Genomic DNA, 72,089 nt, shown 5'->3' with positions numbered 1-72,089 from the left:
TCCTGTTCGCAGGGGCAGGGGGAATCGGAATCGTCGTTGAAGTTGATGATTACGATTGTAAAGCAGTTTTGAATGTAGCATGTAACGACTGTAAAGTTGGTAGTAAAGTCGTCCCATTTCTTCCATTTAGTTTCGATAGAGCGAAACCAAAATGAGTAGCGCTTTAACACAATCGGCCATTGTTGTTGTCGGTGTGAGCTGTGTTTCCGCGCGGTTTGGCTTCATGAAGCAGGCACGCAAACGGTTACGTCATGACGCAAACGATGACGCAATGACGCAGCACCTATCGGACTCTGGGCGGTGTGAAAAGAGCTAGAGCTAAACCCAAGAACCGGTTCTGAACCTGAAAAGGTCTAGCACGGAGCTTGAACCGGAGTTGCGTTGGTGTGAATGAGGTATGAGAGGGTCCTAATCCTGTTTTTTGGTTTTGAACTACCCAAAATCCAAAGCTGATCTGATCAGATGGGGATTAAAAGTTTTGAACTCCTGGGCCCTGGGCATTACAGCATGTTGACGTGTATGTAGGCTCTAGTGATCCTCTGATTGTGTACACATACCATAACCCCATCACTTTCTTGCACTCAGTTTGTTGCCCAAATCGCAGGTTGATGCGGTGGATGCAATCTTTGACTCAAGTTTACTTATCAATACTAAACCAAAATTAAATTATACCTCCTTTGAAAGTCTCGTTTTTTAGTCTTACGCATCCGACCTGGAAAACTTTGCAGCCAATCTTATTTGTTACAGTGTACCGTGCAGCAGGTCCTTATTCAGAATTCTTATCTGAATTCTCTGAGTTTTTATCAACTTTGGTTCTTAAAACAGATAAAGTAATTATCGTAGGTGACTTTAATATTCATGTTGACGATGATAAAAATAGCCTTACTGTTGCATTTAACTCTATATTAGATTCTGTTGGTTTTTGTCAGAGTGTAAATAAACCAACCCACTGCTATAATCACACTCTCGACCTTGTTCTGACTTATGGTATTGAAATTGAGCAACTATTAGTCGAACCGCATAATCCTGCTTTATCCGACCATTTCTTAGTAACTTTTGAAGTACTGTTACGAGACTACAAAGCATTAGTCAAAAGCTCCTGCAGCAGAAACCTATCTGTTAGTGCTATAGCCAAATTTAAGGAAGAGATTCCACCAATACTTAACTCGATAGCATGTCTGCATGTAAGGGAGGAAACTTATACAAAATGTACACCACCCCAAATTGATCATGTTGTTGATAGTGCTACAGATGCGCTGCGAATAAAATTAGACTCTGTTGCTCCTTTGAAAAAGAAGAAAATAAAACAACATAGATTAGCTCCATGGCATAATGCCGAAACCCGCAAAATAAAGCAAAAGTCGAGACAACTTGAAAGGATATGGCGTTCCACTAAACTTGAAGAATCTCGTTTAATTTGGCATATTACTCTCAATGAATATAAGAAAGCACTGCGTAAAGCGAGAGCAGCCTACTACTCTTCATTAATAGATGAGAATAAGAATAATGCAAGATTTCTTTTCAGCACTGTAGCCAGGCTGACAGAAAGCCACAGCTCGATTGAGCCTTCTATTCCCATAGCACTCAGTAGTAATGATTTTATGTGCTTTTTTAACGATAAAATTGTTACTCTTAGAAACAAAATTAATGACCTCTTGCCTTTGACCAGTATAGTGTTATCAACAGCTCCCGGAAACGTAAGTTCTAATATTACACTAGATAGTAAACTAGAATGCTTTTCAGCCATAAACCTTGAACAATTAAATTCAATGATTCTCTCTTCTAAACCATCAACGTGCATGTTAGACCCAATTCCAACTAAGCTGTTGAAGGAAGTTTTTCCATTAATTAGCACTTATTTATTAAATATTATGAATATGTCTTTATTATCAGGCTATGTTCCACAATCATTCAAAGTAGCAGTGATAAAACCGCTTCTTAAAAAGCACAACCTCGATCCAGAGGTTTTAGCCAATTATAGACCTATTTCCAATCTTCCGTTCCTCTCAAAAATTCTTGAGAAAGCGGTCGCAAAACAGTTGTGTGATTACTTAAAAAACAATGATTTATTTGAAGCTTTTCAGTCTGGCTTTAGAACACATCATAGCACAGAGACAGCTCTGGTTAAAGTCACAAATGACATTCTAATAGCCTCTGACAAGGGACGTGTCTCTATTCTTGTTTTGCTCGATCTCAGTGCTGCATTTGATACTATCGACCATGATATCTTATTGCAAAGACTAGAGCACTTAGTTGGCATACAGGGAACTGCTTTAGACTGGTTTAGGTCCTATCTATCTGAATGCTCTCAGTTTGTACGTGTCAATGATGAATCTTCCACGCAAACCAAAGTTAGCCATGGAGTGCCACAGGGCTCAGTGCTCGGACCTATTTTGTTCACATTATATATGCTTCCGTTAGGCAATATTATAAGGAATCATTCTGTAAACTTTCATTGTTATGCGGATGATACTCAACTATATTTATCAATCAAGCCTGATGAAATTAATCATCTAAATAAAATTCAAGACTGCCTTAAGGACTTAAAAACGTGGATGACCTTAAACTTTTTGATGTTAAACACGACCAAAACTGAAGTTATTGTACTTGGCCCGAAGAATCTACGAAACAAATTATCTAAGGATATACTAACTATGGATGGCATTAATTTGGCCTCCAGTGAGACTGTAAGGAATCTTGGTGTTATATTTGATCAGGATTTATCCTTTAACGCCCACATAAAATCAATTTCAAGGACCGCCTACTTCCATCTACGTAACATTGCAAAAATCAGGCAGATCTTGCCTCAAAACGATGCAGAGAAACTAGTCCATGCATTTGTTACTTCAAGGCTGGATTATTGTAACTCTTTATTATCAGGGTGTACCAAGAAGTCAGTCAAGTCGCTTCAGCTGATTCAAAATGCTGCGGCTCGTGTACTAACCAGAGTTAGGAAAAGGGACCACATTACTCCTGTTCTGGCTGCCTTACACTGGCTCCCTATAGAACACAGGATAGAATTTAAAATTCTTCTTCTCGCCTACAAAGCCCTTAATGGGCAGGCGCCATCTTACCTTAAATAACTCATTATACCCTACTGTCCTACTAGGGCATTGCGTTCCAAGAATGCAGGGTTGTTGGTTGTTCCTAGAGTCTCTAAAAGTACAATGGGAGCCAGAGCCTTTTCTTATCAAGCTCCACATTTGTGGAATCAGCTTCCAGTTTGTGTTCGGGCGGCAGACACCCTATCCGTTTTTAAGAGTGCGCTTAAGACCTTCCTTTTTGATAAAGCTTATAGTTAGGGCTGATTAGATTCAGCCCCTAGTTTTGCTGATATAGGCTTAGTTTGTCGGGGGACATCTTACTTCTTCCTTCTCTCTGTCTATACCTGTGTACTCTCATGTTCCGATTAACCCAGCTTCCCCAAATGTCTTTCTTTTTGGTGTCTATATACGCCGGGATCCGGAGTCATGGATGATCCTGCGCTCCTCTGTCCTGGATCGCGAGCCCTGGATCTTGAGTCGTGGCTGTGGTCCTGGATCATAGGTCCTGGATGGATATCCTCGTGGATTCATCTTCCTATTATACACACATGCATTTCCAAACATTTGGACTACCTATGTTGCAAATGTATTATCTTTTCAATTTACACACGGCATCTATTGCACGTCTGTCCGTCCTGGGAGAGGGATCCCTCCTCTGTTGCTCTCCCTGAGGTTTCTCCCATTTTTCCCTTTAAACTGTGGGTTTTCTTCGGAAGTTTTTCCTTGTACGATGTGAGGGTCTAAGGACAGAGGGTGTCGTATTGTCATACTGATATTTTGTACAAACTGTAAAGTCCACTGAGACAAATGTAACATTTGTGATATTGGGCTATATAAATAAACATTGATTGATTGATTGATGCTTTATCTACAGGCTTATCTATTGTCTGGACATCCGCCACATTAAAGGTTCGGATAACGTGGTGACCGATGTTTTGTCTAGGGCTCTGAGCTTTTAAAGTGCCTTGTTGGGAGCCGGAGTTGATGAGATGGGATGTTTACTGTTGGTGGGTCCTGTTGGGTAGTTAACGGTGTTCTGAATGGAACTCTTTATGGGGGGGAAGTATGAGGACCCCTCCACACCACTAGGCGTTTCGTGGTCTCTCTCTGTTTCTGTTTACAGGATCCGTTGCTGTGGGGCCGGCAATTACCTGATGAGCTGCACCTGGGTCGAAAAGCCTATAAGAAGAGGGCCCAGCCGGATACGTCTCTCTCTCATATTCCTCTTGCATTCTCCCTGTGTGAGTTTCGTGTCGCGGCTGTCTTTTTGGGTGTCCACAAAATAAAAGGATTGTTACTTTCAGACCCTCGTCTCACCTCCCAGCTTTTTGTTGCAGCCCAAGAGCCGGGTTGTAACAAAGTGGAGTAGAAAGAGATGAGTTTTCAGTCTGCGCCGGAAGATGTGTAAGCTTTCTGCTGTCCTGATGTCAATGGGGAGCTCATTCCACCATTTTGGAGCCAGGGTAGCAAACCGACGTGTTTTTGCTGATGGGAACTTGGGTCCCCCTCGCAGTGAGGGTGCAGCAAGCCATTTGGCTGATGCAGAGCGGAGTGCACGTGCTGGGGTGTATGGTTTAACCATATCCTGGATGTAGGAAGGGCCAGAACCATTCACAGCATGGTACGCAAGTACCAGTGTCTTGAAGTGGATTCTAGCAGTTACTGGAAGCCAGTGAAGGGAGCGGAGGGGCGGTGTGGTGTGGGAACATTTTAGGAAGGTTGAAGACCAGACGAGCCGCTGCATTCTGGATGAGCTGCAGAGGTTGGATGGCACATGCAGGTAGACCAGCCAGGAGGGAGTTGCAGTAGTCTAGGCGTGAGATGACGAGAGCTTTGACCAGATCCTGCGTCGCTTTCTGGGTCAGGAGGGGACGTATCCTCCTGATGTTGTAAAGTGTGTATCTGCAGCAGCGATGTTTGCAGTGAAGGACAGTTTGTTATCTAGGGTCACACCCAGATTCCTTGCAGTCTGAGTCGGGGAAACAACAGAGGGGCCGATGTTGATTGTTAGGTCAAGAGTGGGACAATCTTTTCCCGGAAGAAAAAGCAGTTCAGTCTTGTCAAGGTTAAGCTTGAGGTGGCGAGCAGACATCCATTGAGAGATGTCAGCTAGACAAGCAGAGATGCGTGCGACGACCTGGGTTTCAGAATGGGGAAAAGAGAAAATTCATCAGTGTCGTCAGCGTAGCAATGGTATGAAAAACCATGCGGGCTAATGACAGATCCGAGCAAGTTTGTGTACAGAGAGAAGAGGAGGGGACCGAGGACAGAGCCCTGAGGGACCCCTGTAGTTAATTGACAAGGGTCGGACTCTGACCCTCTCCAAGATACCCTGTAGGTGCGGTATTTGAGGTAGGAGGTGAGGAGGGAAAGTGCAGAGCCTGAAACTCCAAGTTCTTGGAGAGTGCGAAGGAGGATCTGATGGTTCACCGTGTCGAATGCAGCAGATAGGTCTAAAAGGATGATGACAGAGGAGAGGGAGGCTGCTTTAGCAGTGCGCAGTTCCTCAGAGACAGCAAGGAGAGCAGTTTCTGTGGAGTGACCTGCCTTGAAACCAGACTGGTGCGGATCAAGAAGGTTGTTCTGATGGAGATAACAGGAGAGTTGTTTAAAGACTGCGCGTTCAAGTGTTTTAGACGGGAATGGGAGGAGAGAGACAGGCCTGTAGTTTATAACATCGGACGGGTTGAGAGTGGGTTTCTTTAGGAGAGGGTTTACTCTTGCCTCCTTGAGACTGTTTGGAAAGTGACCAGAAGTTAGAGAAGTATTGATGAGATGGGTGAGAAACGGTAGAATATCAGGAGCGATAGTCTGTGGGGCCACGCCCCTTTAATTAGTTAACTCTCTGCAGCTGATGGGCAGCAATAGGACATTGAAACTGGATCACTCCTGAGATCTTAATGAAACTTTATAGTGACAATAGTTTCCAATTACATTAACCCTACTGTTGCTAATAAAGTTGAGGTTAACCCTTAATACAGTTACCCCTAGTCAATAAAGCCCTTAGTATTCTACAAATGTTTAAATCAAAGTTAACCCTAGCAACCAGTTAGTTCAATACATTTCCCAAATGTCTGCCTGAAACTACTTTAGCTGTTTTGATATTAAAATCACAATTTTAATCAGATGAACTACTGAACATGTATACAGAACACACTGAAACAGAGAAGTCTAAAAACAAAAAGGTACTTATCACAGTTCTAGAAGTCAGCAGCTGTATCCTATCTTAAATCGAGTTGCACACAATTATCATTGTACTGAAATAAAAAATGGTTTAAATTCTTATCTTTTCCAATTGTTTCTTTATCAATCACACTTACTCCTGCCTCAAACTACAGCATTATAAGGACATATACACTGTTGCCCATAAAGTTGGAATCATTTCGTTTTCAGACACATTCCCCTTTAATTCCTATTCAAACACACAATCATTTCATGAGAAGCGGTGTTGCGACCTGGCTCAAAAGGCCACAACAAAAAGGAGACACAACATGTCAACGGGTAGGTAAAGGTGTTTATTTGCACAACACTGGTCAATTCAACACATTGGTTATACTCATCAGAGCCGGGTGCCTGCAGGAAAACAGAGCGAGAGCAGACAGGAGCAGAGAGGCTCTTAAAATAGCTGCAGAGCACCAGACCCAGGTGCCCTGAGTTAATGCAATCACTGCAATCAATGCAGCCAAGACAGGACAGCCACACCCTCTCCACTGATGAACCCACAGGAGCATCACAGCCCCCCCCCTTAAGACGGAGGCCCCAAAGGGATCCCCGAAACAACACCAAATATCCAGAGCCAACTGGAGAACGACTGTACTGCAATCTGATTGTCCAACATGTACTGGACCTCAGCCTCCAGCACCCTACGCTTATCTGCAGGACAACGGTAAAATCGCTGCTTAATTGGAGGACTGTCCCCCACGTCGATATCATGCTCCACGAGAGTTGTGCGCGATGGCGTATCGCCGAACAGTACCACAAACTTCCCAATTAAAGCCGCCAATTCATCTCTCTGTGCTGCCGGTAAGTGACTCAACAAGCGATCCAATTGGCATAACGACTCCGAATTCCTCAGCCTACCAGACATAACAGGTTCATCTGGTGCCTTAACATCACACTCCTCAGCCAACCCTCGATCTGAAAGCACAGAATCAACCATCATTATGGGGCCCACACCCAACTTTTTAACCATGAAGCTATCCCCAACGGTATCACGAACATAGTACGGTTTCAGGAGGTTGCCGTGACACAGTTGAGACAACTTCCTCCGATTTGGAGTAGCAATCAGGTAATTTTGATCTGACACTTTACTCTCAACAGTGTACGGGCCGGCAAACTTGGCTTTGAATGGTGAAACCTGCAGTGGCATCAAAGCCAACACCTGATCCCCTGGGCTGAATTCACGATACTCGGCTTTACGGTCATAGAGTCTCTTCATATTAGCCTGAGCACCAGCTAAATTTTTCCTTGCCATTTCCACCGCTACATACAGGCGATGACGGAAGCCCTGTATATAGTCCACTAAATTTTTAGGTGGCTCACCCTCAACCAAACCATCCTGGAGAACAGATAACACCCCACGCACCTTATGCCCAAAGACCAAATCATTAGGGCTGAACCCTGTACTTTCCTGAACGACTTCCCTGGACGCCAACATGAGCCATGGAAGTCCCTCCTCCCAGTCCTTCCCCATTTCCATACAATAAGCACGCAGCATGGACTTCAATGTTTGATGAAACCGCTCTAGCGCCCCCTGGCTTTGTGATGAACCCACAGGGGCATCACAAGCGGTAACAAATATTTCGTTCCAACTTTATGGCAAACAGTGTCTATACTATAGACTAGAGCATCTGAATATGATTGAAATCAACATGAGTCATTACAGTAATTATTCAAAAGACGATGTGTTGGTAAGGACAAATTAGAACATTTAAATTATTAATAAGTTCGGTCTGGTGTGTTCCAGTCCTTTACTTGAATAGTAATCATACAAGTTAATGGTTTGTAGTAATCTTTGCTTTTTTGATTAAAAAAACAATGGACACATTTACCTCTTGAACAGTGATTTCTCTGAGCAGTTCAGAGGGGAAAAGTTTCTTTACATGTATTTCGAATATTTTCCCTCTGAAGTGTAGTGGAGTAGAAGTAGACGAATAAAACTTTAATGATTAAACTGAAAAAACGTAGCCATTCTTCAAGTCTTTGGACAGAGAATATTGAACAAAACAAATCCAGATAATCATTGTGAGTTAGTTTAGTCCGTTTGGCTCCAGTAGATCATTTGAATTGTTGCTATAAAAAAGGTCTGCTACGCAATTGAATGGGTTGTAGTCATCTTTGCTTTCTGAAGTGGTTTGGAGTAGAAGAGGACATTATAAGATTACAATGAAATATATCTCACAATTCTACAACTTTTTGGACAAAGTGTAACACGTATATATGAACTTATTTCAAAAATATAAATACAATCCCATAAGTCATAATAATGAATTCAATGGTGTGTATTTTCAGTTCAAACTTTATTTCTATTTGCTACAAAGTGAGCTGCTGTGAAATAGAAAGGCTGGCTGACTCCATCTTGTGGTGACACATGCAGCACACTTTATCCTTTATTTTCACTTGTAGTTTCAATGTATATAATATAACATGTTTGCATAAAGTTATTCAATCTTCTGTCCTGTTCTTTCAATGATAAACACAACAAATATTTATCTCTACTGGTTTGACTTTGTTTATCCGACTGATATCTCTTCTTCCTTCCCCTGACATTTCCTGTTTATCAGGGAAAGCATGGTGAAGTTAATGAAACCTTTATCTGAGTAGCAATCCCTCTAGCCTACAGGTACAATCCTGAAATGAAAATGTTACCCAATGACAAAAATATATTTTTTTCCACCTGTTTAGGGAAACATTTGCCATCAGCTGATTAACACAATCAAGTAAGTTCAAGAAAACATTCTGCTTTTATTGTTTTTAATCAGTAATGTTTTATTGTGACATGTAACTTGTAGTGAAACACACATACAACAACAATGTGAGCACTTTATTCAGAACAGCATTGATTCTCTGTTCCTCAACGTGGATTATATGCAGCATAAACATAAATCAACAGGGATTTTAGATTTAACAGCAAATAATATCAGAGCAGTGCGTACATGATCAATACAAGTCATATTCTTTAAAGCAGCTCATTAAGCAAAGGTTTATTTGCCTCCAAATGTCCATTCCTAAGATTGTGGTTCCTTAGGCCTGGAGAGAGACAGAGAGAGAAACACACACAAAGGAGAGGAAGAGATGTTTGTTTGTCTGCAGGATTTCTTTAACTTGGTTGAAGGGTGCAACACGGGCCGAGAAAGACCCCATTACATTTTGGACTGGATCTGAATCATTGGTCGAACACACAGATTACAAAAGCACTGAGCAATACAATATAACTTTTAGCACCATGTTGTTTCTGTTTCACAACATACAGCTCAAAAAGCTAGAACAACAACAACTCAACATAAATGCAGAGTAGTGTACGATTGGACGATCACTTTTTTGGAAAATGAGTTAAAGGTCCCATGTCATGCTTTTCCGGTTATTACCCGTCCCCTTGTGTGTTATGAAGGTTTTTATGCATGTAAACTTGTCTGCAGAGTCAAAAACCCTCAAAGTACACCCTGTAGCGAGTAAAACTCTAACACGCAAAATGCCTCGTTGGAGATTTCTCATTTACTTGGGTACTCTGACGTGGGGATACCCAGAGGCCACACCCTCTGCCAGCCTTTCACGAAACAAAGCTTCCCAAAACCTTTCAGCGATTCATGACGGATATGTACAGCGTAGGGCACTGAAGAACGATGCTGTTCCTACTTTGTTTGGAGCAGCGGGAGATTCGGGTACACAACCTGTAAGTATTCATTGTTTGTGTATTTATGATGTTTAAAGGAGCTCCAACAAGCCGTTTAGGACAGAGTGAATACCGGTGAATACACATACTTTACAGAGATGCTGTATGAGAAACCAATGTGAGTTTGGAAAATTGCACAATATAAATCTATTCTAGTAGACCTCAACAATGGAATTATGATCAGTAGAAATGGCCATGACATGGGACCTTTAAGGAAATATTTTATTTCAAATTCAAAAACAGAATCAACAAATATATAATGACATATGCTTACAAACTTTTCTATTTAAAAATCTTTTACTTTTACAAATGTAGGCCTATTCATGCATCATCAATTAGAAACACAGATGAACAGCACAGAGGACTTTGCTACTGACCCTTCGTTATGTGTATTGTATTTTTATTCAGCCAATGTCAATATGTCTGTGTTCACATGAGGAAACATCTCTTACCTAGGAGGAGTAGGACGAGGGCGCTGTAACAGACAGGGGTGGACTGGCCATTGGGAATGCCGGGAGTTTTCCCGGTGGGCTGGTACCGAAGCTGGCCGGTCGGACAAAAAACTAGGCGGTCGCCTAGGGCGCCAGACCTCGCTGGGAGAAAAAAAGAGTATGAAAAAAGAAAAAAAAGATTAATTAATTATTAATTTGTGTTCTGCCTAATTTTCTGCCCTTGATATAATACATTTACATTAATAATTGAATAAAGTAAACACCCTTTGCACCCCGGGCCAGCAACATTTTGCATTTGCCCTGTACCATGTGCGCTGTAACTGATGAAAGTGGGGGATGTTGACTTATCAGGCGTCCGAGACCTCTTAAGTGAACTAAACAACCGCTAAAATAGGTGGTCTCGGAGCGCTTGCTTGCGAACTCTGGAGCGGTTCATTGCTGGTGTGAACGCAGTCCGCACCAAAACATAGGAAGCGTAGTATCTACGTGTCACAAGAACACGGATGTCTTCAAAAATCTTTAGCGAAAGACTCTTTCAAGACATCCGCGGTTGTTTAGTTAAAGAGTATGAAGTAGAATGAAGTGTTGAACAGTGTCGTGTAAAGTAAAAACTCTCCGTCAGCTACATAAAAGTAAGAACATCTGTCGTCGATGAAACGCCCCTCCTTACTGCAGAACGTCTCTCATCATTATATGCGTTATTATAATGTTTTTTAACGGATGTTGTCTGATTATATAATCATATGCGCGGGCCGCTAGTGTCTGTTGATCTCCAGATTAACAGCAGCAGTTATTCTCAAACCTGCCAAAAGTGCCGATGCTGCGGTAGAAATGGCCGGGATTTGCGTTTTTACCCCCTTAATGTCTGACCAATGGTTGAACAGCATTTCCGTGCACATGACTTGTGTTTTAAAGTTTATAGTCCGTTTGAGTTTTGCCCGTGTGAACGCAAACCGAACCTTCTGAAAAATGAAACAATGTAACAAACTGTGGTCTGGTATCTCAGTGGGTCTCAAACGGTTTGGTCACAATTTATGTAAACAAATATTTCCAAGGCACACCTTTATAATTATTAGGATAAATAAAAACAGGTTTGAAATCATTCCAATGTATACTATAGGACAGTAACCAAAAATATCGTTTAAAACTGGAGATATTAAAAAATATGCATTACTAAATAAATGTTAACTAGGTAAAATAAGATATGAATGAACAAAAATAAAATACGTTACATTTATTTGTTAATGGCTATGGTAGGTTATTGGTTATGTTCACATACTTATTTGATTATTAAAATGTAAACCGATCTTTTTCATATGGGTGTTTTAGAGTTGTACCCTAGATCTGGTCTCTAGTAATTCTGCTCAAAGTGCACCAGATTGAAGCATTTTACTTAAAAATGTTAAAACAAATCTTTCCGGGAGAGCATGCCCCCGGACCCCCCTAGAGGATGTGACGTCCACCCCCCAATTAAAACATGTTCATACAATAATGAATACATTTAAAACCTTCTTTATGTATATAACCAACATGTCAATAGGTTTCAGTTTTTGTAGTGTATTGGTCTTTTGTAGAGATTTTTCATTTATTCTTTATATATTCTATTGTGTATTAGTTGGAGGTGGGGGGGGGCACCACATCATAATCTCGCCTAGGGCACCAAAATGGCCGGCCCGGTCGAACACACAGATTTCAAAAGCTCTGAGCAATAAAATATAACTTGTGTTTTTAGCGCCATGTTGTTTCTGTTTCACAACATACAGCTCAAAAATCTAGAAGAACAACAACCCAACGTAAATGCAGAGTAGTGTACGATTGGACGATCAATTTTTGGAAAATAAGTTAAGGAAATATTTAATTTCAAATTCAAAAACAGAATCAACAAATATATAATGACATATGCTTACAAACTTTTCTATTTCAAAAATATTTTACTTTTACAAATGTATGTATTCATGCATCATCAATTAGAAACACAGCTGATAAACAGCACTGAGGACTTTGCTACTGACCCTCCGTTATGTTTAATGTATTTTTATTCAGCCAATGTCAATGTTTGTGTTCACATGAGGAAAAATCTCTTACCTAGGAGGAGGGGTTGTCTCACGTCCAGAGTGCTGTAACAGAGACAATTGACACGTATTAGATTAAGTTACCTGATGGCAAAATGGATAGGAATAAACTCTGTGTTGGTCTTACGCCTTGCGGTCCACATCCTCCTATCATCCCCCAACAGGGTGAAAAACCGACATATCTGATTCCAGATCTCACTCCGTAATGTGTTCTCCACTTCTGTTACAGATGATCAAATTAATGTTGATGAACATTTTAGGTTACATCGGTACAAATAGTTAGTACACATGTTGTATCAACAAAATAATTACTGTTTATATTTTGAAAGATTTTTACAGGATGATCTTACCTGACCAAGAGGTTGAGGCTCTGTCCTCCTCACAGGGGCTGCATCAGAAGAAGTGACGGTTGTGACGAGCAGGAAAACCTGCAGACTCAACAGCAGCAGCAGCACACCTTTGTCCATGACTGAAGAGAAGAGTTTGAAACACACAGCTGTGAAACACACAGGTCTTTATATCCTCTCTGCAAAACAAACACTTTGTTATGGAGAAAGGGATAAAGAGTAAGAGGGTGTGTGCAGATGCAAGATAACCCGTCTACACGCAGATGCACCATTTTAAATGATTTGTTTAACCTCAAGATACATATAACCACAATTATGTTTATCTAAAATATTATCTTCCTTCCTCTGAAGTCCCTCCTTAGACATCTTGTGATCACATCAATATGCCAGCAGGTTTACAGAGAAACAGCATTACATAACGGTGGACTTACATGAACTTCATGGTATTTAATAACCTATTTGTTGGACAATACTATATGTTACTAAACTGACCTGTATTTCACAGAAGTGTGAATAAAGTTTATTCAAAGAATCCCTGAGACCTTCTTTGCTTTGATTTCTAGTCAACAAAACGCAATGGAGGTGCTACTACTATCTAGTAATCCAGTAAAAACTATCCAACCTTATTGTAATTGTTTTCTGTGGTAATATCTTTTGCCATGTTTGATCAAAACCAAGAATATATGTATTCAAACAAGACATATTAATGTATCTTCAGAAGCTGTAACATAACCTAAATAATTAAAATGTTAGGGTCAGATACATGCATTAAACTGCACTACAAACCTTTTATAAATGTAGGTAGGACCAGTGGCGTTTCTATATGTACAAAAGTGGTGGGGCACAAAAAACGTAGATGTCTATAAGCTTCTGCAGTGAGGTTCATGGCTGGCGAGGCACTGGCTCTGACTCTTCAGGTTTACAAATATTATATTTTGACCTAAATCAAAATATAATATTATTTTCAAAAGCCTCTTTAGTCTGATGCTTCAATACATTTTAAACAGACAGTTCAACAGAAGGATACCCAAAACATTTAATTTGATCATTTAAATATTGAATTGTTCTCTCTTAGTAAGATCCCATTTTCAATAAAATGGTGGTCTTACCTTGACTTGAAGATGAAGTCCATTTGCCTATCCTTCTGGACAAAAATCTCTTACTTTTTTGTAAAAGTCCTCCTTATCTTCTTGTAGTTTCAAAAGTCTATCATAAATCTAAATGATGGATTTATGATTCGAAAATTATAAAAGTAGGGTATAGACATGTGGATATTATCCGGCTGAACAAAACGTACATTTATCTAACAGCTACGTTTCCCACAGATCTTATTTGGAGCTATTTTCTAAAATCCTATGGAGAAATCTTATTGCTTTTTTGTGGAGGGAAGCTATGCGCAGCTACTTCCTGGTTTTAGGACGCGTCTCTCTCCTCCTCTTCACCTGCTCTTCACACACCACACTTTTCGCGGCACACATACTTACAGCCAATCAGCTCTGAATTATGTGAGATGACGTATGGTGGGGATGGCAGCTCTATGCCCCTATGGTCATTATTTTTTTGCCACACACATTAAATAGGAAAATACTCTGAGCATGCGCAGTGTAGTTTTTACAGTCACCATTCACTTAGACAGAGAGAGGGAGGGGCAGGATCGGATTTTGTCCCACATGGCACTAAACAGCTCAATAGGCACACACTGTAGACACTAATTAGAAGAACATATACTAAAACAGCAATATACAGACGAATGAGATGATTAAACCAGATCTTAAAATATATTTTATCTATATTTTAATTTATTTTTTGCATTTTGTTGTAATCATTATTTTAATACTTTCTGCTGACACTAGGTGGGGCTGTGTCAGAAAGTATGGACCAACGTGTAACAGAGTAGAAAGTAGCATACAATACAAATATATGAAACATAACATTGCAAATAAAATAACAAGTACCTTAAAATATTGTAATTGCCCCCCCCCTACAGCATTTGTGTGTGATGAAGGTTTTTATGCATGTAAACGGTCTGCAGAGTAAAAAACCCTCAAAGTACACCCTGTAGCGAGTAATACTCTAACACAGAAAATACCTGTCTATGCTGCCCCAGAGCGCCTCGTTGGAGATTTTATTTGTATTTCCTGGGTACAGTGACGTGACCATACCCAAATGGACCAATCCGTGGAGCTCCTCACACACACACACACACACACAATCTCTCAGCGGCGAAACTGCACCGTGTTTGAGGGTGTGGGTGCTGCAGCCGCTTCAGCACCCCCCCTTCCCGCGTCCATTCGCGATGTTATTGCTGTCTCGGAGACTGCACGCAGCAAGCAGGAAATTAACCCAGCTCACACTGTCCGCTCCTCGCAGCAGCGAGCCGTGCCAATTTCTGGTTGCTAATGCCATTGTAACACGAGTGGGCGAGCTGACCAATCAGAGCGGGCGAGCTGACCAATCAGAGCACAGTGGGCTCACGGAGAGAGGGGGGGGGGGGGGGGGGGGGGGGAAACCAATGTGAGTTTGAAAAATTGCACAATATAAATCTATTCTAGTATACCTCAACAATGGAATTATGATCAGTAGAAATGGCCATGACATTAGTGTTAATTTCGTCAGCTATTCTTTAATTTAGTTTTAGTCTTAGTCCTGTGTTACATTTCCTTTTTAGTTTTAGTCATATTTAGTCACCTTCATCCTGTTTTTATTTAGTCAAGCTTTAGTCGACTAAAAGTCTGAGCATTTTAGTCTTATTTTAGTCGACTAAAACAGCAAACATTTTAGTCAAGATTTAGTCGACTAAAAGTCTGAGCATTTTAGTCTTATTTTAGTCAAAACAAACTAATTATTTTAGTCTACTTATTGTCAATGAAAACTGTTGAGTCTTTTTTAGTCATCAGATTATATAGAACATTTCAGTCAAACTAGTCTAGCCAAAACCAATAATTTGTCATTTTAGTATATATAAATAAATAAGATTATATCTTGTCCTTATTTGATGAAAAACACAGGTTGAATGATTAAGAAGCTTTGCAGAGAGTATCTGGTCAGGTTTGTGGTGTTTTTACCAGCTGTGTTATGGCCACATTGCTTCCCTTCTGATAAAACAATGCATTCGCTTTTTTTCTCCGCCTCATTGTACCGAAAATGGGCCCAAATATCACATTGTTTCTTTCTCCCAAACAGTGGTGGCTTTAGACTTTTTCGTTGTCAGTCATTTTGACGGACAGGATCGTAACATTTCCGTCATAATCCATTATTATCCGTCGAGTGCACAATGTATCAATCACTCGCGCTGACGGGGGTATTCGGTTAACGCGAGTGCGACCACTGCTCCCAAGCCCTGTTGTTGCCATTTTATTTGATGTTGAATAAGGTTAGTTAGACCATGAGTTAGACCCGAGTCTTCTTGACAGTTAATATTTTGCCGCTGCCCGGTGTAATTCAAATCTACCGCCGCGCGCAGCACAGACACACAGCTGCTGCCCAGCCGCAGCACCGGAAATGGAACTGCTTGGAGAAAAACTGACTATCAGAGATGTAACGTTATCTTTGATAATATTTTGTCATACATTTTCGTCTCGTCGCTTTTCGTCAACGATATTGCATGATGATTTCGTTGCAGTTATTGTTTACTGCCGTCGGTGCCGTCTCGTCATCGTCTCGTTTTCGTCATGGAAAAAAAGGTCGTTGACGAACATATTTCGTCATAGTTTTAGTCAACGAAATTAACACTTCATGACATGGGACCTTTAATAACAAACCTCAACTGTAATTCTCCACCTGACCGCTAGTAGCTCAATGTTTCCCGCCTCTGTCACTCACCTGCTCCTCATTAGCCAATCAGAGAGCTTACTCGAGACACCCTCACTGTTAAAAAATAGCATTTATTTTATCCTCAAACACTCGACCTGTGGCACTGCTTGTGTTACACATGTTACAGTTATTCGTGGAAGTCATACAGGGAACGCTATAAATCAAGAAACAGGTCAAAAGATTGGGAAAATGTGCCCAACTATTCAACGAAATGTAACGTAGCCTACAAACCTCCTCAGGAAAGTGAAACACTCCGCTCTTATCTTGTTTTTCTCAACCTTGCATCACCTCCATTTCGGCTAATTCCTTGTTCCCAGCAGAGAAACACTGGACCGGATCAGACTTTATCCTGGTTTCCCTTCAGGAACTGGGACATGCTGCACGGATCAGACCTGTGAAACTTCTCCTCAACTAAAGTAACAGCAACAGAAAAATAAAACAGGACTTTAAAAACGTCCTATTTTACGTTGTATTTTAATCGTTTTGTGGCTACACTTCACACAATTCACGAGAGGAGTAAACTGAAGGTGCCCCGTTGGTCAATTTCACTCAGCGAGGACAACACACGCCGAGATCGGTGAGTTTGTATTCATTTTTCTTGCTAATTAAATATCTTTGTTGTCAACATCCTGCTCAAAAATCACAATCAACACACTACAATATTTCCATACAAATTGTCTTCAATTGTGTTTTTTATTCCAATTTTGATACACTGATATTTGTTCAACATCTTAGTTACATAATTCACGAGATTTGATGCGTAACATGTACAATAAGTATGGATCATCGCTATAGTTAACACTGAGATACACGGTGTTTCTTGTACTATCTTGTACTGGCAGTCTGGCACTATATCTGACCTCCACATCCACAGGGACTCACTGCAGCCTCTGATCTGCTGCCATGTTTGCTTCTTTTAGAGAAAAGTGTGTTCCACTTGATCAGAGAGAGATTTGCTCCTCAGGAATGCTGATGCGGAAAACACCAAATCCTGCTCGGTGTTAATACCTCTGATTTGCTTGTAAGTGGCTTGTTGGACCTCCAAATGCGTTTAAAGTGCTTACTGTTCTGTGGTTAACTCTATAATATCAACTAAGAGGTTGAATATCTGCATAAAATGTTTAGAAAAACAGATTTCTTTATTTGTATTCACTGTCTACCTGCAGGAAGTATTCCAGTTATGCATTATGACTCTGAAGTAGGGATGGGTATCGTTTGAAATTTATCGATTCCGATTTCGATTCCGGTTCTGCTCATCGATTCCGGTTCTTATCGATTCCCCGTTTCGATTCCAAAATTGTAAAATAAAGAGGTCAAACGTTTAGATAACAAAAATATATTTATTCTTAAAAGCTTTAACTGAAATTGTTACTAAAAAATATACATGCAATACAAATGTATTGCACAATAGCTGTGCTTTATTTTAACTGAGCTATGCCTGTGGCAAGCTATTAACAGGCATTACACTTTGCCTTTTCTTTTTCTTTTTTAGTGTAGTGGAGCCTCACTTCAGAGTGTTTACCGCGACCTATCTTTGGTGTTATGAAGTGACTGAGCTCGTGAAATGTCTACGGGAGGGCGGGGGAGCATCGCTGCGGGGCAACTGTGGACCTCTGTCGCCTGTCAGCGCAATTTATATGATGCCGTTTAAAAAAATGAAGGGCGGTGCCGGCCGTCAGCGTACCGAGCCGGCCGTCAACGGCCCGCTGACGACCGGCCGTTCTGTGATTCTCCAGGTCCGCCCTGTATTCCACCGGGTCACCGCAGCACCGCGGTGCAGACGGACCCGCTGGAATACAGGGTCTACCGCGTTTAGGAACCGTTAAGCAGAACCGAAATTGTGTATTTTGTATGGGTACCCGGTACCCGGCATTTTCTTATCGGTTCTCATCTGGAACCGAGTTTCGGTTCCCAACCCTACTCTGAAGGGCACTTTACAACAATAATAATAATATTTCAACACAATGTCTCTTTAACAGGTACAGTTTATAGCTTTTTATAAAAGAAAAACATCATTTATAATATCATTATTTCACAAAAGTACCCATACTGCCTCACAAAGGCAGTTCCTTTATTGTGTGTAGTAGGCCTACTTGTACTTTGAGTTGATGCATTGCTGTGCTTTAATTTAGCAGCTGGTAAATGTGAAACTCATTTTTCACAATTTACTGGTTTAGGTAGTTTGTAAATGTTACCAATCTAATCCTATTAAACAAAGTCCTGTCTTTAACCATAATATAACATCAAATATAGTGGAGTAGCAGTATAGAATAGAAGGAAAGGAAATATAAATGCTTCAAATAAATATTTAAACATAGTTACTTTTCTCCACTGATTATGTACAATGCACTGTTACCCTTTTTCACTGTCATGTTCTGCTCTGATTGCTGTTGTTTATTTCCTGATGTGTGTTTTTCTCCTCTTTCAGATGATAACAACAAGCTTTCTGATTGGTTAGAGCGTTGAGTGACAGCTAGAGGTTTGTCAGGATGGGCAGGAAGTTGGATCTGTCTGGGCTGACGGACAACGAGGCGGAGCACGTGCTGCAGGTGGTGCAGAGAGACATGAGGCTGCGCAAGAAGGAGGAGGAGCGCCTCAGGTCAGATACGATAATACTTCAAATGTTCTTGCATCACAGCGGCTCCATTTCCAACATCAAACACAAATACTCATTATACAGTACAACTGCAACCATTAGTCCACTCATTCATTAAATGATGGATAAACGACAACAATTTTGATAATCGATGAATTGTTAAACTACAATGTCTACTATATTCCTGACATTTTATTGACCAAGCAAATAATAAATGAGTAAAACAATAGTTACTTGCAGCTCTACTATGCTGTCTACCATTTCAGAAATTCTAATTCAAAGGTTTTATTGTCATAGGCATGGCAAATGGCAATGAAATTCTTCTGACCCGAGCTCCTCCAACAATGCAACATCAGTGTTTCCCCTATATACAAATAGCGGCAGCGCCAGCCCGGTACCACACAAATAAATAATAATAAGTGGCGACCCTTTTTGATTTTTGATTGTTTGTTATGTGGATTTGTAGTATTTGTGTTATTGTATGTTCAATAAAGTGTATTTTGCTAAATCTTGAGACATTGCCACTGTATGTACTAGGCCTCAAGAGCCTTTCTTGTGCTGGCAGACACATAGAAACATATGTGCGGGGTGCACTTCGCACGCGCACACACTAATAAATTCCACATGCTCACATTTTGCTGGGCATTAGGGTTAGGTTAGGGTTAACCCTAACCCTAGGTGTCTTAGCACCGCTGCTATGACTCCATCCTAGGGGAAACACTGAACATATATAATAGAATACCAAAAATACAGATACAAAATAGTGCAAGAAGTCTATATCAGTGGTTCCCAACTTTTTTTTTTACCAAGGCACCCCTTAAAATATTTCTCGACCCCAAGGCACCCCAACTTTTTGTAGATTTAAAAACCACTTCAGAGCTTAAACTAAAAACAATAAATACACCATAAATTGGTTTTCAAATGTGTATTTAATTGAATAGAACATTTTATAGAATTCACACAAGAACCAGACTAAAAATGTCAACACCATTTCTATGATTAATTCAATATTATAAACAGGCCTACTAAGTAGGCTCTTTTGTTTTGGCTGAAAATAGTAGGCCTACCTGTGTAAAAACACGAATACATATCAATACAGTTATTATTTTACATTTGGATTTCAAAAGAGGCAGGCCTATGATCACTTAGATTAAATAATAACTTAATAGAATTGGAGGGATGAAACAATGTCCTCTGACCTGACTGTGGTCATGTGACTCATCAACCACATCCCAAATATTAAACATTCTGCATTTCGCTATCCAGATAATACTGATTGACAAAATCATAAATCATACAAGAAAGGCACATAAATTAACATCCAAACATAAACATTTCTCAGACCGCGGAGGTCCTGCTCCACTGACAGCCAGGTGCGGGTCTTGTTTTTGACATATGCGAGTGAGGAAAACGCTAGCTCGCACAAGTAGGAGGTTGGAAACTGTAAAAGCACCTTGATGGCACTCTGAGAGGGATGGATACTCGTGTCCCACAAGCAGCCAAAATATATCCAGACCTAGTTCCCCGTGCTTCAGTTTCAGGGAGCGGTCCATAGATAGCTCTGCAAGTTCATCCTGAGCTCTGCCGTTTAAACTTGTGGCTGATATTAATGACAGAGGATTAAACGGATCCCGGAGCCAATCGAAGTCTTCATTCATAGGAGGGAAATATGACTCAAACCTCTCCTCCAGCACTCTCAGGTGAGCAGCTACAACTTGTAGATAAAATGCTGTCTTGTGCGCTGGGTCACTGGATGTCAGCGGAAACATTTCAATGTTTTTCTTGGCGACTTAATTTTGCCACAGTCTTAACTTGGATCGGAAATCATTGAGTTTTTCTGTGGCTGTCAGGATGTTCTCATTCTTCCCTTGCATTCTGATGTTGAGGTCATTGAGGTGGCTAAAAATATCTGCCAGATATGCAAGCTTAACCCACCACGATTCATCATCCATGTGTTCTTTGTAGGGTAAGTCGTGCTCATTTGCAAATGCAACAAGTTCGTCGTGGAGCTCGTAGACACGGGACAGCACCTTGCCCCGTGACAGCCAGTGGACCTCTGTGTGCAGTAAAAGGCCATGGTGCTCAGCCCCCATCTCATTGCACAATGTGCTGAACAACCGCGACTTCAGCAGACGGGACTTGATGTAGTTCACTATTTTCACAGCTTGTTCTAATAATGCAATGAGGTCTGGTGGCATAGCTTTGGCGACAAGGGCTTCTCGGTGTAATATGCAGTGGGTTATCTGTACATCAGGATTGACCTGTCTCACTTTATTTACAAAGCCTTTCACCCTCCCCGTCATTGAGGCAGCCCCGTCGGTGCAAATGCTGTGGCACATCCCCCAGTTTAGACCCTGTTCTGTCAGGTAATCAGCTGTGGTCTTGTACATTTCCTCTCCGGTTGCATGTGTGTGTAACTCTTTGCAAAAAAAGAAGTTCTCCTCAATGGATTCTCCATCAACGTATCTCACGTTGGCAATGAGTTGACAGTGGCCACTTATGTCTGTTGAATCATCAACTTGCAGAGCGAATTTGCCACTTATCTGTATTTTTTCAGTTAGGACAGTTTCTATGTCTACTGACATGTCATCGATGCAACGTTTGATTGTATTGTTGGATAATGAAATTTTATCGATTTCTTTAGTAGCATCTGGCCCTATCATTACCCTGACAATTTCCTTACATGCCGGTAGAATGAGGTTTTCCGCGATAGTGTGTGCCTTTTTTGCCTTGGCGATTAACTCAGCAACCAAATAGCTGGCCTCTTGTGCTTTGTCAGAGACACGTAGAGACGAAAGCATACGTTGACTCTCCTTCTCAATTTGTGATTTCAGTCTCTGGAAATACTCAATGTCCTTGGAATTATAAGAAGGTTGTTTTGTGCTAAAGTGTCTTGCTAGTTTACTTGGCACCATTCCTTCGTTGGATAATTTTTCTCTGCAGATTAGGCATTCTGGCGTCGGGCAGTCAGCATCCCCAGTCAAGGAGAAACCATACCGAAGGTAGCTTTCGCTGTATTGTCTGCTTTTAGACTTCTTTTGCACTGCTGTTCCATCATGTTCTGTCATCCCTGCCTGTGGTGTTGAGGGCTGGGGTGCTTCTTTATTTATTGTCACTACGTAACGATCCATCTTGTAATTATTTGGCGCGAGGATAAAAAGCTGCTCTGCACACCGTAAACAATGACGGCTGACGTAAATCATGAGAATTTAAGCAGTTTAATATTTCTAAATCTGAGCAATATATGTTTTATTAGCTTATGAACTCTATTGTACATGTAATAAAATAAAGTGTATATGAAGTGAAGTTTATTAAGTGAGAAAAAAATTTGGAACATAAAAATACGTTTTTTTGCGGCACACAGTGCTGGTGCCGCGGCACACCGGTTGGGAACCACTGGTCTACATGTAAATAAAATATGATATGTACAAGAACAGAATAGGAAATTAAATAATGTACATTAAAGGTGGGGTAGGTAATTTTGGAGAAACCAGCTCGAGTGCGCTAGAATTTGAAAATACACAGCCGGAAAAAATCTGCCACTTCCTTACAGAGCCCCTCCTCCAACACACACGAACGCGCACATGACCAATGAGGGCACGAGATAATTTTGTGCACAGATGGAAGGCTGACAGGCAGGTAGGCCATCCAGTTATTTAGCCGGGCCGGCTAAAATGATTGGTCGTGCTTTTTACAGCGCTACGGCTTCCACAGATGAATTTTTTTTATGGATTTTTTTGTCAAAGCACTTCAGATATTCTTTGCTATCGGGATGTTAAGAGCATTCCATGGAATATAACAAAAAGTGTATCTCGAGCCGGTTTCTCAAACTTACCTACCCCACCTTTAAGACAAAATGTAATACAGTTTATTGCGGTGATAACTATTTCTATGAATAATATATTGTTGAATAAAAAATATCTCTTTGTGAGTAAAGAGATATGAAAGAAAGATGTTAAAATTAATAAAATGGAAACTTTAAACCATATTGTAAGAGCAGTCACATTGGTTGGGGCTCAGTGTGCATTCGAGGCATTTTTACATCTCTAAGGGTGTTTTCCTATCCTGCGTCTCTGCTCCGGACAGGAAGTGACCTCCTTTTCCTGTTGTACTCACAATGGTTTCCTCAAAACTTCCCCAACAAAACAAGTTGAATTACAAAGACAGAATAAGATGCTAATTGTGTGCGAGAGACAGAGGTACATAATAGTAGGACATGATTTGCTGCTATGTCTGCTATATAGGTTAAAAATAATAGTCGCTTAATTTAATTCTGACTCTTTTACCTGCTCCTTGTGCTTTTATTCTTAACGCAATATTATTTTTCTGCGTACTTAACCAAAAAAGCTTTTAGCCATCAGGGTACCCAATCAAAGATAACACACTGGACCACACATGCAAGATAAACCTAATGGATGTTATTTCCTAAAGAGTTCCAACAGAGGAATGTTCAAGGTACTTTATTTTGTCATACGAACATATCTACAGTGTAGTTATGCTGATGAAATTCTTAGGTCACAGGCTTCTCCAACAGTGCAACACAATAACACAGTGGACGGATATCTACCCTATGGGACATTTACTTAATGTGAGGAGTATATTCATTTTTTTGGTGATGGATGCTGTTAAAGTCAACTTGTTTTTTATATGCCTGACTTGCAACAACATCACACTTTGTTTTTCATGCCTTTTTTTCTTTCCACTTTCAATGTCTCTTAGATTCAACTGCTCATTGACATCTGAAGTTGTAGCCTAGTGGCAATAACACAGAAACTGCCTCTTTCCTTTGGGCACCAAGCCAAAGAGGTTGTAATATAAACAAAAACACATATTGATTTTGCATAGTGTAAGTGGAGTCAGATTCCCTTAGAATAATACAAATTTGATTAGCTATATTAGTCCTCAAATTTGAACTTGTGCTTCCTTGTTTTGGTCGAACAATTTGTGAGCTTTAAATTCAAGATATGTTTTTTAAAAGTGCTCTTGACGTCTTACTTGTACCTAAAATAAGAGCAAAATTAGAAAACAATGGTGGATCTATGAACTCAAACGGTACTAACAAAAAAACTAAACAAATCATGGATTTGAACAAAAACTAGAGGAAACTTTCTTGTGTAATTTCCTGTATGACGGCCATTGACATGGGGTCATGTACCATTTCCAGATATCACATCTGATGGTAAACCCTTCACGTTATGCAGGGTTTGCACTGCTTCCTCTTGTCGCTTAGTGAACTCTGACTGCATCCTGCTTTTTAATTTCTTTCTCTGACACCCTCTGAAGATGATTTGACGTCATCTGAACAGGACATCGCACGCTCACTGCTTGATAGCGCGCACAGATCCGTTTACGCCGGTTGTTAAACTGTGTGCATCTGGACCCGGTGACAACATTACCTATTGACGCAGCAACCACTGTAAGTTATATTCTTGTTTAATTAGACTTCTCGGTTTCATTTATTCGACTCTGTATAATTGTTACTGTAGCTAAAACGGCTAAATCGCTTTTGAGAGATTTTAAATCTCAGATCTGCTCAGGCGAAACCTGCTTTACAGCTCTCAGCACTCAAGCCTGCATTATTAACATAGGCAGGGCCAGTCTATTGTCGCCCATCAGCTGTAGATAGTTAACTAATTAACTTCAGCTGTGAGAACTGAGCAATCAGGCGTCCATTTCGGGTAGCTCTTTCCTGGAGCGGCAGCTTCAGCGGCAGACAGGCTAAGACTGACAAAGACATTAGAGTCCTACGGGAGTAAGACTGACAAAGACATTAGAGTCCTACGGGAGTCACGAGGGAGGCAAAGAGGAGGCAAATCCTACTTTGATTGAGCTAAGTATCGTTGGCGTTTTTAATTTTTACTTTTGTTGTTTAGCCCCTCATGCTATAATCATGTGTATTTTCTCCATTCCTGTTCATGTGTCTTCTCGCAATTATCACTGGCCCCGTGTATCTCCTAATCGATATAACCGGCCTGCTCTCGTCTATCCCACGTGCTCCACTGAGATCCATCATCTAGTTTCAGGTGGCCTGTGGACTGCCAGTCAGCTGTTCCTAAGGCTGACTTCATCTCTGGCTACACCTCCCTGCAGTCTCTGGATTTCCTTGCTCTCACTGAGACCTGGATTACTCCATCCAACACATCCACCCCAGCAGCTCTCTCCACTGCATATTCCTTCTCCCATACACCCAGACCCACTGGCAGAGGAGGTGGCACTGGTCTCCTGCTCTCTCCCAAATGGAGCTTTTCCCTCTTCAAGCTACCTAACTTTACTCCTTCCACCTTTGAGTTCCATGCCGTCACAGTAACCCATCCTATACAGTTAACCATTGTTGTTCTCTACCGTCCACCAGGCGCCTTGGGGGACTTCTTGGAGGAATTAGATCATCTCCTCTCACACATCCCTGAAACTGGCCCTCCCGCTGTACTTCTCGGAGACTTCAACCTCCAGATGGGGAAGATAGACGAACTAACATCTCTGTTAACCGCCTTTGCTTTCTCACTCTCTCCGTCCCCACCGACTCATAAAGCTGGCAATGTCCTTGATCTCATATTCTCAAGGAACTGCGCTACTTCTAACCTCTCTGTAAACCCGCTCCACACATCCGATCACTTCTTCATTTCATTCTCTCTATCCCTTTCCAAACATAACAAACTAATCTCTTCCCATCCTACACTTGTCCGCCGTAACCTTCGCTCCCTCTCTCCCTCTACCTTTGCCTCGTCGGTGCTCTCAGCCCTCCCTTCCTCTGATTCGTTCCAACTACTGCCTCCAAACTCTGCTGCAGAAACTCTCCTCTCTACTCTCTCATCCACTCTGGACTCGCTCTGTCCTCTGACATCTCGGCAGGCTCGTCAGTCCCCTCCGGCTCCCTGGCTAAATGATGCACTGCGTGCTAATAGAACCGTCCTTAGGGCAGCAGAGCGGAAATGGTGGAAATCCAAACACCGTGACGACCTCCTAACCTATCAAGCTCTCCTCTCCTCTTTCTCTGCTTCGATCTCTCAGGCAAAAATCACTTTCTTTCAAGATAAGATCCAATCTTCCTATTCCAATCCTAAAAAACTATTTTCCATCTTCTCCACCCTCTTGGACCCTCCAAAAGCTCCTCCCCCCTCCTCACTTCTGTCAAGCGACTTTGTTACCCACTTTGAAAAAAAGGTTAATGATATTCGCTCTTCTTTTTCTGACTCACCTTTACTCACCGCTGGGTCACCAGACCCTCCTTCCACCAACACACTAACCTCCTTTTCCCCTCTCTCTCCAAGTGAGGTTCTTACCCTCATTACCTCTGCCCGCCCTACCACCTGTCCTCTGGACCCTATCCCTTCAAACCTCCTTCAGACTATCGCTCCTGATATTCTACCGTTTCTCACCCATTTCATCAACACTTCTCTAACTTCTGGTCACTTTCCAAACAGTCTCAAGGAGGCAAGAGTAAACCCTCTCCTAAAGAAACCCACTCTCAACCCGTCTGATGTTATAAACTACAGGCCTGTCTCTCTCCTCCCGTTCCTGTCTAAATCACTTGAACGCGCTGTCTTTAAACAACTCTCCTGTTATCTCAATCAGAACAACCTTCTGGATCCGCACCAGTCTGGTTTCAAGGCAGGTCACTCCACAGAAACTGCTCTCATTGCTGTCACGGAGGAACTGCACACTGCCAAAACTGCATCCCTCTCCTCTGTCATCATCCTGTTGGACCTGTCTGCTGCATTCGACACGGTGAATCATCAGATCCTCCTTCGCACTCTCCAAAAACTTGGAGTTTCTGGCTCTGCACTTTCCCTCCTCACCTCATACCTGAAAGACCGTACCTACAGGGTGACTTGGAGAGGGTCTGAGTCCGACCCTTGTCAATTAACTACGGGGGTCCCTCAGGGCTCTGTTCTTGGTCCCCTCCTCTTCTCCTTGTACACAAACTCGCTCGGATCAGTCATTAGCCCGCATGGTTTTTCTTACCACTGCTACGCTGACGACACCCAATTAATTCTGTCCTTTCCCCGCTCAGAGACCCAGGTCGTCGCACGCATTTCTGCTTGTCTAGCTGACATCTCTCAGTGGATGTCTGCTCACCACCTCAAGCTCAACCTTGACAAGACTGAGCTGCTCTTCCTCCCGGGAAAAGATTGTCCAACTCTTGACCTGACAATCAACATCGGCACCTCAGTTGTTTCCCCGACTCAGACTGCAAGGAATCTGGGTGTGACCCTAGATAACAACCTGTCCTTCACTGCAAACATCGCTGCTACAACGCGCTGCTGCAGATACACGCTTTACAACATCAGGAAGATACGCCCCCAGCTGACTCAGAAAGCGACTCAGGTTCTGGTCCAGGCTCTCGTCATCTCACGCCTAGACTACTGCAACTCCCTCCTGGCTGGTCTACCTGCATGTGCCATCCGACCTCTGCAGCTCATCCAGAATGCAGCGGCTCGTCTGGTTTTCAACCTTCCTAAATTCTCCCACACCACTCCGCTCCTCCGCTCCCTTCACTGGCTTCCGGTAACTGCTAGAATCCACTTCAAGACACTGGTACTTGCTTACCGTGCTGCGAATGGATCTGGCCCTTCCTACATCCAGGACATGGTTAAACCGTACACCCCAGCGCGTGCACTACGCTCTGCATCAGCCAAACGACTCGTTGCGCCCTCGTTTCGAGGGGGACCCAAGTTCCCATCGGCGAAAACACGTGGGTTTGCTATCCTGGCTCCAAGATGGTGGAATGAGCTCCCCATTGACATCAGGACGGCAGATAGCTTGCACATCTTCCGGCGCAAACTGAAAACTCATCTCTTTCGACTCTACTTCGAGCGTTAGAACTATTAACGAAGCACTTTTATACCAATAAAGGACTGGATTACCTAAAGCCAGTTGAGTAGCACTTGAAATGTTTGGCTCTATGAAACCTGATATACTTATTAGGGCTGGGACTCGATTAAAAAAATTAATCTAATTAATTAGAGGCTTTGTAATTAATTAATCGAAATTAATCGCATTTTTAATCACATATAAATATTTGACCTAAGAACAGTGAGAAGCAATTTTTTTTCACATGGATTTTAGTATACCATTAGGCGCAGTCACACCGCAGTACTTTTCCCACAAAGGTTCATGAGAACTTAGTTCATGAGAACTTAGTTCATGAGAACTCTTTGAACCTGGGGGTGGATTAGGCAAATGAAGCCGCTGACGTCACTTCTTCTTCTTCTGCTTTGGGTTTACTGGCAGGCCGCAAACCACTTCACGGCGTATACTGCCGCCCAAAGTCCCCGGCCGGAAGTCCCCGGAGTTGGGGACTGGCTTCAGTAGAAGCTGCTGGGAGTCCCAGCAGCCTTCCGAGTAAATCGCCAGAACGCCGACACCCTCCTCATCTCCACCGCTCCCATGTTTTATTTTGTTTTGCCATAAGTTAGTCTCTCTGCGTTTCTGCGCTGGGCTAATGCTAATAATGCTAATGCGAGGATAATAAAATGGCGGCTTCACAAAACTTTTTGGGAGTTTTACGGGGCGTGGTTTGCAATCCGCCCAGCCAATCAGAAATATAGCTCTTTTCTCACAAGAGAGCCGTACGAAAGTCCCTGCTCTCTAGCAGCTCTCTGCTCTCTAGCAGGGACTTTCGTGGGGGTAAAAAGGTTCTCATGAACTAATTTTAGTACCGGCTCTTTTTGGTGTGAACGCGATAAAGAGGCTAACGTCCACGCTAGCTTCCACGCTAGCTGCTATATGTTTTGCATTGAGGTGATACTTGAGGCTTGATGTGCTGTGGTGATATGCGAATTCCTTTTTGCATAATTTGCACACAACCGTGCTCTTATCGACGCTTCCATCCGTCCGTTTTTCAAAACAACATTTCCCACTGTTGTTCACTGTGGTTTGTTGTTGTCTGAAGTCATGAACGTTAGTTGGTGCTCCAGTATAATCGGTACGCCTGAAACTCATCCAGTGAGAAACGTTCCGCGGTGCAAAAATAAGTGCGATTAAAATGCATAAATTTTTTTAACGCGTTAATTTTTGTGTAATTAATTAATCTTAATTAACGCGTTAAAGTCCCGGCCCTAATACTTATATGATTCTGTTTTCTTCAAGGTTGTGTCTTCCTGGTCGAATGTACTTATTGTAAGTCGCTTTGGACAAAAGCGTCAGCTAAATGCAATGTAATGTAATGTAATGTAATGTAAACAGCATCGTTATGGGGAAATGCAAGTCTGCGTCCAAATGGTTGGAAGATAAGGAGGAAGGACAATCAATACTGTATATAGTCAATGTGAGGTAAAGTGTGTCACCAATGTAACCGGTTGAAACTCCAAGTGGCGATGAGGTCTTAAAATGTATGGAAAGGGTCTTAAAAAAGGTCTTAAAAGGTCTTACATCTGACTTCAGGATTCCTGCATATACCCTGCAGAGATAAAGGTTTTTAAAACTGCAGTAAACATTTTATTTGTGTTTGTTATTTTACCTAATGACTTTAATTACCACACATGCTTAGTACACACACAAATTGTATTTATATGTAATAAGACTTGAGATACGCAGACAAATGTTATATGTACCCTTCAAAAAGGTAGCATCTTGTGTGATTTGTATCAGTTAATGTGCTGAGAAGAAATAGAAAATAATCATACAAATAAGCTTCTTATTTCTATTCTTGTTTTATTGACGCATTTTATTGCAGTTTCCCTTTTCAAATGTCTTTTTGAATGTCACATCCAACCAGGATGAAGTCATTATTATTTTAATTACTAATTAAAATATTTCCAGATTGGTTCTGTATTATATAAATATGCATATTTAAAATTGTTTATTATTTGCCATATATTTGACACATAATCTCAACTTTTCATGCTTATGGAATTAACTTTGATATAAATAAAACTGCGTTATATTTCCAATACAATATTCAAATTACTTCCAAAAAAGAGAAAAAAATATATAAATAATTTTAGAAGGATTTCAATCTGGCCTAAATCCAATAGGACCAACCAACAAAAAAACTAATTACACTGAGGAAATGTCTCGCCAAAATTAATTTCAGCCCCAAATCATGGGAATAAACAATCTCAATTATCCTCTTTTTTTATGTTGGAATCTTCCAACACAAGAAAAATAGACACATTCACATACATGCAGCTCACATCAGTGGACGTCCCTTCATTTTATGGGTTTGAAACTGACTTTTTGTGAGGATTATTGCAGCTGACAGCTCGAGCCCCTCCTGCTTGTTCTCGTTTTACGCCCGAAGATAGAAAGCTGCTTTAGACGAGGCTGTGTGAGGACGCAGCTTCTCTTCAGATAAACTGTACAGAGTGAGCGGATCAACATCTACAGCGTGTTTCATGCCTCTAAATTATTCAGATGAGAGTCGGAGAGATGATGAATGACTGGTGTTGTTGCATCTTCCTCTGTTGGCTCCTTGGCTGCAGCTTTGTCTGCTGAGTTGTGTTTACACATGTGAATGGATGTTATTGTGTTCATGTTTACTTCTGCAGGTTACTCTGCTATCCTCCTGTGCCTGAGTTATTAATACCTTCCCTAATGGGAGTGTGCTGCTGAAGTGAGAGGGCAGTCACTGTCAGATATTTATAGCTTGGAAATCCCTTTCATCCCCGACTCACACCATTTCTAAAGTTGGAGAAGAATAAAACGGTCCCACCAAGGACGGTCCAATGCATTTGTCGAGGTCTTGGGGACTTAAATGTTCAACCCAATAGTTTAATGTTGGAGCAGTACGGTTTTTAAAGGTCAATTATCAATTCACTTTAAAACATCCATATCAGGAGGCAAATGTCCTTGAAGTGAATACCGTCTCTACAAACCTCTGTGGATGTAGGAATTCCTTTTTGGCCTTTCATTTAGAATTACATTTAAAACTGAAATAAAATAAACGTTGTAACCAGTGGCTCTTTCTGCTGCCCCTGTCCTCCTTCCTCGTGTTGTCAGACTCCATCAGTCTGCAGCAGTAATCATCTATAAATGATTCAGTCGTGGCTGGTGCTCCTGCCGTCCTGATGGGAAAAGAATGGATTTGTGTGACACTTTCTTTCCAGCGCTACTTACACAAGTTCCAATTTGTCTCTCTTCTGCCTCCATCCATCTTGTTTCTCTACAGTAATGTTGTATTCTGTCACTATTTTTTTATATATTTGTAAAACATAGTCTACATAGAAATCCAGTGGTGGAAGGAGTACTCAGTAAGTAACTTAATTAAAAGTAGCAATACCAGAGTGTACTCAAAGTTAGTCAAGTGTTTTTAGTAAAAGTACCAACATCTTAAGGACTTTTATATCCTATCCTAAAACTCTTATTTTCCAAATAACACATTTCTATGTTGAAGCTTTACTTTTAAACCAACATAAAAGAAAAGCCTTCAACAAAATAAAAATAAATAAAATGTTGTATTTTTAATTGCATAACAAACAGTCATGTGAGCAAAAGCTCCAGATCAGCCACTTAATGGACCTTGTGGCCTTTTTTTCTTGTACAATAATAAACATTTATGGTTCCCCACATTCGTAGAAAAGCTCCTGCTGCTGCAGAGGAGAACAAACTAATGTATTATTCAGCACGTCCGCCTGCTTCAACCTTTACATGAGCACAGCAGGTGACATTTAAATGAATGTGAAGTGATAAATGCTTTGTTCAAATATTCAAACAAGACATTTATGGATAATTTGACTTTTAATAAGAGCTCTGACTGCTTTTCGCCACCTTGGAAGGAATAATGTATGTTAATATAAGTCAGATATAACCACCAAAAAAAGCAAAGACTTAATAGAACTTTGATTTTCATATTTAATTAAAACATTTTTTATATATTCATGTTTTATTACATTACATGTTACTTGTTAGACTCTTTTATCCAAAGCGACTTACATACTCAGTACTGTGGGCAATCCCCACAGGAGCAATTTGGGGTGAAGTGTCTTGCCCAGGGACACAACGACATGCAGTGGGGTTTGAACCTGTGCTCCCCCTGATCCGAACACCAACGCACTAGCCCACTGCGCCAAAGCTGGGGAACAATAGTCTTGCAAGGGGGGGGAAGAAAGGAGAAGAAGGGGGAAGAGGGAGAAAGAGAGGAAAAAGAGGAGAAAAAACGATTCTCTTGCTCCCTGTTTCCCTTCTGCATGTAAAAGTATTTATATACAGAAGTACTTTAATAAAGACCAACAACGTATGCGTTTGTTGACTAATAACACTTGTGTTATGCAGTTAACTATTAACACATTTCTATTAAATATTATATATTTCTAATACATATTAAGTAAAACGTATCTACTTCTTTCAAGTTTATTACATACAATTATTATTATTTTCTTTATCAGGGATAGTTTTGAAGTACCCAATATTGACCTGCTCATGGTTTGTGTGCTGTGGACAAATACTTAAATGTAACCATTACATTTAATATGAACTAAGAAGGTATTGGTGTTATAATGTATTTCTTTTAACAAACAAAGAGAAAACCTATAGAAATTCTAAACATAGCACTCCACTCAATTATTGGACAGTCACGTACTTGATAGAACCAAACCTTTATTTTAAAGTAGTTCAACTTAATAAAATGTAAAACAACCCATACAAGTAAGTAAGGTGCAGTATAACAAAATAACACTCTAAATGGGTTTTAACATTAAATAAACATTATCATAAACTTAATAAAATATATACATATCATATATATAAATAAATATCAAACTATACACCGAACTAAGTGTCCAGTGTCCATGCCTCTGGTGGGGGGATATACATTTTGTTATGTCCTCCAACCATTGCTCCTTTGGCACAATGTAGTTCACTACTCCCTGCACTGGCTGTGTCCAGTGTCCGCTGTCCCAAAGCTCCCACACCTCCACACGTGTTGGGCAGTACTTTGCGGGTTAGTGTTTGGCTGTATGGAGCAGGAGCAGGACTAGGAGCAGGAAAAGCAGAGAGAGGCTGGCATTCAGAGCCTGTGGAGCAGTGACCAGGACAGGAACCTGTGAGCTCACTGGAGTAAATATCATGGAGCCCAAAGGTGGAGCAGGGAAGAGCTGCATCTCCACCTGAGGGCCAGAGGGTGGAGCAGGGAAGAGCTGCAACACCACCTGAGGGGCCAGAGGGTGAAGGGGTGGAGCAGGGAAGAGCTGCATCTCCACCTGAGGGCCAGAGGGTGGAGCAGGGAAGAGCTGCAACACCACCTGAGGGCCAGAGGGTGGAGCAGGGAAGAGCTGCAACACCACCTGAGGGCCAGAGGGTGGAGCAGGGAAGAGCTGCAACACCACCTGAGGGCCTGAGGGTGGAGCAGGGAAGAGCTGCAAACACCACCTGAGGGCCTGAGGGTGGCGCAGGGAAGAGCTGCTCTCCACCTGAGGGCCAGAGGGTGGAGCAGGGAAGAGCTGCAACACCACCTGAGGGCCTGAGGGTGGAGCAGGAAGAGCTGCACACCACCTGAGGGCCTGAGGGTGGAGCAGGGAAGAGCTCATCTCCACCTGAGGGCCAGAGGGGTGGAGCAGGGAAGAGCTGCATCTCCACCTTGCTTTGATGCTTTGTGATCTGGAATGTGACAACAGCGAAGTTGAGGCATTTATTAGAAATGATCTATAGCAGTTAATGTTTCCAGATTTATAACCGAACACATTTATAATAAAAACTAGTTTGTAATGTTATTGTTTATAAGAGAGTTTAACAAACACGGAAACAAATACAGTCACGTTATGTTTGACCTTTTTGGTTGAGTCCATCTTTAAGATGGAACCAAATGTGGAGGTGATGCTGGCCTTGATATGGTCCATGTGGGAGAGGATATCCCTGCCGTACATGGACAGCACCCAGAGACTGCTTGGGAGGAGGCTGGGCTCTGGGGGCTCCTGGCAGGCCACAGGGAGGAGGCTGGGCTCTGGGGGTAACTACTGGGGGTGTGATATAAAATGTATGCATGAGGCATTTCTTAATCTGAAACTATCATCATTATGTTTTAGTCTGGAGTGAGTCACTCAGTGTAAATCCTTTGATTGATAATATTTGCACCAGTAAATTGTAAATGTTCAGTAATATACTTATCATATGTGAATAATAAGTAATAGGTACATATGTTTCTATACTTTACCTTCTGACAGAGGTCACGTCACTTCCGTTTCCTTGGAGCGGGTTTATCCCTCCTGAAGGCCAAAGCCTGTCCATTCTGCATCTCCCATTTCGTTATGGCTTATAGGTTTAGTGATCATCTAAACTTTAAGTAAAATAACAATGCAAGTGTTAGAGAGAACTACACTGCAAAGCGAACAACACTGATACCATGTTAACCATTATTTACACAGGTTATCTACACATATAATCATGTATAAACACACATCATGTTCATAAACGGTGAAGTTGTCCTGTTATCCATATATGATTGATGTGTGTATATTGAATTACAATTAATGTAATGTTATATACATTATATAGCTATCTTGAATATATATTCAACAATATACTGTATCCTTCCTGGAGCATATAACACACTTTATCATATCATAGTGAGCAACGATCCCTTATCTCACATAAAGATATTTATATCATATAATATATGATATACTTTACTTTACTTTATGAACAAATAAACTGAAAAACATAAACTCATAAAACGCCACCAGTAACCAATAGGCATCTTAACCAAATCTGTAAAGTAACTAAAGGTAAGCTATTAAACACATGTAGTGGAGTAAAAGTACACCATTTGCCTCTGAATTGTAGTGAAGTAGAAGAGTACACAGTAGAAAAATATGGAAACACTCAAGTGAAGTACAAGTATCTCAAAATACAGTACTTGAGTAAATGTTCTTAGCTACTTCCCACCTCTGTGTATACAGTATATATACTGTATGACTTCTGTACCACTGCTCACAGAAGTGTAATTACAACATGCCCATTCATACAAGAGTCGTTTAACAACTTATTTAAATTACTGTTGTCAATCGGATGTATAACACATGGCTGTTGACATTGATTAATATAATAACGTGTATTTAACCTAGACACGATAGCATTAGCAATGCTGGCTTGCTAACTTTATGCAGACTGAAGTTGCCGACCGTAATGTAAAAGTTGACGCCAAAACGACGGTTGTAAAAATTGATTTTATGACTGAAAACGGGAAAATATAAACAATAGTATTGTTACTTACCTCTGATGCGCCTCGCGATTTGTCCACTGTCAACCAAAAGCGTGAGGGGGGGCGGGTTCGGGTAGAAGCAGTGCCGTGAGTGGCTCTGTCCATTGTGAACTCGCGTCGTGATTGGTTTAGGTCCAATGGACAGCGAGTATCATGATTGGGTGATAGATTGGATTTTGACAGACGGCTTACTTTTATATTTGTTTATATTAAATTGTACAATTGTTACATTTCCTGATTTACCACACTGTATCTTTCAAAATCTGAAAATCTTTTTCAATCATCATTTACCTTTTTGTAATGATTTAGAAAATAATTAAAATACGACTTTGCGAAACAATTTTAAGCTAATTTTCAGGTTCATATTTGTATTTTGTGCCTCTACTGTGACATGTTTACATGCTGTTCAAAGGATAGAATCGAGAGTGTTACATAGTGATGTCACTACGTTACAGAAGTAATCAAAAAAGGTCAATGGAAGCGTTTCAGGCAGGGGGGGGAATGAGAGAAACTCCCTCTGGAGGGGACTTTGGGATTTTAGCCTCTGTTGACCATTAACATGCACAAGAACCTTTAACACACTACAGGAAAGGGAAAACCCAGAATATCATGCATTTATTTTGTGCTCCATTTCCATTAACAGTTGGCAGAGGTCAGCGTGACTGGGTGTGTTTGTATGTACTTCATGTCTTCAAATAATATCCTATTTGACTCGGTAAACTATCAGAGAGGAACCACAGCCACACACATTTAAATATGTAATCGTATTTTCCTGCTGTATAACTCTCTCTCTCTCTCTCTCTCTCTCTCTCTCTCTCTCTCTCTCTCTCTCTCTCTCTCTCTCTCTCTCGCACACACACATTCCTGGTTTCACTATCATCCCCCCCCCCCCCCACAGTGATCTGAAGCAGGAGCTGGATGAGGAGGGCAGTCGCTGCCTCCTGCTCTCACGGCAGAGCTGCTTCAACCAGCGCTGCTGCATCCGCTGCTGCTCGCCCTTCAACTTCCTCCTCAACCCCAAGCGCCCTTGCCTCGACTGCCACTTCAACGTCTGCAAGGCCTGCCGCGTCTACAGCAAGCGAGACAAAACCTGGCTCTGCTCCGCCTGCCAGAAGAGCAGGTAGGTCGGGTGGTGAAGTAGTGTTAGTGTCTTAATATAAATAGAAGTAGTGCAAGTGTTGGTGGTGTTATTGTTGGTAAATGTTGACTGCATTTATATAGGTATTTTACCAGTCTTTACAACCCCTCAGTCAGCATTCACACACCAGAGGCTGCCTTACAAGGGGCATCATGATTGAGGAAACTAGGATTCACACACACTCACACACTGTTGGCCATGTCATCAGGACAAACTTGGGGTTAAGTATTTTGCCCATGGCGACTTGACGGCTGGGGCTGAGATCGAACCCCCCTCCTTCTGATTGGTAGACGACCACTCTACCACAGTCGCCCCTGTGGTGTAAGTGTTAGTAGTTGTAGTGGGTTTTATTTTAGTCTGACGGCCCGTCCACACAGCGGCGTGCGTTGACGCTTGCCGGCGGGCGTGTCTGAAACTCGACCAACAACCAATCACATGAATCTCCCGCCCCTGACACACAAGCAGCGGTTTGATTGGCTAAAGCTTGTACTGGCATATGATTCGATTGGCTGACGCTTCTGCCGAGGCTTCAAAAGTTGAACATTGCTCAACTTTTGCCGCGAGCCACGCCAGCAAAGCTCCGCGTCGCTTCCCACAATGCAGTTCGGCAAAAAGTGACGTCACCCCATTCAAAGTGAATGGTGAAGCTTTCAACGCACGCCGCTGTGTGGACGGGCCGTTAGTGTTAGACGTGATAGTGTTGGTGGAGTTTCTGCACATGGTTTGTGCGTACATGAGACTAGATTAAGGATGAGAGGGTGACGTCAAAGGTTATTGTGCTATTTCTGCTGCTGGAGAGATGGATTTGGCACTTATTACTCACTAAGATAGAGAGCAAGATAAAGTTGGTCACTGGCTAAACTCCGTATAAATGCAAAAGTAACTTGATCGACAGGAAAATATTAATACATTATTGGAAAATGTATTAATTGTTAGGAATTCTTCATGCAAAAAATGCATGCAATGGAGAATCTCAGTTGTCCTCTTAATGATGAAGACAGATTTGTAAGGAGCGATGGCAGTCGAACCTCAGTTTTCTACACTTTACTGTTCTGTTTTAATGAGATGACAACCACAGACTGCAGGAGTTACCCAAAGGTGTTTCACCCTTGGACACTTCCTGTCACATCCTGTCCACACACTCACTGTCCACACACTCCGTCAGCTCACACACACAAAGTCATCCGCACAAGGAACAGATGGTAACTCATTAAACGTGCTGACATGAATATCTCTGCAGTACCCTACAGCTGTCATTCCTCATCATTCAATTATATCCCTGTTAATATTAAAGTAACACTTGAAGATGAGACGAACATACATTAGTCTGCTCATGCACAGAATGATATGTCGTTGGAATATTGACATTGAGGTATTTTGTCAAAAATATTGTGATATTTGATATATTCCATATCGCCCAGTCCTAATACGGTCACACAAATTACCAATAAAGCAACATATTTTGACACCTATTACTGTGGTTTAATTCACTGAGGGTGCTGTACAGGTGAGAAGATGTATTAAACATCTTTTGAAAGGATTAGAATGATATACATTGAGTGTATTTGAACTTCCTGTCTGTGTCTCTCAGGTTGTTGAAGACACAGTCACTGGAGTGGTTCTACACTAATGTGAAGACGCGCTTCAAGAGGTTCGGCAGCGCCAAAGTGCTGAAGACTCTTTACAGGAAGCACCTGGTGGAGCACAGCGCCCTTTCAGAGTTTACAGGTAAACCAATCTGTTTATTTGTGTTGTGGATAAAAACTGTTGCGGTCAACTTTGATGATATGAATTAATTTGTGGTATGTGACGCATTTTGAAAGGGTTCATATATCCTGAATCTGACCCCTTCTGATCTTTTCTACGAGTGTAATCCCACATTGAAAATGTTTAAACGGATTACTGTAGAGAGAATCTACCCTTATGAGAAGTGATAATGTGTTTTCTATAAGGTTGTATGTACAGGTTGTGTATACCAGTATATGCCTGATTTATTTTGTGTGTGTATACATCCATGTGTTTGATATCTCAAAGCAGTGTAGAACAAGAAGTTGGGAGGAGAGGAAATAGGATTAAGCTCTTGCTTGACTTTTATCGTGCATAACTTCTGCAGATTATTATTTCTGCTGCCAGTTCCCAAGTCTCTTTTTAAATGTTGTTGGCTTCCTATTTCCTTGGTGGAGGAAATGCAAATAATAATACTACCACTACAGTACGGTATGAAACAATAAGTGTAGTATAATATATGAAGATATCTAAAAAAAATAGCAAAGCACATAAATAAATCAGTCCAACGGAGTCAGAGAAGAGCTTTGTTGGAGCCACCCAACCCTGAAAATGCTCTGGTGGTGCTACAGTGTCGTAAATAACACCATTCACCAGGCAGCACATGCTCCTCCAACATGAATGGTCAGAGCGGTGAGGAGTGCATCTGCAGGCCTTTACTTCAGAGTCTCTGATCTGCTGCAACAGACGAGGGATTTCAGAGAATTATGAGTGATTGTGGAGGAGAGGTCGCGGCTGCAGAGGATGCAGAGCTGTGACCCCGTGGGAGGAGGACTGATGTGGGCTGGCATCAGGCCACCGCTCAGCGTCTCCTTCTGGTTTACTGTTTTCATTCTCCGCTCACAAACACACACTGTATCATACATTTGAATTTGTTTACGACTGACCTGCAAAGCACAGTTTTCATCCAGCTGCCAAATGTGCACCTGCATAGTCTGACTCATGGAAAACTGACCTTACTTTGCATAAAAACAATATGAGCTGCATGAAAAGCATCAGAATCAAATCAAATCAAATCAAATTTTATTTCTATAGCACATTTAAAAACGATTTTCGGTCGAGCCAAAGTGCTGCACATGCAGATAATAAATAACACATTCCTACCGATGTAAACAGAAGACAATAAATTACAACATCAAATATAAAAATCAAACACAGGGAAGTGTCATGAGTCGTGCTCTGCTCTGATTAGAAGGCCAGGGTGAAGAAGTGAGTTTTTAGTTTGGATTTAAAAACCCCTAGGGTCTGGGCCGACCTCACATGGAGGGGCAGAGTGTTCCAGAGCCTAGGGCCAGCCGCCGCGAATGAATAGAGCTGACATTTAGGGAAATAGCTGTGGGTAGAGCATCATCATGTTGGATTTCAACCCAGTCTCACGGCATTTCGTGTTATAGTCACAAAATTAATTTAATCTATTGATTTGTGTTCACCAACACGATTTTCGCATTTTTTTCGTGTCACACAGAACGATTTTAAAAGCAATGTATTTCTATTGGTAGTATGTTTCGTGCCTGCACCACGTCTTTTTGTCCGGTCACGTCTTGGAAGACCAGAAGCTGTGTGGTTCATAAAAACATGTTCTTACTCACCCTTACCTTAAGCCTAACCCTTTTATTTTAAATTGTATAATTTTGTTGCCGTCAGTGAGGAAAAGAAATGGGGCTCAGAGCCTCAGAATACTGAAATCTGTATTTAAAAAAATAAATAAAAAATGTTCCTTCTAATTTGTTATTATTTGGTGCAGGCACAAAACATACTACCAATAGAAATACATTGCTTCTAAAATCGTTCTGTATCAGAATACTGAAATCTGTATTTTTTTTAATCTGTTTTTCCTTCTAATTTGTTATTATTTACATTGCTTTTAAAATCGTTCTGTGTGACACGAAAAAAAATGGCGAAATCGTGTTGGTGAACACAAATCAATAGATTCATTTTGTGACTATAACACGAAATGCCGTGAGACTGTGTTGTAGATTTGTGTTGCAGTGAAACATTTCCTCCACACTGCCACAGCCCCGAACACAGCTCAGAGACATCCTCCTCTAAAGAGTGGGATGAATAACAAAGTGACCCTGAGGAAGAGACACGTACAGAACAGACAGTCGAACATTACTTAGTGCTTATTAGGGCCCGAGCACGAGAGTGCTAGGACCCCAACGGCGTCCTAGCACGAAGTGCGAGGATCCCTATTGTTATTCGTGGAATTATTATTATTTTTCATCTGCTGGCGTTTCCTGTTTTTGAGGCCTTTAGGATGCTGACAAAGTTGTATAATTTTGCACGGATTCCAGAACCGGTGAAAAATACAATATTCTGGAGTCAATGGGTTAAAATATTCCAACTTGCTCGCTAGCGCCACCTATCTCAATTCCATTTCGGAAAAATTCACAAAGTCGCACCGTAACTCCGAATGACCTGAAATTTTGCACACATATCCGGGTGGACCTGCTCTACAAATAATCTAATTGGAACCCTAAGCTCCGCCTACATATTTTTTTTTTTAATTGGCAAATTTACATAAACAGTTAAATATTCACTTAAATTTCAATTTTCAGTTTTTCAACACCAAACTTCGTATATAGTATCGGTGGAGGGTCAGACACATTACCCTAGGAGATGAACATGTTCAAATGATAATTATTTCCGCCATTAATTAAAACGTACTCGCAAAAAGGCGGGGCTTATAAAGAAATGCTCATAACTCGTCACCAATGTATCCATTCACCACAGATTTTGGTGGAAAGGTTTAATCTGTCTTGGGAAATAGGCATACCAAATAATTTTAAATTAGGACAATAGGGGGCGCCAAAAATACCACAAATGTATAACTCAAGAGCGGATGTACGAATTATTATTTTATTTTTTTACACATACTCTCGGGGTGACTACAAACTCAGATTTAAAGTGTCGCAACAAATTCAGAATGTGGGCGTGGCCTATACATTTTTTTTAAATTGCGATAGCATAAAATGAGCTTCGGACGCAAAACTTGGGTCACATGTCAGAGCCCACGACCTTTTCGAGAATGTAAACAACAAACCTACATTTTCAAAAAAACTGCTCACTAGCGCCCCCTATTGTGTGGTAGTCGCATATAGTTTCTCAGAACTTCACGAATTTTGGCACAGACATTCCTCATGGAATTGCGGAAATATTTGTACATACATTCCATTAGCCCCGCCCCCCAAAAAGTCGGCCATTTTGAAATATGTGCGTTTTTTATGCATTTTAAGCACATTCGTGCCGATTCCTCCTAGGGGAATGATCGGAAAAATTCCAATCCAGGACACGTTCAGACCCTATCCAATATGATACTTAATGGAGAAGAACATTTTTGATAGCTCAATCGTGGAGGTCGTAAGCTAACAGCGAATACACCATTGTTGACGATTTACATGTCGCAAATTACTCCAAATTACTCGGATATAGTTAATCCGATATTCACGAAACGCTGTATACATATTGCTATTATGATTGCACACATATTTCAAATTGCCTTCCATTAGCCCCGCCCCCCAGAAAGTTGGCCATTTTTTTAAATGTGCCGTTTTCAGCCATTTTACGCACGTTCTTGCGAACTCCTCCTAGGGGAATGATCGGAAAAAATCCAATCCAGGACAAGTTCAGCCCATTTCCATTGTGATGCTAAATTGCGAAGGAATAGTCGATCGCTCAAACGACGACATCGTAAGCGAACGGAGAACTTTCCATTTTTGACGATTTACATGTCACAAATTACTCCAAACTACTCGGATATAGTTATTCCGATATTCACGAAACGCTGTATACATATTGCTATTATGATTGCACACATATTTCAAATTGCCTTCCATTAGCCCCGCCCCCCAGGAAGTCGGCCATTTTGAGAAATGTGCATTTTTCATGCATTTTCAGCACATTCTTGCGAACTCCTCCTTGGGGAATGATCGGAAAAATTCCAATCCAGGACAACTTCAGCGCATATCCAATGTCATGCTACATTGAGAAGGAATAGTCCTTCGCTCAAACGGGGAGCTCGTAGGCTAACGGAGAATGTACCATTTTTTACCAATTATATGTCAGATAAGCTACTGAGCCCTGCCTGTCTGCCTGGCACATCAACTCTCAAACACACACACACACACGCACACACACACCTACTGTTAGTCCAACAACGCCCTTTGCTGGCGGCATATTCATTACAAAAGACACTCGCTAACCCTAACCCTAACCCTAATGTTTATTTGTAGATATCTCCTAAAGCCTACAAATAAAGTGTGACATGTAGGCCTGTTACATTTGTTATTGAGCGATATATATTATACACACTGTTCTGCTTTCTGCACTGCCCTCAGCAGCTGTTCTCACTGTAACATCACCTAACATCCAGGGGACATGTGAGTAGTGAGTAAACAAACGGTAAAGGGCAGAAAGTCTGATGCACATTTTATCATCTCAAATAACTTATAATCACAACGGGAACAGTTTGCAGAGCTGTGCTTTGTTGACAGAAGTCCAGCCATGCGTCACGCCTCTTTTAAACATCACTGTTGGCTTAAATCGTCTCAGGAGAATACTTCAGTGTACCCTCGGTTATAGCTCCTCCAGAGACACTCCTCTCTCCTCTAAATCAGTGTATCCTCGGTTACGGCTCCTCCAGACAGCCTGACTCGATAATCGATCCTCGACGACCCTTTAGAGAAATTTGTTTTCCTTCGACATCCGTTTCCGGGTCGCTGCCGGAGCGCCTGGGAGTCTGGGACGCGAAAATTAGAGAAATGACAAACGGCTAATTTCCCAGGACTCGCGCACGTTTGCTTGACGCCGGGACGACCTGCCGCCCTCCCCGACAGGCGCACGGACGCGAGGGCCCGCTCATCACTGCGCGCACAAGTGCGACCGCAGTTTTAATTTTGCATTGTAAGGCAAGGCAAGTTTATTTATATAGCACTTTTCAACACAAGGCAATTCAAAGTGCTTTACAAAAAATGAAAGACATTAAGAAAATGGCATTTAAAATCAGTCATTAAAAAGAAAAGATATTAAAAGAAACATTAAAAGAAAAAATACATGGATAAAAGTTACAGTGCAGTCTAAGATATGAATATATCAATTAAATGCAGCGGCAAAAAGAAAAGTCTTCAGCCTGGATTTAAAAGTAGTCAGAGTTGCAGCGGACCTGCAGGTTTCTGGGAGATTGTTCCAGATATTTGGAGCATAATAACTGAACGCTGCTTCTCCATGTTTAGTTCTGACTCTGGGGACAGAAAGCTGACCAGTCCCTGAAGACCTGAGAGATCTGGATGGTTCATAATTTAGCAGGAGGTCAGAAATTGTAGTATTGAAGTACGGACATTGAGAGCAATAAAGAAAGCTGTCAGAATTAGGTTAATGATGGGCACAAAACCAGACATATATTTGGTTAGGTATTCATCAGTCTTTTTTTTAATCATTTATAAGGACAAACAGACTAAAGTTCTACGGCCATGCTTACGGATCTGTGAGGCTGTACTCACAGTAGTGATTTTAGCAAAATTCTCATGTCAGAATCTTACATGCTCAACATGCAGATATAAGGTTTACCATCTGAGTTGAACACACCACACAACTGAGGCTGATAGGAATGTAATATGTGAAAGTAGGCCTATTATGTTATAAACCAATACAACTTTAGATTTTATGATGGCAGATGAAAAGTTAATGGGTCAACAAAGCACTTATAAATCAGTCTAAAGGGGACAATGTCTGTGTATATATAATTGCATTTTATACAACTCGCGTTGAAATATTAAATATAAGGGACTGCAGAGGTTATGTCACAATGTGGGTTTTAAAATGTTTTTGTAGGATGACATTACATTTGACTTTACATGCCAGGCTTTTGTTTATCATTTTTGTTTTATATTATTGTTCCTACAGTATTTCAAGTTTTTATTAAAGGATCGTTATCATTTAAATGTTGTACTGTATCCAAAATGACCTATTATAAATGTACGATGCACATTACATTAGCATTATTTGTCTAGTGTAAAAGTATATGTAGAAACTAGGGATGGGAACGATTCATCGAATATTTTCAGGTTCAATTATTCAGTTATTAGAATATGAGTTATGAATATTTGTATTGTGTTTTTTTTTTTTTTTTTTTTTGGGAGGGGTGCCTAAATTGATTACTTATGATCAAATGGAATAATTCAATGTATACGACAGTGCCATAGCTAAGTGTGTTAGGTCTAAAGGTGTGTTTTGCTCCGCTCACCGGTCCCTCACAGCGGGCAGAGCTGCAGGTGCTGATCTCTCTCTCTCGCGTCCGGTTATACTTCACTCGCGTTTATGTCCAAATCCATCAGATCTAGCTAGTTCTAGATAACGATATGGCTGCTGCCCCTCCCTACACGCAGATCACGCAGACTCCAACCTCATCTTATGCCCACATTCCAGCTGAGAGGGTCTTCTCTACAGCTGGCCTGATTGTGAATTGTCTCCGCACCGCCTCTCCCCTGAGCATGTAGACATGCTCATATTCTTAAAGAAGAATGAGTATTGAATAGCTGCATTCTGTGCATAGGCCCTGTTATAGGTTGTTGATCTCTGTTGTAATAGGGTTACGTTACCCTAACCCGTTAGGCTGTTCGTGTATGATCCCTCTTTAATTTAAAAACCAAGTTATGTTTTAAGCATGAAAGCTGTAGGCCTATAGCTGTCAACTGTTCAATACATTTGACAAATTCCACTTGGTTTCTATACTTATTTTAACATGTATTTATTTATTTTTCTAAATTATTATTTTTTTGTCAACATTTTTCCCACTTTTTTATTTTTTTTATAGGATATATACATTTCGGTTAATCGGTTAACCGTTTTTTTGGGGGTTGAATATTCGAATATACATTTGCTTTCAAATTCCCATCTCTAATAGAAACGTATTACAAGGAGATAAAAACACTTGAGTATAAAACCTTTCTGAGAGTCTCATGGTGCCTTTAGGGTGCCTGTGACCTTTTCTGATGTGTCCAGACTCATTAGATGTTACAACACAGATGTACACACACACACACACACACACACACACACACACACACACACACACACACACACACACACACACACACACACACACACACACACACACACCTCTATATATTTATACCAGGGGTCACAGAAACACAGTCCATGCTGCTGCCCATGAAATACGTCATTTTGTCTGCAGGATATCTCAGATCAGTGAACTCATGCTTGCCTGAAGAGTGTTCAGCAATGAAAGAGACGAGTGCTCTAAATAACAAATATATAAATAACTACAGTTCACATCGTTTGATATAAATCCTCTCTTTGCTCGTTAAAATGATTGGAAGTGACCTTGTGTTCTGTACTGTACCTCTGAACCAGCGGACAGATCAGGTCGCTGGTAATACCACATGTTAGGCCACGCTAATGCACTTACATAACCACAAATGGCTGCATTGTTTAATGAATATTTACACAACGTGAAAAGAGCTCAGGTCTCAGCATTACAAGGAGAAACTATCCATGATGTGACAAACCTATAGTGGCAGTGCAATGACATTTAAAAACAAGTGGCAATACAAACCAGAATAAAGTCAGGCTTGAATTAATATAAGATTTAAAAAGTGAAGAATCAAATTATGCTTCTTTGTCTAGATTCATGGAATAACAGATATCTTGCATTGATTGAGGAAAACCTGACAACAAATGAAACTTACACAACCCTTATGATGGCAACAAGTCTTATCAGTGGACAATTTATTTCAGATTTATCCACAAATAAAATGCAAAGTAATTATAATCATTATCATTCTGTGTGTGTGTGTGTGTGTGTGTGTGTGTGTGTGTGTGTGTGTGTGTGTGTGTGTGTGTGTGTGTGTGTGTGTGTGTGTGTGTGTGTGTGTGTGTGTGTGTGTGTGTGTGTGTGTGTGTGTGTGTGTGTGTGTGTGTGTGTGTGTGTGTGTGTGTGTGTGTGTGTGTGTGTGTGTGTGTGTGTGTATAGAGGGCAGCGGCTACGAGGAGAGTATCTGCAATGAGGGAAGCATCAGTGGGAGCGACTCAGCCTTCTACAGACAAATTGAAGGTGATGATATGATTTATATTGACATTACACAGCCATGATTTTACTGTACAGCTATTTATTTTTGTACTATTTAATACATTCAGGTTTTTAATTAAATTAATCAATCAAACTTAATTTATAGTGTACTTTTCCAAACGAAACGTAACACAAAGTGCTCCATAAAATGTTAAAACAGTTTTTATCCTCATTTTTCAAATGTTAGCCAACGAAAGGTTTTGTGCATTAGGTAGATATAGTGTGTACTGTATTCAATATCTAAATATAGTGTTAATTATGCTGTATCAAGGAAAGCATTGTATATAAAGTCTCCATCTCAAAGTATTACTGAATTAAAGTAGAGGTTGAATGAATAAATGAATCTGTATTGTAAATAAGAAGTTAGTCAGGAGATGGTTAGCTTAGCTTAGCATGAAGACTGGAACAAGAGGAATCAGCTTATAGGCCCTTTTTTAATTTAGTTTGTTTGTACTCATTAAACAATATACAGTATGTCTTTATTACTGAGCTTTAGAGGTGTTGGTAGATTTTGTTACGTTGAACAAAGTCAGGCCTCTCAGTTTCGCCTTATCAGGCTAAGCTAAGCTAACTAGCTCCCTCTTATACCTAAATGAATGTCTCGGATGACTATGCAAGAAGAAAGCGGTTAAGCACGCTTCCCAAAATGTTAAACTGTTCTATTAAAACTCGATTTTGTCAGATAAAAAAAGGCTGGGGTCATGATATAACCTTTTCCGTGTCAGTTTATATTAAATTATTGCGGTGAGCGTCATCTTTAGCGCTCGGGCAGCTACATGCCCAGTTAGTTATTTAGTCTCGTAACAGTGAGTGCTTAATTCCAACTCCATACCAGAGTCGCTGCAACTGACCCTCTGTGGCCTCATTATTATTATTATTATTATTATTATTATTATTATTATTATTATCCAGTTCAAGGTTTTTCTGGGATCATTGTTATCCTCTCATGAGATCATAAACTCATATTTGTTACCAGCTGCCATGAATTGAATGCTTTACAGCAGATGGACCAGCTGAGGGATGAATTGTTTCATTTTGCTTCTCGTTGTAATCTTTTGGCAGTCTGTTCTGTTCTCTTGTTTGCTGACCTGCTGTGGTACTTTTCCCAGTTCACTGCTCCAAAAGGATAAGTGACGGCATGAATGAGAAGCTGAAGCGGCCTGATGGTCACGTATCTGTCCGTAGAGCCTCAGTAACACAAATGTGACCGTGAAAACAGATTAGCAGCAAACGGCTTGAAAACAGACACAAAAATGATGCATTAATCCCCCCTGTGTTTTTGCATTGATTGAAAATACAACAACAAAACAAGTGATTATTGTATGATTTATATATGTTTCTTGTGTTCAGAGCACAGCATGGCAGAGACCCTCACTGTGGCCTTGCGGGTGGCAGAGGAGGCGATAGACGAGGCCATTTCCAAGGCTGAGTTCGATACTGCCAGCCAGGTTATTTACGTTGTTCACATGTTATAAATACCCCGTCATGTTGTTAGATTGCATATCTACACACTGCCTTGCACTTTGTGTCACATAAACTGCTGTTTAACTTGTTTTCTTTCAAAACTATGTACTATAAAATCCTGTGTATTATTTTTAGCCAGTAATGTAGATGCTGGAGTATGTTATGTTGTCCCCCTGAAGTCCTATGATCATGTTCCTCCTTAATCTGACACCTGCTTTTTCTCTTTTGGGTCAGAGTTTAAATCAGATTATAGAAAACAATCGGGATTACGCTGCAATCCAAATGACGGTTTAATACTCCAGTATAAAAGAACATCAGGGCCATTGTGAGGCCACAAAAAGAAAAGCAAACTAATGTGGGTTATTGGCCATATTTCACATAAGTTTACATCACAAATTAAAAACACTGTCGGATAAGATAACAAATAAGTAATTTTTTTAAGCTATACGTAAATGTCCCATTGCTTGCTTTTGAAGGGTTCTGCTTCATCTGCAAAGTGTCACTAAATAAAAGGTACAACATCAATTTAGGAGATGAAAAACGAGACAAAACAACTATAAAGACACAAAAATCGCTACAAAGAACTTTAAAAGCAGCTTAAAAAAGACTCAAAGTGCTACAAGAGCTAGACAACGACCACAAAGAGACTCAATGACGACAACCATGATGAACAACCATGAACACTGATGGGTTGTGTGGCCCTTTACATCTTGCTGTCGTGGTTCATATTATCTCAGGATAATTTTGCTAAAGCTACTTCTTAAAATATTTATAACTCCATCACTATCTGCAAGTGAAATGCCAAAGCACACTTCTGTTTCCGCAGCCACTTTCTAAAACACTACCGTATGTTCGAAAAGATTTGCTCCCCACTAATCCGTATCCCAAAGCTTTTGAACTTAGTACAGCAAATATGTATATTTAGAGCGTACGTTTAGAGGCGTAATCAGCTTATGCTTTGTATTTGTGTGCGTGTGGTGCTGAATAGCTTTCTAATTTGTTTGTGTGTTTGTTTACCAGGAGAAGCAGAATGAGGCTCTGTACCTGCGGGAACACAGAGGACAGCTCGTTGAGGAACTGTCCAAAACTATTGTGCAGAAAGTAAGAAAGGAAACAGATTTTGCCTCCTGAGTTGCAAATACACACTTTGCACAGTAGCAGTTGTATAGTGTATGGTGAGGTTGACTCACTTTGTTTCAAAATCCAGTGTGTAATACTCAATCATCTGTTTTTCTACTCCTAACATGTTAAAAACATCCTGAACATATTGAGAGAGAAAATCAGCTGATGTTTGATTTCTGCATTTGAACAGAGAAATCCTCAGAACTAATCATCTCCCTGTGTCTCTTAGATTATTAGTAGGAGAAACACTTTGGCTGAGATGAGGGCAGAATATGACCAGGTTTGGCCAATTGAAAACAACACTGACCACCTTCATCATCATCATCATCCTCATCATCCTGACTGTGATCAAGCCTCCAGCTCCATTGAACACCAACCAGGCCTCTGGGTAAAAACGTCTCACTTTAGTTTGACTTTGCAGTAAATGAACAGGGATGTGTTCAAAACAATTATTTTTTAAGTGGTATTATAGTTATTATTAAAGATTAAACCAGTGGTTATGTACAAAAATAAGTTTAGAAAATGAATTTTATTTTACATTTCTCAGAAGGTTTGATTTTAAGGTTTTATATAAGCCATTTAATATAGCAGAAAACTATTTGATAAGAGAATTAAAAACCACATTAATATAATATCACACAACTCAAGTGAGCAAAAAGGTTTTCTATTGACACCTGCTGGTTAAACTTGTTAACAGGCTCTATTAACTTCACCTTATTGCAGACTCCCAGTGTGACAATAACTTTTATTTTGATCGCTCTCCTCTCAGAGGTCACACTCTGCTTTCTCCCTGCTGGACAATAATCCTGCCGGTCGAATACAAAGCACTCAAACGCTGAAGAAGAAGGAGGGAGGCACGCTGCCGACCTGGAAAAGTGTCGACCGGCTGGACAACGCTGGTGAGATCCTACTGCTCTTTAACTTTTAAAACCAACCATGCATCCTTCTTTTGATTGGTTCATTTATTTATTTAGCATAAATTACTGTCAATAATGTGTCTGTTTCTGCATGATGTGTGCGCTCACATTGGTAGCGGTGTCGTCGGTGTCCCGCCCCGGCCTGCTGACGAAGAGGAAGAGCCCGTTCTTCAGCGCCCTGGAGAGGGAGGCTGAAGTCGTGTCCGCCTACGAGGGAGTGAGCTCCGATAACGAAACCAAAGCCGACAGCTCGTGGGGCGGCGTCCTGCAGGAGATCCACAGGAAGATGGCCGACTCTAACTTCAACCTGCAGGACGGGATCCCCTTCCAGCTGCCGGGCAGCAGAGACGAGCTGTTCTCCGACTCGGAGGGCGAGAGGAAGCCCAGATCTCTGCTGGCGCTCTTTAAGAGGAAGGTGCCCACTGAGATCAGGAAACCGGCATCCTCCAGGGGGACGAGCATCATCGACGTGAACTTTAACGTGGAGGGAAATGGAGAGGAAGAGGAGAGAGAGGTGGCTGCAGAGCCAGAAGTTCTGAAAGTGAGGAGATCCCGGAAGAAAAGGAGGAGTAAAAAAAAGTTGTCTTCTTCTGTGCGGGTAGGAAATATAATTTCAAGAAACTAAGAACAGATGAGATGAAATTAGATAGAAAAATCTTTACTGTAAATCTTGTAATAATTACAGGTAGAAAATAATTAAAGTAATGGTACAGTTAAACATGGTTCTATAGCACATTTCCTGTCAAGGTTAATGCATTTAAAGTCTTTACAACTCGCTTCATTGTAAAAAAATAACAGAGCTGTTAAAATGACTGACTCAAAATGATCAGCAACAATGAAATGATGTATTAAATAATCAAGCAAGTTGATTAAATACGATTAAACGAAAAAGGAAAAACATAATAAAATGTGAACTTTATTCCTGATAAACTAAAATATCATATATATATATATATATATATTTTAATATAAAATAACAAAAAATGTCCTGTGTTTCCTCATTGGTAATAATAGTGAGAGAAGAAGCATTGCTGTGCGCGGGGTATTTTCACTATCTATAAATATAACTAGCTGGATCGAATTTCCCCACATGTAGAAAACTGCTCAAATGCACATCTCATGACAATAACAGAAGGTAGGACTTCAGTCACTACAGGAAATATACATTTATTCTGAATTCTATTGTTTCTTACAGTCACAGGAAGACATCGAGGAAGACGACCATTACCAACAAACATATGAGGCTGCGACCCCGGACACTTTGACCTCTGGAGCCTCGACCCCTGAGTCTGATGACCTTGAGAGTGACATCACAGGAAGTGGAGCCAATCAGACGGAGCAAGAGCTCACGTCACAACCGCAATTTTCTCAGTCCTCCAGCGGAGAAGAAGAGGGAGAAGAGGCTGAGGATGGAGGAGCGAGAGATGCTAGCGATGATGAACACAGGAAGGAAGAGAGACAAGAAAGCCAGGACGGATATGAGGAAGATGAGGGTCTTTGGAGGATGGAGATCGACCCTGAAGAAGGAAGAACAGAGGAAGGGGATGATGAGGAGATGGAAAGCAGATTGTACAGACTCGTCGCACACTCCAGACGAACATACTTCTCTTCAACGGATGACGATTTAGACAAAGTTGGCCAGAGTGACGCGGAGTGTGACGAAGACAAGGATGAAGACGTGGAGGAGGAGAAGGTGGGGAGACTAAACTCAAAACTCTGTGAGCTAGAGAAAGAAGTCCGGGCCAACCAGTTCTCCTCCACAGAGGACGAGCTGGACAGAGCTGGAGTCATGGATGAAGAAGAAGAGAAGAAGGAGGAGGAGGAGGAGCTGACGGTGAAAGTGTGCAGATTAGTCAACCAAGCCAACGCGACCTTGTTCTCTTCCACGGAGGATGAGTTAGACCGAGTAGGAAGAGGCGAAGAGGCGGAGGAAGCGATGGCTGAGGAGACGTTGTGGAAGATGCAGCAGGAACATCTGGACGTCCAGAACACTCGACTCAGAGATTTGGCCAGCCTGGTCAGCGCCTCTCAGTTCTCTTCCTCTGAGGATGAGCTGGAGAGAGTTGGAGAGACGGAGGAGGAAGCAAATGAAGAAGGAATTGAGAGGGAAGAGATTGTGGGAGACCTGAGAGAGTCATTTGAAGATTTAGACGTGGACATGTTTGATGTAATGGGTGAACATGAGGAAAGAAAGACAGAGAGCAGTGATGAAGACGTTTGCATGCAGGAGAGAGTACCAGCTGAGGACATATGTGACGAAAAAGTAGACATTTTGGAAGAGGAGGCGGTTAAAAAAGCACAGGGCACAGAGAGGAGACAAGAGATGGAGTTTGAAACAGTCATACAAGCTGAGAAAACAGAGGAGGTCATCTTAAACAAGGCAAAAGTCCAACAAGTGGATGAAAAGGTGGCAAAGCTTCAAGACAAAGAGGAAGTAGAAGAGAAACAAGAAGAGGGTCAGGACGCAGAAACAGACAGCGATGTGGACGACGCAGAGTTCGAGAGGATCATCAGCAGCATGTTGATGATGACTTTGGAAGACATGCAGGTCGGGACATTAGAGGAAGAAGCTACGGAAAATAGGAGCGAAAATATAGAAACGGAGGATACAGATGAGAGTGCAACAGTTGGGGGATTCGAGGACAGCGCTGTCGATGCACGAAGCACAAAGGTATCAGAGGAGACAGGAAAGGTGTCGCAGAGTCGAGGCGACGTCAAAGGAAACGAGCAAATTGGGGGAGACATTTCCAGGAAAAAGGAGAATGAAAATGCTACAGGCGGGAATGAGAATGAGGGGGAAGACACAGATGTACAAGAAGGACACGTAAATGCAGCCATGGAAGAGACACCTGAGGTCAAACAGACATGTGAGAGAATAGAAGTGGGTGATGAGGAACAAGACGGAAGAAGAGGAGCAGTCCTGGAGGAGGGGACAACAATGGAGACACAGGGGGATCGTGAAGTTAAAGAAACAGATGAGAGACGTGAAGAAACCAAAGAAAGTGTGGAGGACATGGAGCAGAGCAGCACGTCTACTCCTCACGGTTTACTCTCACCTGAGGAGATTCAAAATGTAAGACCTTTTATGTTTTGCCTCGCTCTGCACACTGATAATGTATGCAACATCACTGTAGGTGGCGATCACTCCCCGCAAGAGGAGCACAAGTCCGATGCTGTTTCAAAACCTGCTTAAAACGCTTTTTATGTTCCCCGCTAACAATAGGTTGAGATTATAACATTTAAGTGTGTAAGTTGAAAGAGATAGAAACAATTCAATAGATGAATTTATAAGCATTAAAACACAAGGGTGTCCATTACAGCACGCTCAGAGCTTTTGATGCTAAAGCCTTTCTTCTGCCTGGCCTCTCAAAGCATCTGAATCTAATATAAATATCTTAATACATTGTCCTTTAAATTTGTCAATTAGCATCTGCTAGTTGAGTTGGGTTCTAGTGCATCGTTTTCTACCATGCAACTTCTTTCACCAACAAAAAAACACACACATAACTCTCATGTTCTATCAATTTGGTTTTTAATGTGGTTTAAATATCTTAGCATGAGTCACATTTACAGGTTTACATTTGGAATTTAATGAGATAAAAAGAGAAGAAAAACCTAATATTTCCATATCAACAGGTTCTGTTTCTGAGAGGCTGAGCATTATAAACTTCTACGTAGCTGGATTTGAGCTAATTTCTCCTTTGCTAACTAACTATTAACACAACTCTGCCTGATATTGACTTCCCCTGTCTGTCCTGTGTTTTCTTCTTCTGTGGTTCTCTGTGTGCTGTAGGCTAGCGACCTGGAGCTTTACAAAACTATTCAGTTCATATCCACTCTGCTGGAGCAGGTGAGATCTAGCGTTGGCTTTATAAAGGCAGCCTGTACTTCATTTCACTTTATCACACGTTCTTCTCTCAATGCTTTCATCTCATTTCTTTGTCTTTTTCAATGTGCTTGTCGCACTGAATGAATTATATTTCATCCATTCAAGTTATTCACTGTGGATATGATAAATCCCCCTCCCCCTTTTGTTTGTTCAAAGCAATGGTGTGAATGAGTTTTCAGCTTTATGGACACTTTTTATAAAAAATCTCTCATGTGATAAACGAATAACTCACAACAGCAACATCCAGCCATTCACCATTACCACATCAACCAGTATTTCCTATAGACAGCATATATTTATATCATTTGCATATAATATCCATGATTAGCAAAGCAGTTAGGAAAAGAAGCATACATGACCCTCCCTGTTTCTGACTCCAGTGTAGTATTTTTTTCTTTTAGTGAAATTGAAATGTTTTCCTCGGTGTCAGAGGTACTCGGCGGTGTCTCTACGCAGCATCACCACGGAGGTCCTGAAGGTTTTGAATGCCACTGAGGAGCTACTGCTGCAGGGGGGGGGAGGAGACGGCCCCCCACCCTGCACCCCGCTGCCCCCCCACACCGACCCCAAGAAACTGGACCAGCAGTTCTCCAGACTGGAGGAGAACGTAAGATCAGCTTTTTATATGTATTCACTGCAGATGGCTCTGTTTGAAGAGTGTGAAGCTACTGATGACACGTTTCGGTTGAAGCTGTTTTTATTGTGTTGTATGGTGTTAATGCACGATTTGTGATTTCAAATATTAAGTTAGTTTCTTCAATAATGACCGATTTGGTCATTATTGAAGAAACTAACTTAATATTTGAAATCAACTGCAACAAAGTATGTTGTTAAACCTTTTTATAAATATGTGTCGCTATAGTATGTTCTTACATAATTGTCATTAAAGATTGTCATAGTATAGTTTGCCATGGGCTACTAAGTTGACTTTCCTAGAAAAACACAATATATAAACGGGTTTAATTCAGATAATTGCATATGTTTCCAATTTAAAAGACCAAGTTTAGCAGTTACTGTTGTGTTTACCTGGACGTGCTGCAGGCAGGGGCGCCGTAAGGGGGTGATTCTAAGGGCCGTGACTGACAGGGGCCCAAACTATTTTAGAACATTAAGAAAAAAATGTTTAAGTAGCCAATGTGATCATCTTTTCATGGGGCCCAAAATCCCTGGCTGCAGGTGTACGTGGCGGCTGGAGAGGTGTTCAGTCTGGAGGCGGAGCTTGGAGACCTGGAGGAGGTCGCCCGCGGCGTCTGCAGCGACACGCCCGGCCTGGAGCTCAGCTTCCTGGAGGAGCAGGTCGCCTCGGCCGCCGCCAGGGTGCAGCAGTCTGAGCTGCAGGTGGGTCCATGTATGACTCTGTTTTTAGCTGAAATTTGTATATTAAAGGTCCCCCATTATACTGTTGTTCATCAACATATTATAGGTCTCAGATATATACAAAACATGTCTCTGAAGTGTTTGGCTGAAATACCAAACGGATCATTGCAGCATTACCCATAATCCCCTCTGTTTCAGCCCTGTTTCAAAAGTGCTGATTCTCTGTCTGTTACTTTAGATGAAAAATAAGGAGCCCCTCCCCACGCCCCTCTGAGAGATGTTTGGTTACAAAGAACTCAATGGTGCTCTAGGAGGAGATTCAGGTGATAAGGTGGGGGGGGGGGGTTACCTTGGTTGCTGATTGGCTAATGGTTACACAAGCCAAAAAATCGTTATGACATCATAAAGTGGCCAAAGTCGGATCAGCTCATTTTCAGGTTTTTATATAAATGGATCAGGACAAAAAGTGAGCAAATCTTTTTTTCCTGAAACGTTCATAATCTCTTGACACAGAAGGGACACATGTTGATGTAGAAAAGACGTGAAAAAGTGGATTTTGCATAATAGGTGACCTTTAAGAAAGAGACTGTGTGAAAAGTTGATGAAACACAGGTCGGCCTCATGGGGAAAGACAACCGTAACAACATCTGTGTGATCTTAATCAAACATTGAGTTGTATGTTTCTGTTGTTCCTGCTTCAGATTTCTGACATCTCAGCTAGAATTGCTGCTCTGAAGAGTGCGGGCCTGAATGTGGACACACAGCAGGCCCGCTTCACCAAGACCCGGACCGTTCCATTTATGGTACATCTATATTAAATTATTATCATCTCCTATGGACTACCACAACGTTATGTCAAACAGCTCGGGCAAGTATTACAACTGGTGTTGTGGCTTGTGTGTTTGCAGCCGGTCACTGTGGACTCATCGAGGCAGCAGAGGAGGAGACTTCCTGCTCCACCTGTCAAAGGTAGGAGTGTGTCCTGATTATAGGAAACCTACTGCCTGTGTGATGCAATACATATGAATTGTCTCAGTTAATGTTTATGTAGATGCTGTTCAAAAAGGACATGCATAAATGCTTTATACTAACAGGATCAAATATATTTAACTTGGATGGTTTAAGTGTGTTTTTAGATTAACATTTTACAACAGATTTTTTTTTGGTTTGCATACTAACTGTTGTGAATATACTTAAATGTAACGGAAATATTTGTTTGCAGTTATACTGTAGTCTCATTCTTGAATCTTTGGAGAGACAAAACGAATGACGTACTTGTCCAAACGTTTTTATACAAAGATGCATTAATAACCAGCCACTGCTTTTGTTTATCTCAACACCATAACATTGAAAAGAAACAAGAGATACAGATGTAGTTGAGACAAGAATGTGTTCAATATGAAGTGATGTATTTTATTAATGAGCCTTCGATGTCTTTGAAAATACATTTAAATTAATGCATAATTTGATTTGTTCTGCCTTTTGTTTGATCTCTCTCTCAGAGGAAAACTAAGTCTCTGAGCGAGACCTCAGCAGTGCCTTCGCCTGCTCCTGCAGGACAGCGTGCCTTCATTTATTTCATTTAGACTAACATGCCTCAAATGACACAGGATCAGCGCTGTGTGTCTCTGAAACATGTACATCTACCGTATAACATTTGAGTTAATCTGGTGAAAAGGAGAGGGTTAACCCTTCAGCTCTGCAGAAAATCACTAACATTTGTCTTTTAAAACTCTTTTATTTCCACAAAGTGGGATAAAACTGAAATGATTACACTAGTGTATTACAGCAGAGGACACGAAATCTTGTTTTAATGAAAATATTTTATTTAGATTCATTTTTAACATCAGTAGTAGTCCATTTACCATGCTGATGAAAACAGCTATACAAACATTGTATAATGACCGAAAAGACACTGAAGTGATCGTCTAAAACCTGCATTTACACCATTTTTACCGTTATACCATAAATATGGGTACATATACATGGGAAATAATGTAGACAAGTATTGCTGCTAGACTGTATCATGTGTAAAATAAATATAGATATGTATGTTTGAAATGTTGTAATGTACAGCAAACCAATCAGTATGTTGTTTTCTGCCTCTATTACTTAGTTCAGAAAATAAAGTAAACTCTAAAAAGACCCTTTGCCTTACTGTATGAATGTTTCTCTCCGAGGTAAACAGCAGTGAGACGCTGTGCTCCGATGAAGGTGGGTGTAATGGTGAGGAATGTAGCCTGTATTTTTGAGATGAGGATGTGACACCCGCACATGAGATTCCTGCTTGTGAAGAAGGTGTGGGAACGACACATAACAGACGTCTTTCAGAAAGAAATGGTCTGAAAACAAACATCCTGCGGCGTCACCTCTGACGCCGCAGTAAACACGAACGAGTGACCTGAGAAAAGTAAATGTAGTTCGTATGTATTAAATACTCTCGGTTTATCAGATGTGAAGCAAAGTGAGAATACATTATTCTGTCCTTGCTGTTTCCTCATAGAGGTTTGGTGTTTTTCTCTTTTAATGCTCAAATGTGGAAAATAATAAGTCTCCCTCACATAGTGATCCAGCTCTGTCCCAAAGCCTTCTGGGATACGTAGTTTTGGGTCAGGAGCTCTCTGACACTAAGAAGCGCTCCCTCTGGTCGGGAACTATGAATCCTTCTTTCTGCTCGCTCTCTCTTCGGTCCGACATCACGAACGACTGTTTGGGGTCGATGACGGCCACGCTGTCTTTGTCCGGAGCCTCGACCTCAGCGTAGGAGGGGCGGCCGGACCCCCGTCTGAACTTCATGATGGGCCAGCGGGTGGGCCGCCGCTGAGGGGGAACAAACGACAGAAAAATTAGCAAAAACACATGGGTTTGTTCAAGGATTACTTCGATATAATATATAGAAAACCTTTGCAGACCAGAACATAGCACTATATACCTTTTATGTATTGGAATGAGGTGTTTTTCTGCACTGCGGAACGTCCCTTAAACATCTTCCACAGTATATTGCACTATTATAATTAATTTTTAGGCCAAGAGAGGCTTTTGAATGTTATAATAAAACTCATAAAAGGCATATTTTGTATTTAACTTACATAGAAGGGTGCAGAGGAAGTGTGTCATAGCTTCAGTTTTGTGGTTTTGGGGTCACTGACCTCCATGAAGAAGAGGCTGGCGCTGCAGGTGGGGTGGGTGTACATGTAGACGGACATGAAGACGGCAGCTCCCATAATAACTATCACCATGACGATACCCGCCAGCAGCCCAGTCTGCAGCCGCTCGTCGCTCTCTGCGGGGGGGTCCTGGTGTCGGGCTTTACAGAGAGGGTTTATAGGTTATAGACTTGGACAATGTGCATCTCCTCGTCAAAAGGACTCAATATAATTGGTCTTAAAGAAGCTCATGTAGATATTTCAGCGCTGGAAACATATGAATAGTTCACACGTTGTGGCTTTAACTATCAGGTTGAATGCAAATATTTACATTTTGACTTAAGTTTTGCTTGAAAACTGCTGAAAATAATTACCAAAATGTCGATCAGACACACAGCAGGGGAATGACTTACCTGCTTCATTGATGTGCAGAGAGATCTTTGTGTCATCTAGAAAAAGAAAGTCTGACATTATACACTATTTTAAATCAAAGCAAACACTAGGTCATTAATCATACATGTAGAAGCATCTAAGAATAAAGAATTAACAAAACTTAAAACGCAAATGTTTACTGTAATCAAGCTTTTTGAGGAGGTGCAGCAGTTTTTAATGAGACACTGCTACACTACAAACCATTGTTGTAGGTCCCCAAAAAGTGTGCGGTCATTTGCAAAGAATCACTTCATTTTATCCAAACTTTCCTTTTTAAGTAAATCTTTACAAAACATCCAGGAAATATTCTAGATATTTGGGATCAACTTTGGGACTTGTTTTTTAAGAATAAAAATCAAGAGCTTTTCCATCTACCTTTCCTACTTAAATCGGAGTGCTTTAGTTAGAGTGGGACGTTGCAGCCGTCCTATACTCTGCCTGCAGAGACGCACACATACATCGAGTCATCCTTCAGCAGCTGAGGACACATGCAGTATTTAACATGGCGCTGTGACAGAGGGCTGGGAAATATCTGACCAGTTGACCCTCTGACTGTCAGCCTTTACACAATGCACTGTGTTACCATGCACAGACAACAAGGATGAGCTCTAGATGGTGATGGCACCCGCCCTCAGCTGAAATCTGTAACTTTAACTGTAATGACTTTTCTTACGTTTACATTACATCCCCTGATGTGCAATAACACTACCTGTATAAAAAACGTACCCTCGTGCAATTCACCCTTTATTTGTTCTTTCAACTTGTTTACAATCGGCAAACGGTACCAGCTACCTCTTTAACCATGGTGTACTTATCTGCTATTTCTTTTTGTAACTGATTGTGTTTTTTATTAGTAAAAACGTGTGCATACTTAGTTATTATTATTTGTTTATATGTAAGTCTATTCGCTTTACTTTATCTGCTGTTGTAAAAATGTACATTTCCCTATCAATATGTATATGACCCAATATGTTATAATTTCTTATTTTATAGTTATTTTATCATTTGAATCTGTGCTGTCCTGTTTTTCATCCTCACCCTGTTGCTGTTAAACCACTGAATTTCCCCACGGGGATTAATAAAGCTCTATCTTATCTTATTGCAGGACAAATAAAGGAAATCTGATCCTAAATCCATCATGTTAAGCTATCAAAACAAGGACTATTAAAAGTAGTGGTAGGACTTTCTAAGTAACACACGTTGTTTACTAGATGGCTGAAAGCATGCTGTCAGCTGACCTTCTGCAGCTCTGCTGGTTGGAGGCTGCTCACTGGATATCATTTCTCTGCTCTTGCTGCTGCGTGTTGGCGGGCGGGTGGCGGGGGAAGTCCTGCGGGGGGGGGGGCGGGGGTCGTGCTGGAGGTCCTCTGATGCATCGCGGTCGTCATGACAGCAGCGGTCGTTTGTGGGAGTTGGCGAGACGAGGTGTTGCTGACGTCTGTGAGCCGGAGACAGCGGGGATCTCTCCTCTGGAAAACAAACGGCTGTCAACTCAGACACAAGTTTCAACTGAATTTGACTTTCTGTAGTTTTATTAAAATGCTAGAATAATCCGAACCTCTTCCGGGCAGCCGAAGTCGACCCAGTTCTGCCGGTTACGATCAAAGCCACTGGAGCATCTGAGAAAGGAAGTAGATATTAATACGTACATGAGCTGTGATTTCAGGGTCAAGACAAAGTGTTTACGGGACAAATCTCAATAAAGCTTTATCACAACCAAATGTTATGTTTCTTTACATATTGAATAGCTCCACATGTAGTAAAGCAAGAGAGAAACAGAGCTTACATAAATTGGTTCCTACCTAAAGGGTATGTCCATATTTGCCTCAGGTATATCCCAGTACTACACCCACCTGCTCCTCGTTGAAAAGCGAGGAAGTGTTTCCTGGAAATGTACTGCTCTGTTTGTAATGGCTGCAAGGACACACTTTGCCAAAACTATTTTAATGTATCTGCGTTCCTCATTTTGAGAGAATTCAGCCAAGCTAAAGTGAGGCTTCTGAGTTAATCTGATTAAGTGTGTATCTTCCTGACTTTATATATAGCCTACCAAAAAGGACATTGAGAGATCTAATGAATCCCTTAAATGGAAATCACTTTAGGAAGGGACCTTTGCTGCCAGTACAGACAAGAAGAACATGTGCAGCAGTAACTTCAATACAAGAGACGTGTGTATATATCATGGTATATATATATATATATATATTTATAAAACGGACAAGTCAAGTCAAGCAATCTGATTGGTTCTTGGCCGTGATATACTGAGCGTATACCACGGGTAGAATTGTAGTTACTTTTCACAACAAGTCAGTATCCCTCCGCGTCTGAGAAAAACTGTATACAGTTGGGTTGAAAAGCAAACTGCCTGCACTTTGCTTTTCGTCGGGCCGAACCACGCCCCTTAGCTGTGATATACTGAGCATATACCACGGCCTGTCGTGAGCTATTGCTTAAATATAATAGTGCATTAAAATCGAGTAAACAGTAAGACACAGTATGTTAATATCTTCATCACGTGACCATCTTCTTTAGCAGTGCAATATGTTCCCTTAAAATCTATTCACGTTCTTTGTATTTCATACCATTTTCATTTCATTGGACATCTGTGTACTCTAAAGCAGCGCAGGATGTATTTTTATTAAAGTGAATTTAGTGGGCCTGTGCTCTCTGAGGGATTTCCAGTTTACCTTTGTAGCCGACTGCACCAGCTGCAGTTAAAGCCGATCTGAGAAGAGACACATGGACCACAGCTGGAGAACTGGAGACACGCTGAGAATAAAGAAAACAGAGAAGGGCGAGGAGGAAGAGCGAGGGGGAAGGGCGAGGAGGAAGGGCGAGGAGGAAGAGCGAGGAGGAAGGGCGAGGAGGAAGAACGAGGAGGAAGAGCCAGGAGGAAGAGCGAGGATTAAGAGCGAGGAGGAAGAGCGAGAAGGAAGAGCGGCTTCTGTGAGTTAAAGCCAAATGCACACCGAGCTTCCTGCTGGTATTGTCATCACAAGTTATTCAGTTTCTACGATTGAGCGGAAACAAATGCAAACTGTGAATTTTTGCAAAACATGTATTTTAAAAGTAATTTAAAGGTTGTACTTACTCGGGAGAGGGAGCATCTCCACCGCTGTAGAATTGGATATTTTGGACTTGAGGATGTCGACCTTGTGATACTCATAAATGGTTCTCCGACGAACATCTGCAGCGTGTCAGAGAGGATATGATGTCGTTAATAACTAGTGAGATTTAGAGTATTGTTTAAAGAGTTGGCTGGCAAAACTATGGCAGGAAAATAAAGTTTTAAAACACCAAATGTGCCACTCACTTGGGATCTGCTCGATCTTATGAAGCACCACAAAAGCGTCCGACAGGCCCACCTTCACAGGATGATTCTCAGAGCTGATGTCGCTGATGTCTAAAGGAATCTTTGAAAAATAAATCTGTATAACTAAACGAGTGTCGCATTAACAGGAGAACAAGAAGGAGGGAGGACATGTCACCTCTTTGTATGCGAACACGATGCGTCCGTCGCTGTGCAGAGCGGCCTGGAAGGTGAACGGTCCCAGACTGATGTCGTCCTGGAGGTGGATCCGGTTCCACTGAACCACCAGGGCAGTGCCTACAGGGGGAACATGCATGAACACAGTCATTTAAATGAAGCTCAGCGCAAGTTCTTTCAGGAAGACTGGTTCCCACGTGCTCATTCACAATTCTCCCTCACTCACTCGCCCCTTTCTCAATAAGCAAAGGCGCAATTTACCCCAGCTAAACCAATCGGCTGCCTCTTATTCCCCACAGCCAATCACAGCACACCTGGCAAAACGTTTAAATCCGCTCTTTCTCTCCCCTGACAGCATCGTTCAGAGAATTGATGCAACCCTCCTCCACCTCCAGTTTTTCAGATCCAAGGCAGGACAGCCCAGAAGAACCCTCATCACTCCGGACTTTTATTTTTCCTTAGTACTCACCACCACCAGTGTCTAGACCCCGGGGGGTTTCTCTTTCTAGTCGGCTTCTCCTCCCTCTTAATTCATCACAGTATGATGGGGTCTAATCTCCAAAACGCTATTGTGCATATACGACAATACAAATGTTATCAACTACAAACTAAGTCTCTCCTCCTGATTGAATTGCATTTAAGATCAATTTTCCACACAAGAAGAAATGACAGTGTCTACTACCGTTATCAAAGTAAACCACAGTAGAGTTTTTGGACAGACTCGGGTCGAAGTTAGCCATCAGAGGGGCGATGTACTGAGTGGCTGTGAGCATCCGGTGGATTATATCTCCGGTGTAAATGAATCCTGGGAGAGGAACACACGCAGAGGTTAGCATGAGGGTTAGTTCAGCTTTGAAAGAGTGAAATTAGAGCACGTTCAAGCTACCAAAGGAAACAGCGTCCAGACTCTTTGGGCTTCAATCAGCTTATCTAAATTGTTAGTACCAAAAATAAACTTAATTTTGTATACAAGTAACATATTGACTTTGGTCGTCTTTTTTGATCTTGATATTAAATGCTTAGCTTGCTCCCGTCCAGTCCAAAATGTCTGTATTCATATGTAGCTGTATTTGTAGCCCAAATAAAGATGAAATCTCCAACTGCTTTGAATGAAGAGCCTCATCATGACTCTGAGCTCTCGACTCAAGACGTGTGGTTAAAGATTTACCTCCAGTTGCCACCGTGATTTCCTTTAGTATATGTCCGTAGAAAGGGAAGTCGAAGGAGAGATTCACTCTCTGGAAAAGAGAGAGAAAAACTGTTATTAACTGTTTGTTAAAGATGGTCAAAATACACTTATGCAGCAGCAGGGTATATGCAGGAATCCTGAAGTCAAATGTAAAACCTTTTAAGACCTTTTTAAGACCCTTTCCATACATTTCAAGACCTCATCGCCACTTCGAGTTTTAACCGGTTACATTGGCGACACACCACACATTTACTATATACAGTATTGATTGTCCTTCCTCCTTATCTTCCAATCATTTGGACGCAGACTTGCATTTCCCCATAACGCTGTCTTAAGCCCCACGGACCCTTCGGCGGGTCCAAAACCACAACATCTGCAAGCAACAGTGTTTTCACTATAAGTAAAAAAGAAAAAAGAGTTTTTGGACGGACACTATAATTTACAGTTTTTTACTATGTTCAATCTGAATTTTCTTTAAAATAAAAAACATCTATATTGATTCAGGTTTTAACAACCGGCGTAAACGGACCTTCGCGCGCTATCAAGCAGTGAGCGTGCGATGTCCTGTTCAGATTATGTCAAATCCAACGGGACGCCATAAATAAACTACACATAATCACACACACCTACGCAATGATTACATTCAGGCAGACTTTAGAATACAACCTCTTTGGACAATTTATATACTTATTGAAAACAAGCTACAACATTTAATACGTTGGAAAATGCCGTTTTTTAAAATTGATTTATCAACTTGTAATACTTTTTAAGACCCCGCGGACACCCTGAGCAGACAAAGCAGAATGTTTAATCCTGTAAAAAAGTAGCTGTAATGCTACTGAGTTAACCCAGCTTATGTTCTAGTATAAATATAAACTGTAATATGATGAGCCACACTATATCAATGTCTCAAAATCAATTGGAATCAAACTTCTTCAACATTTATTTTGAATATTATTTGAAGGTCCCTTCCTTCCTACGCTGTGTTACCTCTGCCTGCCTGTGGGTGCTGGACAGGAGGCCGCACAGCTTCACCTCGTCCTCCTCCTCCACCTTCACCCACAGATCTCTGCCGTCTCCAGAGCCGTACACTTTGGATGTGTAGTAGGCGTGGTCAATATCCTGCCAAAAATACACGGATTGAAATGCTTTAAAATCAACATTAAAAAAATACTATGTGAAGATGAATATAAAAAAACGACATGTGTTTTAGGAAGGAGCTGTAAAAAGTGAGCTCCAATGCAAGTGAGGCTATGAGTTTTAACTTTTGACAGATATGGAAAGTAAAAAGTGGACCTATCATGCCATATTTGAATAATATATTGTAGGGCCATACCTATATAAAACATGTCTGTGAAGTTTTTTTTTTAAAATACCAAACAGATCATGCATTTCAGCCATGCCTCATTTCGCTCTATTTGCTCTTTTCCAGCCCTGTTTTTGCAAGGGCTGATTCTCCTTTTGTGGCAGACGACAGCGCCACTTACAGGCCTGGCATATGAACTACAGCGTCTCCAGCACTTTCCAGCGGTCTCTCATTCCCCTGATAGGTGGAGAGTTGCTCATATAGGCGGAGCACCCCTTTCTCACGTCAGAACAATTCAAATAATAATCAGCTCCGTTGCAGCCCCGTTTTTAGAGATTTGGGTATGGAGGAAAAGAGAGAGGGTTGTGTTTTCTGACACTTGGTGAGTTCCCTGACACACCGGGGACACATATTCATGTATAAAAGACGTACAAAAGTGCATTTTGCATGATAGGTCCCCTTTAAGTTAAGAAATAATATAAATTAGTCATGTTAGTTGCGGATTTCCGGTATTTTCAGATTCTTGTTCCAAAGAGGACAACCATTTTGAGAAACTAAAATACTTGCATTTAGTTGTTCCCTCTAGTCTTTCTTGCCAATTATTTGTATGTATTAAACATGAAAAACAGAAAATGCCTAATATTCTCCAAATGTCATCACATGTACTTACAGGAAAGAAAATGTAAGCTGTTTATGTATAACATTTATTTATATCATAACCATATTGAACAGTTTAATCCATAAGGTTATTTCAGACCAACATTTAAACTATTTCTGTCAAGTTTTCATCCGCGAGAACTGCCATTATAATCGTAAACTGAATACATTCAGTTACTTTCAGTTATTAAAATATTTCAAATTGTACTTCTTCAGCTGTTAAACCTCTCTTTTCGGTAAATATCTTTACCACAATCTGAGTGGAGTTGTCGTGTCCCTCCTCCATCAGCAGCTCTGGGTCTGGTTCCTCTGGTTGGTGCTTGTCTCTGTAGTGGCCCCTTTTGTTTGCAGCCCAGCCAGGGGCCCGGGGACTCCTCTCGGTGGGCCTGTTGTTCCCCGTGACCTCATACCACGCTCCCTCTGGAGAGGACAGTCCCGGGGGGTCAGCGTGGTACACTCCTGAGGAACAAACAAGGGGAGATAAGTTCATTTTTTCCAAAAAGTGATTTAAATCTCAAAATAGAGGCCGCTTCATTTTCTTTCCGTTGACACATTTTGAAGCTCTTATTTGTACTCATTGAATTCATATTTTTTTAATCTTATAGTTGCTTTTCTATATATCTTAAGGTACCAAATCTGCCATGCTCCACTTTGGGGAAATTAGTTTAAAATGATGCACACATGTTTCACTCCAGTTAAACATAAAGCTTCCATGAAGAGCTTGGAAACTGAAACACAACATATACTGTAAATGTAAGATGGGGAACAAATGACGTTTTTAACTTCCATATTATAGAAGGACATAAATAAAGGAAACTGTGTGTTAAGGGAATGTGGAGAATGCCTCTATGGACGTCTCAAACATAAGTAAACAAACTCCTGCCTCTCCTCTTCGCACTCTCATAAGTACATAAACAAACCCCCGGTGGGTGCCATGTGGCGATCCTGTTGGTCAGTGCCCCCCCCCCCCCCCCCACTCTTCCAGTGACAACAGAGCGTCCTAATTTCTCTTTTCACAGCGGAGGGTGAAAGCATGCTTCACATTCTTCACACCAGCAGATCCAGGACCAGGCATGTGAGGCCGGGCTGACGTGGGTGTTGTGTCTATATTTCTGTCACACGGTGGCCCTGTGTTCTGATGCTACATAATCTGTAACCAAGAGCTTTTATTGGTTATTATGGACTAACGGTTCAATTACTGCCACTCAGATTGTGTTAAATGGTCTGTAGATCAACACAAGTGAGACTTATTATGCAATTCAATACAGCTCATTCACTCTTTTGAACTGGAAATACACATTTGTAAGGTTAAGGGTTGTCTGCCACAGAAAATAGCTACAAGTTCTGGCACAAACCAGGTAAAAACAAACCCAGATGCTTCAGAGAAAACCTTTAAAAAAACACAACACACTGCCCATAAAGCTGCAAATGGCTCCAACAACTACCGGACACTGAAATGTCAATGTATTCCCCCGGTATCTTCAAAGAGGGTATTATAAATTAACACAATATTTATAACATTAATTACAAGTAAAACCAACAAAAATATGACGCAGAACCATAGGAAACTTTGAAGCTATAGTTGATCATTAGTTATGTTAGCTAGTTTAGTGTACCGACTGATACATACATAATATGACTTACAAATAATATTTTACTTTAGTATTAGCAGATTCAAGACATATTTATTTACTTACCATACACGGATTTCAGCTTCATGAAGCTTATTTGTAACTGGAAAACAATAACTAGTCCTGTGAGGAGATGACATGTGTTGGTCAGAGTCATCGCCATCCTGCCCCTCAGCTCGTAACGCATGTTAAATGCTCAAACATTTAATTTGAAGCAATGAGTTTGCGCTTCTGACAGGGAAAGTCCAAAATTGCGATTTGTGAAGTTGAAAAAAAGTGCCCACTCGTTTTATGAGAAAAAGTAAAAGAAAATGATGACTTAATCTAAACTAACGGTACATTTGCGCCATGTTTATGATAGAGGTTTGGATTATCCGCAGATCATCTGTGAGTCAATTCAGTCTCAGGAATAAAACACCGCTGCTCGGTGATGAGAGCCTGGACCAAACGGTGCCTTCAAGTGCAGTGGGAATCTTCACTTTTCATTATCAACCCAAAACCTTTTTTTCTACTACCTTTGAAAAGCGACTTTGAGCACCTGTAAAAGCGCTTACAAAATAAATGTATTATTATTAAAGCAGTTGTGGAGGATTTTTTTTACTTAAAAGGCTTTATGCTCGGTTATGACTTTTTTGAAGACATTGTTTACAAGAGCACAAGATTGTTTATTCTCCAGTCTCTTAATTCTCACTATTTCTAGATTTGTGCATTTACTTTGAAATGCAAGAATTTATTACATTTTGCACAATGAATTGTTTGGATATTTGAAAAGGGGTTTGTCATAATGTAAAATGCAAATTGCCATACTTAAAAACACATTTTAACCCTCGCCACCTTATATGATTCTGTTTTCTTCAAGGTTGTGTCTTCCTGGTCGAATGTACTTATTGTAAGTCGCTTTGGATAAAAGCGTCAGCTAAATGCAATGTAATGGCAAAACATGAAAATCGGTTCATTGTTTGTAGCGAATCCTATTTTGAAACGCTTGCCTACAGGAGGCTTTAAAACTAAAGATTACAGGGAGCAAGTGAAGGCACCAGCATGTAGGTCTCTAATGTATTCACAGGTTTCCACACTAGATGGCCTCAGACACAACCATCCTTTATAACTAGACACGTGAAGCCATTTGATTACAAATAATTTCGTTATATCTTAGGGAGGAGCTTTTTTGAGAATGCTGTGGGCCATCGTCAGTACACTGTTAAATAATTAAACTTAAAAAACACAACATATTTAGTACTCGGGAAGAGAGGAATGTACATGTTATTCTTTATCAGCTATACATTTACACATCCTTAACTTACTTGGGGATAACTCTAAACGTTTTCAAAGGAAAGATCAATTGGACAACTCAGATTGTTTTCATATATTTTAATGCAAGAATGCAATACCCCAGAAAAACATTTCTAATGGATGACACAATAAAATAAACTTTAAGCATGACAACACAAGGACACTTGATAGTGTTAGGGTCAGGTTTCAAAATGTAATATGGTCAAAAGGCAACACAAGGAGGGATGAAAAATGAAAACACAAGCCGTTTTTTGTCTGCAAGCGCTTCTTAACATTGTGTCAAAGTTTCGAGCCGTCAAATCAATACATCTGATGGAGGGATACATTAATGCAAAAAAAAGGGAACAAATAAGCTCTTCATTAAAAGTTCTTTCAAGTGCATTTATTTAAAATTAATCATTCCACTACTTCCGAGACATTATATTAAAATATTTGTTATGCTGATTCAGTAGTTATATTCTTGTTTATGGCACATGCAAAAAAACAACACAGTAGTCTTTCTAATCAATGTTTCATTGTCTTTTGCCGGCGTTACATTATGTATGTGATGTGCTTTAAGATTTATCATACAAATGTAAAAATGGAGGCCACATGAATCCTGGGAGAAAAAGGCATATTTCTCAAAATGATGTACTGGGTCATGTTTTTCAAGGTGTCAATTATGCACCATCAATACTGCCGACATTAGTCTAATTAGTCTCCATCATCAAGATATCAAAAGGATGTCTACAATGATTAATACATGTTTATAAATGCTATTGACAGCACCTTTAATCAACAGTTATTTGTGATGGATGTTGGTGGAATAAGTAACTGAAGATCAACCTTCAACTTCAGCTGATACTCAGCAGCTCCACCTCAAAGATGAGAGTGGAATTTCCTGGGATGACGGGCGGGAATCCTCTCGCTCCGTACGCGTAGTCCGACGAGCACGTCAACCGGGCCATCTGGCCGACGCTCATCTGTCAAATAAAGGAAGAGCGAGTTACATAAAAGTTATCAATATGGTCTGATGTAAAATGGGTGATTCGTATATTTGTCATCTCTGTTGAGGAACCTAAAGCTCCAAAAACACTGCATTCTAAAATTCCCACAGTGCAAATCAATTATTTGGTTAACCCCCATGACTGAATCACGTCTTTTCCTTTTCTGCCCCCATTTTGTTAGTTGTGCTTTGACTGGAAAGCTACTTCAGTCCCAGAACACATTCAACCATTTGCACTGCAGGGCTGGGCAGTTCATATAAAATTAATTTGTGGCGGCTTGCAAAAAAAAGAAAGAAAAAAGGGTTATGCTCAGTTACAAATAATATGTGGGTGATATTTGGCAATATCAGCTGTTATGAATACATGAATAGTTAAACCGTGGCACCTGCTGCAGATTACAGGCTGTCACATGTGTAGCCAACACTTTCTCTTAGCAAATGTAATGGCCCAAAAGAAGACCGCAAACTGAGCAGAGTGCTGCTGAGCTTGTGTTTATAAGGAGATATTATATCTGGTAAGGTGGAAGTTGACAGATAGAGAGCAGGTTTTACTGTGTTCAGTTAGTGTCTACTTGCTGGGTAGCTAACACGAGCAGTCTGCAGATATCAGAATGATTAAGAGCAGAAACAGCTGAATCAATGAGCTGACTTTTCTGCTTTCAGCTATGTTACAACTGATTTAACCATAAAGGATGTCAGTGGTCAGTTTGAAAAACCTTAGGCAACAACAGTTCACAGCTGTATGGAATAACCCATGTCTTAATAGGAATTACCATGACATGAAGAGCAGGTGGCACAGGTGTATAGCTTAAATGCCTTGCAATTGTAGACAAATATTGCATTTCAGCAATGTTGTAAATGATATTAAAATATAAATAGTTTGCCATTTTGGCCAGCCCCATTACAGGGCCTACCCAAAAGATGAGTGAACCATCATGAAGAGTGACATGTGTGAAGGTCTCCTCTGCCTCACCTGAGCTACACCCTCATCCCAGGCTCGGATGACCTGTCCTTGTCCAATCTTGAATTTGAAGGGCTGTCCTCGGTCCCTGGAGGAGTCAAACTTGTTTCCATTTGTCAGCGTGCCTGTAACAGGAAAAACAACACTTGTTAACATTATTACTTATTTTGCAAAGTCAGCACCAAGGAGTCTGCGTATTGAGTACTTTTAATCTCGGCACTTTGAGTATATTTTGATGCGGATACCTTTTGTACTTGAATAACATTTGCCATTCAGCACTTTTACTTGTAACTAAGTATTCGCACGTTGTGGTATTTCTGCTTTAACTCAAGTAAACGAGAGTACTTCTTCTTCCTTCATTCGCTCGGTGTGCTTTATTTTTCAATTGCATTCATTTAAATTTAAAACAGGTAAAGGAATGTTTTTTGAATGTAATATATATATATATGTAGCTAAACATACAGCACGGTTAGCTTATGTTAGCCTAATGACGGGGAATCAAAGGTAAGCGATACTGTTAGCTATTAATAATCGCAGAGATTTAACAAACGATATATGAAGTATTAAATGACCAACATGTGGATTTCAGATTAGCATTCTTAACTATTGACAGAGCTAGGCTAGTTGTTTGCCTGTTTCCAGTCCTTGTGCTAAGCTAAGCGTGTTCATGCTAATATTTCCGTAAGAGACATGCAAGCGTCACCGACCCACTGACTCAACCCAAAGCCAGTACGCCATTTCCACGATCTGAAGCTACACCAGCTGTTTGAGATTGTAATCGACCACAGGTTGATTTGTAAACGGGTTATATTAGCTATCATAAATAAAAGATTCACCAATTGAACAACCTATGACCGATCATTTTTGAATCAACGTTAGATCTTACCAACGTAGTGCACGAACACAGTCTGTCCCTTTTGTGGAAAGGTTCTTCCTGAAATGAGACACAATAAAAGGTGGTTGAAAAAAACCGAGTGAAATATATTTATTTTGTTGGGTAAATGAATAAAAATGCTACAATTCTTACCGTCTCCTGGTCTAAGGGTTTCTACTTCTACTCCCATTGTTCTTTTTTCCAAGTCGTCTTCCCCCCGCTCACCGGCTTCCTGGACGAGCCCTCTATGTTCAGTCACACGCAACCTGATTGGTGCGTTCTCTGTTGGACTGTACCATTTCTGACGTGGGTGAGAGGGCATGCGGGCGTTTTTTTTGCTTTTAATTCTTGTGTGTGTGATAAAACATCCATGGTGTGTAAGTGGTTGTCAGAGCGTGAACAATGTGCGAGGAAGGTGTGTCTTTGAATCAAAACATAAATTATAAAAGGCACCTGGGGCGTTAGTTATACTAACGGCCCGTCCACACAGCAGCTTTGAAAAAATCTTGAAAATCTTGGAGCTGGGCGTGTCTGAGAGCTTGGGGATTTTTTGCGAGCAACGCGACCAACAACCAATCACATGAATCTCCCGCCCCCGACATACAAAGCAAAAAACCCCGGGGATTTTATGCGAGCAATATATATAAACTCCCCAAACAGGCGAAAACCTACCAGTTTCACCCACTGTCTCTGCCACCTCCCTCCATGCCTGGTTCCTCCGGTTTGTATCTCGGTAAATAGTTCTGGTCGTAAAGAACCGGGTGATTTGCTACCGTAATTTCTCGTTTGGAATATGAGGAAATGAACTGCGGCCCAGTTTGCACGCGGTTTGATTGGCTAGCGCTTGTACTGTCAGATTTGCATAAACGGGATTTGATTGGATGACGCTTCCAGCTCAGCTTCAAAAATTGAACATTGCTAAACTTTTGAATCCTGAAAATCCTGGAAATCTTCGCTTTTTTTTAAAGCTGCTGTGTGGAAGGGAAACAGCGGAACTGTGGTGTCATCTACGTTTGTTTGTATTACTGAGAATGTCAATTAAAGCGTATCGCATGACAA

The 72,089-nt window shown here is 41.0% G+C and overlaps 3 protein-coding genes across 4 annotated transcripts; 1 reads left to right on the top strand and 2 right to left on the bottom strand.

Annotated features, from left to right (window-relative positions):
- Nucleotides 1-16,720: 16,720 nt before the first annotated feature.
- On the top strand, nt 16,721-57,214 carry si:ch211-106h4.9 (rab effector MyRIP). Of its 2 annotated transcripts, XM_034208481.1 has the most exons (17): nt 16,721-17,197; nt 17,541-17,641; nt 19,049-19,219; nt 36,250-36,471; nt 38,081-38,217; nt 46,265-46,345; nt 47,711-47,808; nt 48,845-48,925; nt 49,176-49,334; nt 49,716-49,845; nt 49,980-50,461; nt 51,059-52,936; nt 54,183-54,359; nt 54,929-55,090; nt 55,771-55,872; nt 55,978-56,038; nt 56,572-57,214. In XM_034208481.1, exons 3-17 carry the CDS (start codon nt 19,110-19,112, stop codon nt 56,580-56,582), a joined length of 3,891 nt encoding a protein of 1,296 aa, XP_034064372.1. In that variant the 5' UTR covers nt 16,721-17,197; nt 17,541-17,641; nt 19,049-19,109; the 3' UTR covers nt 56,583-57,214. The 2 variants fall into 2 exon arrangements, with proteins under 2 accessions (XP_034064372.1, XP_034064371.1); XM_034208480.1 differs by lacking the exon at nt 17,541-17,641.
- Nucleotides 56,875-67,309, bottom strand: si:ch211-106h4.6 (plexin domain-containing protein 2). Its single transcript, XM_034208565.1, is given in 15 exon segments — nt 56,875-57,889; nt 58,219-58,376; nt 58,629-58,664; nt 59,886-59,988; nt 59,991-60,116; nt 60,206-60,266; nt 61,335-61,416; nt 61,739-61,834; nt 61,961-62,060; nt 62,136-62,254; nt 62,817-62,939; nt 63,303-63,372; nt 64,314-64,445; nt 65,537-65,745; nt 66,984-67,309. Coding segments are annotated over 15 exon segments (1,746 nt in total). The 5' UTR covers nt 67,105-67,309; the 3' UTR covers nt 56,875-57,679.
- Nucleotides 67,310-68,273: 964 nt separating this feature from the next.
- Nucleotides 68,274-71,367, bottom strand: LOC117542216 (peptidyl-prolyl cis-trans isomerase FKBP1A-like). The gene is made up of 4 exons (XM_034209778.1): nt 71,184-71,367; nt 71,043-71,090; nt 70,169-70,281; nt 68,274-69,172 (listed from the first exon to the last, which is right to left on the bottom strand). The coding sequence occupies exons 1-4, from the start codon at nt 71,350-71,352 to the stop codon at nt 69,044-69,046; spliced, it is 459 nt and encodes a 152-aa protein (XP_034065669.1). The 5' UTR covers nt 71,353-71,367; the 3' UTR covers nt 68,274-69,043.
- Nucleotides 71,368-72,089: the final 722 nt, after the last annotated feature.

Source organism: Gymnodraco acuticeps, unplaced genomic scaffold, assembly GCF_902827175.1.
Source record: "Gymnodraco acuticeps unplaced genomic scaffold, fGymAcu1.1, whole genome shotgun sequence".
NCBI lineage: Eukaryota > Metazoa > Chordata > Actinopteri > Perciformes > Bathydraconidae > Gymnodraco > Gymnodraco acuticeps.
Note: the sequence above shows the minus strand (reverse complement) of the source record. Positions and strands in the feature narration are given on the sequence as shown.

Coding starts and splice junctions, on each gene's coding strand:
- LOC117542216 (XM_034209778.1), bottom strand. CDS start 71,352: ATGCCCTCTCACCCACGTCAGAAATGGTACAGTCCAACAGAGAACGCA. Junction 70,282..71,042: donor TGTGTTCGTGCACTACGTTG/GTAAGATCTAAC, acceptor TTCCTGTTACAG/GCACGCTGACAAATGGAAAC. Junction 69,173..70,168: donor GGGATGAGGGTGTAGCTCAG/GTGAGGCAGAGG, acceptor TTTATTTGACAG/ATGAGCGTCGGCCAGATGGC.
- si:ch211-106h4.9 (XM_034208480.1), top strand. CDS start 19,110: ATGGGCAGGAAGTTGGATCTGTCTGGGCTGACGGACAACGAGGCGGAG. Junction 38,218..46,264: donor CGCCCTTTCAGAGTTTACAG/GTAAACCAATCT, acceptor GTGTGTGTATAG/AGGGCAGCGGCTACGAGGAG. Junction 49,335..49,715: donor AACACCAACCAGGCCTCTGG/GTAAAAACGTCT, acceptor CTCTCCTCTCAG/AGGTCACACTCTGCTTTCTC.